Source organism: Haliotis rubra, unplaced genomic scaffold, assembly GCF_003918875.1.
Source record: "Haliotis rubra isolate DU_JTF1 unplaced genomic scaffold, ASM391887v1 Scf433, whole genome shotgun sequence".
Lineage (NCBI taxonomy): Eukaryota > Metazoa > Mollusca > Gastropoda > Lepetellida > Haliotidae > Haliotis > Haliotis rubra.
In genome coordinates this window covers 10,836-82,924 of record NW_025767117.1, presented here as the reverse complement: position 1 = coordinate 82,924, position 72,089 = coordinate 10,836, and the positions used below count along the sequence as shown (strand labels likewise).

At 42.2% G+C, this 72,089-nt stretch overlaps 1 protein-coding gene across 1 annotated transcript; it reads left to right on the top strand.

Annotated features, from left to right (window-relative positions):
• The first annotated feature begins 24,603 nt into the window (after nt 1–24,603).
• On the top strand, nt 24,604–66,156 carry LOC124289124 (sushi, von Willebrand factor type A, EGF and pentraxin domain-containing protein 1-like). Its single transcript, XM_046725726.1, has 11 exons — nt 24,604–24,823; nt 48,849–48,946; nt 49,163–49,354; nt 50,903–51,085; nt 53,389–53,571; nt 53,844–54,023; nt 54,851–55,033; nt 55,287–55,417; nt 63,285–63,353; nt 65,092–65,265; nt 65,869–66,156. Exons 3-11 carry the CDS (start codon nt 49,273–49,275, stop codon nt 65,989–65,991), a joined length of 1,308 nt encoding a protein of 435 aa, XP_046581682.1. The 5' UTR covers nt 24,604–24,823; nt 48,849–48,946; nt 49,163–49,272; the 3' UTR covers nt 65,992–66,156.
• Nucleotides 66,157–72,089: the final 5,933 nt, after the last annotated feature.

The following is a 72,089-nucleotide window of genomic DNA, read 5'->3' as shown; positions in this document are numbered from 1 at the left end:
GACAACGATTGACTGGCCGGAGAAGAAGAAGCAGAAAGTTCTTCCTCTCTTTGGGAAAGAGTTAACATTTCTCAAATTGGAAAACCAAATAATATGGATTCATCTACATTGATGAGGTTTAAGAAAAGCATCCCAAGGTACTCACTGCTATTTATTCCTTATTGCTTTTTAATTATTTATTCATTTTAAAAATTGAGTTTTTATTAAAGTGAACATTCAAATATAATTTGTTTATCAACAAAATTGTTGAATGTAAATAAAACTGTCATGACTTTGTGTTCTATTCTGTTATTTGTCATCCTGACGGTTTTACCATTGTGCAGTTGTATAAAAATACCTGATTTGGTATGTGTGTTGCATGAAACACAACCTCTTTTCTGGAGGAACGGGTAAGGGTCCGGCACAACAGATTCGGTTTCATGGAAACCAGGTTATAAGCTGGGAACTAGGTTTGAAACAACAATAAACTAAGCCTCCATGGACGAAAGTGGGTAAAGTCCCGACATGGATACCAACCAGATACTGGTGCAAAATGTAGTTTCAGTTTTAATGGAAACTAGGTTGAAACCTACAACAAACTAAAAACATGGAAACCAGGATGGAAACCACCACAACAAGCTAAATCATTGAAATCAGGTTGAAACCTACAACAAATTAAACATGGAAACCAGGTTGAAACCTAGAATAAACGAAAACATGGAAACAAAGGTTGAAACCTACAATAAGCTAAAAACATGGAAACCAGGTTGAAACCTACAATAAACGAAAATATGCAAACCAGGTTGAAGCTTTACAATAAGCCATGGAAAACCAGCGGGATCCTGCTTGGAGGGAGTGGGTAATGAATCACACTGGAAACCAACTGGAAAGGGTGCAAAATTCAGTTTCAGTTTTCATGGAAACCACAATGAAACTGCAGGAAACTACATGGAAACCAACTGGAAATGGTGGTTTCCATGTCGTTTCTTCTCGGTTTCAGTGTTCCGGAAACCAACTTATTTTTGTAGTGTTCCTGTTCCTATCTGGAGCACACACCCCTCCTAAGGAGATTATTGTTCCTATCTAGGAGCACACACCCCTCCTAGAGTGAGGTTGATTGTTTCTGGGGCTCTAAGAGCACATCTAGGACCACTCCTTCTAAGTAGGCTACTGATTCCTATCTGAGGGAGCACATCCCCTTCTAAGTAGGTTGCTGATTCCTATCTAGGAGCACACGCCCCTCTTAAGGAGGGTTAATGTTCCTATCTAGAAGCACACACCCCTCCTAAGGAGGTTCCTTGTTCTTATCTGGGAGCACACATCCCTCCTAAGTAGGTTACTGTTCTATCTAGGAGTTTCACATCTTAAGTGAGTTTACTGTTTCCTATCTAGCCACACCCTAAGTAGGTTACTGTTCTATCTAGGAGAACACATCCCTCCTAAGTAGGTTTACTGTTTCCTATCTAGGGAGCACATATCCCTTCTAAGTAGGCTACTGATCCTATCTAGGAGTTACAATGCCCCTCCTAAAGAGGTTACTGTTCCTATCTAGGAGCACACCTCCTTCCTAAGGAGGTTACTGTTCCTATCTGGGGCACACACCCCTCCCTAAGTAGGCTACTGTTCCTATCTAGGAGCACACACCCCTCTAAGGAGGTTATTGTTCTATCTGAGACACACACCCACTCAGGTAGGCTACTGTTGCTATCTAGGCGCACCCACTCCTCCTAGTAGAGGTTTCTGTTCCTATCTAAGGAGCACACATCCCTCCTAAGTAGGCTTTCTGTTCCTATCTAGGAGCACACCCCTCCTAAGTAGGTTACTGTTCCTATCTAGGAGCACACACCTCCTAAAGGAGGTTGCTGTTCCTATCTAGAAGCACACACCTCCTAAGGAGGCTTCTGTGTTCTTATCTAGGAGCACACCCTCATACTAGTAGGTTTTGATCCTATCTAGGAGCATGCCCTCCTCTAAGTAGGCTGCTGTGTATCTCAGGAGCACACACCCTTCTAAGTAGGCTACTGTTCCTATCACAAGGTACACACCTCCTCTAAGTAGGCTACTGTTCTATCTAGCAGCACACACAACTCTAAGTAGACTTCTGTTTTTCTGTCTAGGAGTACACACACCTCAAAAGCAGGGCTTCTGTTCTCCATCTAGGGAGCACACACCCCTCCCTAAGGGAGGGTTGCTGTTCCTATCTAGGGAGCACACCCCTCCTAAGTAGGCTACTGTTCCTATCTGGAGTATTATTCACCCCTCCTAAGTAGGCTACTGTTCCTATCTAGCAGCACACCCCTCCTAAGTGGGCTTCTGTTCCTGCTGGGAATTGCCCATATAAGGAGGTTACTTTGTTCCTATCTAAGACACACCTAGCACTCTTAAGTAGGCTACTGTTCCTATGTAGGAGCACACACCCCTCTAAAAGTGAGCTAATGTTTCCTGTCTAGGGAGCACACACCCTCTTAAGTAGGTTACTGTTCCTATCTAGGAGCAATACCACCCCTCCAAAGGAGGTTACTGTTCTTATCTAGGAGCACACTTTCTTCCTGTGGGTTACTGTTCCTATCTAGGGACAGACATCCTTCTAAGTAGGCTACTTTGTTCACATGTCTGGGGCATACACACCCTCCTAAGAGGTTTGTTCCTTTGGAGTCCTGTATCTAGGAATAGACTACATCTGGGATGCCCTTCTAAGTAGAGTTACTGTTCCTATCTAGGAGCACACAACCTTGCTCTAGTAGGCTACTGTTCCTGTCTAGGAGCACATCCTCCTAGGAGACATGTTTCCTATCTAGCAACACAATTCTCTAAGTAAGGTTACTGTTTCTATCTAGGAGCACACACCCCTCCTAATGTAGGTTACTGTTCCCTATCTAGGAGCAGATATCCTCCTAAGTGGGATGCTGTTCTGATCTAGCAGATGCCACCCTCCTAAAGTGGGATTACTGTTCTTATCTAGGCTTGTACACATCCTCCTAAGTGGGCTACTGTTGTTCTATCTAGAAACACATCCACTTCTAAGTAGGCTACTGTTCCTATCTAGGAATTTTGCACGCCCTCCTAAGTAGTTACTGTTCTTTCTACTTTACGCCCTCCTAAGTAGGTTAACATTCCTATCTAGGAGCACACCCTCCTCAGGAGGTTACTGTTTCCTATCTTGGAGCTTGCACTTCTAAGTAGGATACTGTTTCTATCTAGGGCACCTTTTCTACGTGAGTTTACTGTTCCTATCTAGGAACACACACCATCCTAAGGAGTTAGCTGTTTCTATCTAGGACACACGCCCCTCCTCAGTAGGATACTGTTCCTATCTAAGGCACACACACCCCCTCCTGAGGGAGGCAGCTGTTTCCTGTCTAGGAGCACATTTACCCTTCCTAAGGGAGACTTGCTTCTTCCTATCTGGGGTACACCCCTCGACTAAGTGAGGTTACTGTTCTATCAGAACACTTGTACCCTCACTAAGTAGGCTACTGTTCCTATCTAGGAGCACACACCCTCTCCTAAGTAGATTACTGTTCCTATCTAGGAGCACACACCCCTTCAAAACAGGTTATATGTTCTATGTGAGGCATTTTACCTCTTAAATGTAGGCTACTGTCCTATGGGGAACAGAAACCCCTCTTAGGGAGGTTACTGTTCTTATCAAGGAGAACACATCCCTTCAAAGTAGAACTACTGTTTCTATCTGGGAGTACACTCCCTAAGGTAGGTTACTGATTCTTACCTTTCTAAGGCAGCATATCCCTAAATAGACTACTGTTCCTATCTGGGAGCACAAACCCCTTCTAAATGGTTGCAACTGTTCCTGTCTAGGAGCACACAACACTCTAGAGTAGACTGCTGCTGTTTCTGTCTGGGAGCACACATCCTTCCTAGAGGAGGTTACTGTTCACCTCTGAACACACACTCCCCTCCTCAGTGAGCTTTGATCCTACTATCTAGGGAGCACACACCCTCCTCAGCAGTTACTGTTTCCTATCTAGGAGCACACACCCCTTCTAAGCTAGGGTTCCTACTGAATTACACACCCCTCTATAGGATACTGTTGCTGAGCAAAGAGTATCCCTCCTCTAACTAGGTTGCTGTTCTATCTAGAAGTACACACATCCAGGCTATGTAGGCTACTGTTCTATCACAGAAGCACACACCTCTAAGTGAGGCTACTGTTTCCTATCTGGGAGCATACCCCCTTCTAAGTAGGCTGCTGTTCCTATTTAGGGCACGTACATGCCCCTCCTAAGGAGGTGTTACTGTTTCTATCTAGGAGCACACACCCCTCCTAAGGAGGTTTCTGTTCTTATCAAGGAGCATGCACCCCCTCGCAAGTGGGTTTTGGATCCCCATCTAGGAGCACACACCCCTCCTAAGTAGACTACTGTTCCTATCTGGGAGCACACTCCCCTTCTAAGTAGGCTACTGTTCCTATCTAGGAGTACACATCTCTTCTAGAGTAGACCACTGTTCTATCTCCAGCACACACACCTCCTAAGTAGACTTCTGTTTCCTGTCTAGGGCACACACCCCTTCTAGGTGAACTTCACTGTTCATATCTGGGGTACCCACTCATTCAAGTGGGTTACATTCCCTATCTTCCATTCCATCCACTCTTTCATTCCCTATCATTCCATTCCCTATCTTCCCTATTTCCCCTACCCTTCCCTCCTTCCATTTCCCTCCTTCCCTTCCATTCCATTTCCTCCATCCATTCTATTCTTATCCTTCTATTCTGTCCTTCCATGCTACTATTTCTTATCCTTCCCCCCTCCATTCCTATCTTCATTTCTATTCCTCCATCTTCATTCCTTCTTCCTCCATTTCCGTTATTCCATTCCTTCCCTCCTTTCCTCCACTATTTCATTATTCTTCTATTCCTCTTAAATTCTTCCTCCATAAGTTATCCTCCTTCATTTCCTTTCCCATTCTATTTCCTCTATCCACTTCCATTCTTCCATTTGGCTTCTATTTCTTTTCTTCCTTCTATTTCTTCCTCCTTTCATGTCCTATTCCATGCATTCCTCCACCCCTTCCATTTCCTTATTCCTCCATAAGTTTCAATCCTCCTTCCTTTTCGTTATTCCTTCTATTCCATTCCATTTCATCCATGTGCTGGGTTATTCCTATCTTCCGTGGCTTCCTTCCTCCTGTGTTTCCGTGGGGTTCTATCTGTTCCTATCTGTTTTTTGTTCCTGTCTAGGTTGTTCTTGTCTGTCAACTGGGCTACTGTTCTTGTCCGTGGGTCTGTTTCCTGTCTAGGGGCCCTCGTGGGGTTTCCTGTCTAGGACACACGTCCATTCTAAGTGGCTACCTGTTCCTGTCTGTGATTGCCTCCTAAGGGTTCTTTGTTTCTGTCACAGGAACAGACCCTATTTTAAGTGGGTTACTGTTCCTCCAGACACACACCCTCCTCAGGGGTTACTGTTCCTGTCTAGGGCATACACACACACCCCTCCTAAGTGGAGTTGTGTTCTGTCTGGGAGCACACATACTCCTAAGTTGTTTCTATCTGGGGCACACACCCCTCTAGGGGTTACTGTTCCTATCTAGGCACACCCCTTCTAAGGGGAGCCTTGTTCCTCTGGAGACACATCCCTCTTAAGTAGGTTACTGTTCCACTCTGGGGCACACCCCCTCCTAAGTAGGCTACTGTTCCTATCTGAGCATACATCCCTCCTTGATGGGCTATGATTGTATCTAGAAGACACACACCCCTCCTAAGTAGGCTGCTAGACCTGTCTGGGGCTTGCCCCTTCTAAGTGAGGCTGCTGTTCTGTCTGAGATTACGCCCTCTAAGGGGTTGCTGTTCCTATCTGGGAGGGAACTTGCAAGCCTCCTAAGGGAGGTTACTATTCTTATATGGGAGGATGCCTCCTCCCCAGAGTGAGTTTTTGATCCTGTCTAGGGTGCCACACCCTTCCAAAGTGATTACTGTTTCCAATCTAGAGACACACACCTCCTAAGGAGGCTACTGTTGTTCCTTCTGGGAGCACACCTTCTAAGTGAGCTGCTCTTCTATCTGGGCACACCCCTCTTAGGTAGGTTGCTGTTTTCAGCTCTAGGGCACACATCCCTCCTAGAAGCAGACTACTTTGTTGCTTGTGTGAGGACTGCACCCCTCCTAAAGTTGCTGTTCTATCTGGGAGCACACATCCTTCTAGAGTGAGGCTGCTTTTCCTGTCTGAGGAGTACACACCCTCCTAAGGAGTTACTGTTTCTATCTGGGGTAGACCCCCTAACAAACAGGTTACCGTTCCTATCTGGGAACACACCCTCCTCAGGAGGTTACTGTTCTTATCTAGACACACACCCTCCTAAGTAGGTTACTGTTTCTACCTAGGAGCACACATACCGCTCCCTAAGTAGATTCTGTTCTATCTAGAACACACCCTCCTAAGTAGGATACTGTTCCTATCTAGATGCCTCCCTCCTAAGTAGGTTACTGTTCTTATCTAAAAACACACACATCCTAACTAGGCTACTGTTCTTATCTAGAAACACACACACACCTCCTAAGTAGTACTGTTCCTATCTAAGACACACGCTTACTCAGTAGGCTACTGTTATCTAGAGCACACATCCTTCTAAGTAAGCTACTGTTCCTATCTGTAATTGCCACCCTCCTAAGGAGGTTACTGTTTCTATCTGGGAACAGACCCCCTAAGTAGGATTTACTGTTCTATCTAGGAGCACACACCCCTCTCAGGAGGTTGTTCTTATCTAAGACATACACCCCTCCTAAAGAGTAGGTTACTGTTTCTATCTAGGAGCACACGCCGCTCCTAAGTGGGACTACTGTTCCTATCTAAGACACACACCCTCTTAAGTGGGTTACTGTTCACCTCCTAAGACACACATCCCTCCTAAGCAAGGCTACTGTTACTATGTGGGCCTCCTAAGGAGGTTACTGTTCTTAAACTGAGACATGCTGCCCTCCTAGGTGGGTTGCTGTTTCTGTCTGGGGCCACACTAGGTTGGATTCACTGTTCCTGTCTGGAGACACACACCCCTCCTAAGGAGGTTACACTGTTTCTGTCTAGAAGACAAACGCCCTCCTAAGGGAGTTACTGTTCTATCTAGGCTTTTATTCAGTGGCTACTGTTCCTGTCTAGGGGCTGTCCACTCCTAAGGAGGAATTACTGTTCCTATCTGGGAGCACACCCTTCTAGAAGTAGGCTACTGTTCTATCACAGGGTACGCCCTCCTAGGAGTGGCTGTTCTATCTAGGAGAACACAAGCCTCTAAAGGAGGTTACTGTTCTTATATGGGATACCTCCTCCCCAAGTAGGTTTTGATCTATCTGGTGCACCCTTCCAAAGTGATTACTGTTCCAGTCTAGGAGCACACACTCTAAGGAGGCTGCTGTTCATGTCTGGAACACACACACCTTCTAAAGTGAGGCTGCTGTTTCTATCTGCAGGGCACACACACCCCTGTAAGTGGGTTGCTGTTCAACTCAAGACACACATCCTCTAAGCAGACTACTTTGTTGCCCATGTGGAACTGCCTCCTAAGAGTTCTGTTCTATCTGGGAGCACATCCCTTCTAAGTGGCTACTGTTCTATCTGGCAGTACACACCCCTCTAAGGAGGGTTACTGTTTCTATCTGGGAACAGACCCTATTTCAAGTGGGTTACTGTTCTATCTGAACACACACACCCTCTCAGGAGGGTTACTGTTCTTATCTGGGCATGCACCCTCCTAAGTGGGTTGCTGTTTCTATCTAGGGAGCTGCCACGCCGCTCTAAGTGAGCTACTGTTCCTATCTGAGAGACACACACCCTTAAGTAGGTTACTGTTCACCTCTAGGGAGCACACATCCCTCCTAAACAGACTACTGTTACTATGTAGGGACACACACACCCTCCTAAAGGAGGTTACTGTTCTTATCACAAGACATACACTTCCTAGGTAGGTTACTGTTTTCTGTCTAGGAATTTTGCACTTCGCTCCTAGGTTAGTTCTGTTCCTATCTGGGAGCACACCTCCCTCCTAAGGATTTTCCATTTGTTTCTATCTAGGACACACCCCTCCTCAGTTATATTGTTATCTTAAGACATGCACCCTCCCTAAGTAGGTTCTTTGTTTCTGTCTAAGACACACATAAACTCTAGAAGTTGGTTGCTGTTCTTCACTGTCTGGGAGCACACACCCCACTCCTAAGGGAGGGATTTTTATTTTCTATCTAAGAACAAGCTTGCCTCTAAAAGGTTATGTTCTATCCTAAGAAACACACCTTCTAAATGGAAATACTGTTCCTATCTAAGAATTGCCACGCCCTCTAAGGAGGTTACTGTTCACATCTGGAGACACCAAATTCCATGTCCTATCTGTCCACCATTCCTTCCTTCCTATTCCTATCCTTCCATTCCCTTCCTGGCTCTTCCTCCTTCATTTCATTCATTCCCCTATCATTCTATTTCATTCATTCATTCCATAAATTCTTCTATCCACTACTATTCCTTATCCACCTCAAGCTACTATTCCTTCATTTCCATTCCTATCTCCATTTCTATCTGTCCACTATTTCTATCTTCAAATTCATTCTATCCAGGGGTTATTCTTATCTAAGGCCTTCATTCTTCTATCTAAGGCCACCATGCATTCTATTCTATCTAAGGCTTTGTGTTATTTCATCTCTCCTTCTATTTCCTCAGTTATTTCTTATCCATGCATTCTATCTTCCACTCTTCATTCCTATCTGTTATTTCTTCAAGTTATTCACTCTGTTTCCACCCCTCAAGTTATTTCCTCCTTCCGTTGGTTACTATTCCTGGGTTATTTCCTTCTTCCTTTCATTCCTCATTCCGTTATTTCCTCCTAAAGTTATTCTTATATGGGTCCCTCCTTCCGTTTGATCTATCTGGGTATTTCCTGTCTGGTGGGGTCTGTTCCTGTCTGGGGTTCGTGGGGTTGTCTGTCTGTTCCATGTTCTGTGTGTTATTTCCTTCGTGGGGTTGTTCCTGTCTGGGGTGTGTCTCGTGGTTGTGTCTGGGGTTATTCCTGTCCATGTGTTATTCCTCCTCCTTGTCTGTTCCTGTGTCTGGTCTGGCCGTTATTCTGTGTTCCTCCTTCTTCCTCCGTGTGGTCCTGTTGGGTTATTCCTGGCTGTCTGGGTTGGTTGATTCTCCTCAGTGGGGCCTGTTTCCTGTGTGGGTTCCTCTGGGGATTCTAGGGTGCCCTTCTAAGGGCTGTTCCTGTCTGGGACACACGTCCCTTCTAGGCAGTTCTGTTTCCTGTCTGATTACACCCCTCCTAAGATTGTTCCTATCTGGGGCCACTCCTCAGTGGGTCTGTTCTGTCTGGGACACACCCTCCTAAGGTGTCTGTTCCTATTTCAGGACACACCCTCCTAAGGAGGTTATTGATCCTGTTAGGAGACACCGTCCTCCTAAGTGGGTTACTGTTCCTATCTAGGATGCCTTCCTCCTAGGGGTTACTGTTCCTATCTGGGGCTTCTGACCTCCTAAGGAGGTTTTGTTGTATATGGGAGGATACCTCCTCCCAAGTGGGTTTTGATCCTATCTAGGATACACACCCTTCCAAAAGCAGTTACTGTTCCAATCTAGGAACACACACACACCTCTAAAGGCTACTATTCATATCTAGGAGCACACACACCTTCAAAGTAGGCTACTGATTTCTATCTAGGGCACCCTCTTAAGTTGGTTACTGTTCTATCTAGGGGCACACACCCCTCAGGGTTACTGTTTCCATCTAGGAACCAAACGCCCTCCTAAAGGAGGGTTACTGATGATTTCTATCTAGAGCACACACCCCTTCTAAGGAGACAGCTGTTCCACTATCTGAACTGCATCCTTCTAAACAGACTACTGTTCTATCACAGATTACACACCTCTAAGGGAGGTGGCTGTTCTATCTAGGACACCTGCTTGCTCCTCAGTGGGCTACTGTTCCTGTAGACACCACCTCTCCAAGGAGGTTATGTTCACAATCAAAGGCACACACCCTTCACAAGGAACCTTTGTTCCTATACAGAACACACACATCCTTCTAAACAGACTACTGTTCTATCTGGAGTGCACCTCCTAAGGGTGACTGTTCCTATCTAGGCACACAACACTCCTCAGTGGGCTACTGTTCTCAAGGACACACACCCTCTAAGGAGATGGCTGACCCTGTCTGAGACACACACCCCTCAGGAGGTTGTTGACCTATTTAGGGCACACCATCCTCCTAAGTGGGGTTACTGTTTCATATCTAGGAGTACGCCCTCCTAAGGGGTTACTGTTCTATCTGGGAGAACACAAACCTCCTAAGGAGGTTACTGTTCTTATATGGGGATGCACTCACTCCAAGTGGGTTTTGATCCACATCTGGGTACACACCTTCCAAAGCAGGTTGCTGTTCAATCTAGGAACACACACACACTCCTAAGGAGGCTACTGTTCATATCTAAGACACACACACCTTCTAAAGTAGGCTACTGTTTTATCTAGGGAGCACACACCTCTTAAGTAGGTTACTGTTCAGCTCTAGGAGCACACATCCCTCCTAAGCAGACTGCTGTTACTATCAGACACACCTTCTAAGGAGGTTGCCCTGTTCCTATCTAGAACACCACATCCTTCTAAGTAGGCTGCTTTCTTATCTGAATTACCTGCCCTAAGGAGGTTGCTGTTTTCTGTCTGGGAATGAGCCCTAACAAGTGGGTTACTGTTCCTATCTGAGACACACACCCTCACTCAGGTTACTGTTCTTATCTGAGACACACCTCTAAGTGGGTTACTGTTTCTATCTGGAGCACACACCATCCTAGTAGGTTACTTCTGTTTCTATCTAGACACACACCTCCTGTTGGTCCTGTCTAGGTACCCTCCTAAGGCAGGTTGCTGTTCTTATCTAAAAGCACACACACATCTAAACTGAGGCTGCTGTTCTTCATCTAGAAGCACACACCTCTAAGTGAGCTGCTGTTCACATCTGGGCACACGCCCTCCTAAGTGAGCCTGTTTCCTGTCTAGACACACATCCCTTCTAAGTGGCTTCTGTTCCTGTCTAGCAGTACACACCCCTCCTAAGGGTTACTGTTTCTGTCAGGGAGCAGACCCTAACAAGTAGGTTACTGTTCCTGTCTAGAACACACACCCTCCTCCAAGTTACTATTCTATCTAGAACATACCCCTCCTAAGTAGGATTACTGTTTCTATCTAGGGACACGCCGCTCTAAGTACTAATTCCTATCTAGAGCACACACCCCTCTTAAAATGAGTTACTGTTCACCTCTAAAGACACACATCCCTCCTAAACTTAATTCTATTTTATGCTTAAGGAGCACACACCCCTCCTAAGGAGGATTTTTGTTCTTATCTGGGAGCATGCACCCCTCAAGTAGGTTACTCTGTTTCTGTCTAAGACACACGCCAGCTCTAAGTTGGTTCACTGTTCCTATCACAAGACACACACACCCCTCACAAGGGTTGTTTTCTGTCTGGGGCACACTCCTCAGGATTCCTTCCTTCCATTATTCCTTCCATTTCCACCCCTTCCTTCCACCCCCCTCCATTCCGTTATTCCTTAAGACTCTATTCCCTTCCATTCCTTATTCCTTCTATTCCATTTCCTATTTCCTTCCCTTCACTACTGTTTCCTTTTCCTCCATTTCCTCTGTTTCATTCCTATCTATTTCTTCATTTCATTCCTATCTCCTTCTATTCCTATCCACCATCAAGTTATTCCCTCCCTCAAACTATTTTTCTTTTCTTCCTATCTTCCTTCCTTCCATTCCTATCTAAGTATTTTCATCAAGTTATTCCTATCTTCCTCCATTCTTATCTCCTTCATTTCTATCTATTTCCATTAAATTATATTTCTATCCCTCAAGTCTATTCCCTATCTTCATGCATTCTATTCTTATCCACATCTTTAAACTACTATTCTTATCTTCCTCCATGACTCTATTTCCTCCACCCCTACTGTTCCTATCCTTCCTTCATGCTTCTATCTTCTTCCATTTCTATTTCTATCTGTTTTTCATGATTTATTTCCTTCAAGTTATTTCTTGCTCTGTTAGTTATTCCTATCTTCCATTCCGTTACTATTTCTATCTTTCCACCCTCCGTTATTCCTTCTGCTATTTCCTATCTTCCATCCATTCCGTGTGTGTTCTATCTAAAGGCCACCTCCTCATTGCTTCATTTCCTCTCCGTTCTTCCTATCCATTTCCTTCAAGTTCATTCTATCCTATTTCCTCCGTTATTTTATCATTTATCCATGTTTCTATCTGGGGTGTGTTCCTCCTTCATTCCTGTTATTCCTTAAGTTATTCCTCCGTTAGTTCTATCTATTTCCATGGGGCTGTGTTGTTCCTCCTTGGTCCTGTTCTGGGGTTATTCCTGTGTCTGTGTCGTTATTTTCTATCCATGTTCCTATCTGTTCCTGTCTGGGGCCTTGATTCCATGGGGTTGTTTGTTCCTCCTTCGTGGGGTTGTGTCTGGGGTCCTCTCTGGGGTTCCGTGTGTTCTATCTGGGGTGGCTGTTGGGGTTATTTCTGTCTGGGGCTGTTCTTGTCTGGGGTTGTTGTCTGGGAGGATACCTTGTGGTCCTGGGGTTGTTCTTGTCTGGTTGTGTCACTCCATGTCTGGGCTGTGTCTGGGGCTGTCCTTCTGTGTGTCTGGGGTTGTCTGGGGCTTCCGTGGGGTTGTTCCTTCCATCCTGATTCCTGTCTGTGGCTTCCTGTCTGGGGTTGTTTCTGGGGCTGGGTCCTGTTCTATCTGGGGTTGTCTGGGCTTCGTGGGTTCCTGTCTGTGGCTACTGTTCCTGTTCCTGTGGTTCCTGGGGCTGTTCCTCCTGGGGTTGTGTCTGGGATGTGGTGTCTGTTCTTGTCCATTCCTCCTGGGCTGTCCTGTTCTATCTGGGGCTGTGGTGTTCCTATCTGTGCCTCTATTCCTGTCTGTGTGTCTTCCTCCGTGCTGTTCTGTGTCCTTTGGTGTGTCTCGTGTTGTCTTCCTCCTTCCGTGGGTCGTTCCATTTGGTCCTCCTTGTTGTGTTCCTTGTCCGGCTATCTGGGGCTGTGGGGTTGTTGTGTGTTATTTCTGGGTTTGATCCATCTGGTCCTCTTGTCGGTTCTATCTGGGGCTGGGTCCCTTTCGTGGGTTGATTCCTATCTGGGGATTCCATGTTTCTGTGGGAGTTCTTTCGTGGGACTACTGTTCCTGGGTCTCCTAGGGTTCATGTCTGGGATTAGATTCCTGTCTGGAGCCATCCATCTCTTCATGTCAGGCTCCACTACTATTCCCTATCCATTCCTTTCCCCTTCCTTCTTCCCCTCCATTCCCTATCTTCCATTCCACCCCTTCATTCCATTCCTCCATCCTTCCTTCCTCCACTCCCTTCATGGCTATTTCCCTTCCATTTCCATTCCATTTCCCTCTTTCCTTTCATTCCTCTCTTCCATTTCCCTCCTTCCTATTCTTCCACCCCTCATTTCTATCTTCATTCCTTCATTCTGTCCCCTCCATGTCCCTCCACTTTCCGTTATTCCACTCCATTCCTTCTATTCATTTTCATCCATTCTTCCTCTATACCATTTCCTTCCCTTTCATGTTCCTTCTATTCCTTCATTTCTTCCTTCTCTCTCTTCATTTCTCTTTCCTTCACTATTCCATTCCTTCATCCTTTTCATTTCTTCCTCCGTCCATTCCTTCCTATTTCCTTCCCCCCACCATGTCCATTCCATTTCCCACTATTTCCTCATTTCTATTCTTCCTCCATTTCCTTCTTCCTATTCCTTCCATGGGTTATTCCATTCTATTTCATTCCTTCTATTCCTCCATTTATTCCTCTTCCTTCCTTCATTTCTATTTTCCTTCCTATTCCTCCATGTTCTATTCCATGGGGTTATTTCCACTGGGGTTATTCCTCAAGTTCCATCCATATTCTGTCTGTGGGGTGGTGTTGGTTGATTCTATGTGTCCATGTGTGTGTGTCTGTCTGTTCGGTGGTCCTGTTCCTGTCTCTGGGTTGTTCCTGGGGTTGTGTGCTGGGGTTGGTTCCTATCTGGGGTTGTTCCTCTGGGGTCCTGTTCCTGGGGTTATTCTATCCATCCTTCCTGTTCCTATTTCCTATCTGTGTCCTGTTCCTGTTCTGTCTGGGGCTTCGTGCGGCTATTCCTCTGGGTCCATCCATGTATTCCTCTGTGTCTGGGTCCTGGGGTTGTTTCTGGGGCCACTGTGGGGCTATTCCTCTGTGTCCTTCTGTCTGGGGTTGTGTTCTGTCTGTGTCCTGTAGTTCTGTTCCTCTCCGTGGCTATCAGTGTGTCTATTTTCCTCTCGTGTTGTGTGTGTGGTCCTGGGGTTGTTCCTCTTCCTGTGTGTCCTCCGTGGGGTTATTCCTCCATGTCCATGCTTCCTGTTCGTGTGGATTCTTCCACTCCTGGGTTGTTCCTTCCTGTCTCGTTTCTATCTGGGCAGACTGTTCGTGGGGATGTCTGTCGGGCCATTCCTCTGGGGCTTCTCGTGTCTGTCCATGTGTCTGTCTGGTCGGGTCCTTCCTGGGTGTGTGTGTCCTGGGTCCACTGTGTGTGGGGTTGTTCCATGTGTTCTTGTCCTTCCGTGGCCTGGGGCTTCTGTTCCTGTCTGTGTGGCTACTGTTCCTGTCTGGGGATGGGGTTATTCCTGGGGTTGTGTCTGGGGTTATTTCGTGGCTCTGTTCCTCTCCGTGGGGTTGTGTCTGTGGGTTCTGTCTGGGGTTCTATCTGTGGGGTTGTTCTGTCTGGGGATGTTCTTGTCTGTGGGTTCTGGTGGGGCTACTGTTCTATCTGTGTGTTCCTGTTCTGTCTGGGTGGGGCTACTGTTCTGTCTGGGGTTGTCCTTCTAGGTGGGGCTGCTGTTCCTGTCTGGAACCCACACCCTCCTAAGGAGGTTGCTGGCATCTGGGAGGAAACCCCTATGTGACTGCACCTTTGCCTGTCTGGGAACACCCTCCTAAGGAGGCTACTGTTCCTCTCTAAGTACCTCCTCCTAGGATGCTTCTGACCCATATCTAGGAGCAGCCTCCCAAGCAGGTTGCTGTTCCTCTCCCAGACACACACCCTTCATAAGGAGGCTACTGTTCCTATCTGAGACACACACCCTCCTAAGTAGGCTACTGTTCCTGTCTAAGACACACCCCCTCTGCATTAGGTTACTGTTCCACTCTAGGAGCACACACCTCTCCCAAAGGAGGTTACTGTTCCTCTCTAGGAGACACACCCCTCCTAAGGAGCTGTGTTCTTACATCTAGGAGCACACACCTTCTAAGTAGGCTACTGTTCCTATCTAGAACACCACCCCTCCTAAGTAGGCTACTGTTCTATCTAGGAGCACACACACCCTCTTATGTGAGTTGCTGTCTGAGCACACCTCTAAGCAATTCTTGTTTCATGGCTGGGGCACACACCCTCTCCTAAGAAGGTTACTGTTCTATCTGGGAGCACACACTCCCATCCTAAGGAATTATGCTGTTCCTATCTTAAGGGCACACACCCTCCTAAGGAGGTTACTGTTCAATCTAAGACACACACACCCACATCCTAAGGAGAGGTCTGTTGTTATCTAGGAGCACATCCTCTAGTAGGCTACTGTTCATATCTGAGAGCACACCCAACTAAGTAGGCTACTGTTCCTATCTAGATTACACATCCCTCTAAATGAAGCTACTGTTCCTTAATCTAGGGCACACCTTTCTATTGGGCTGAACATGTCAGATGCACATCCATGCAAGTGAGTTGCTGTTTCCTGTCTGGGCACACACACCCCTCCTAAGTGGGCTGCTGTTCTGTCTCCCAGACACACACACACCCATTAGTAGTTGCTGTTCCCGTGAGACACATAGGTTGTTCTCTCTGAAGACACACACCCTCCTAGGGATGCTGTTTGTGGGTGTCCTTCTAAGTATAGGCTGCATTTTTTTTATCTGGGTACATCACTGGTGGCTGCTGAACACCTCTGGGGCACCTCCCAAACGGGTTACCTGTTCCTCTCTGGTACCCCACCCTTCCTAGAAGTAGGCTGCTCATTTTTTATCTAGGAGCACACACCTTCTAGTAGGTTGCTGTTTATATCTAGAGTACACACTATCTGACAGGGTTCATGAACCTGTCAGGAACTTTTACACCCATCCTAAGGAGGCTACTGTTCATATCTAAGACACACCCTTCTAAGTAGGCTGTATTTCCTGTCTAGGGCCTCCAAGCAGGTTACTGTTCCTCTCTTGAACACACTCCTCCTAGGGAGGCTGCTGTTCTATCTGGGGCACACCCCTTCTAAGTAGGCTACTATTCTATCTGAGGTACACATGTCCTTCTAAGTAGGCTGCTGTTCTATCTGGGAGCACACACCCTCTAAGTGAATGCTGTTCTATCTAGGAGCACACACCCACACCCTAAGTGAGCTGCTGTTTCTATCTGGGAGCATGCCACCCTCTTAGAAGTGGGTTACTGTTCACTCCTGAGACACACATCCTCTAAGCAGACTACTGTTCTGTGTGGTACACCCTCTAAAGAGAGTTGCTGTTCTATCTGAACACACATCCTTCTAAGTGAGCTTACTGTTTCTCTCTAGGAGCACCCTCTGAAGCGGGTTGCTGTTTAATCTGAGGAATACCTCCTCCCAAACGGGTTACTGTTCCTATCTGGCAGCTCACCCCTCTAAGGAGGTTGCTGTTCTATCTGGAGACACACATCCCTTCCACAAGTAGTACTGTTCTCTCTTGGAGCACACACCTTCTAAGTGAGCTGCTATTTTTTTATCTGGGAGTACACACCCTTCTAAGTAGGTTACTGTTCCTATCTGGGAGTACCTCAAGCGGGTTAACGACACATATCTAGGAACTTTAAAACCCATCTAGGAGGCTGCTGTTCTCTCTTGGAGCGCATCATGTGGCGGTTGCTGTTCCTCTTTGGGTGCCTGGCTCACGTGCGACGGTCGCCTGAGTCCGTTGCTGTTGTTTCATGTGCTTGCAGCATGAGACAAAGATCTGCTGTAACCATGAAGTCGGCAGGGACGTCTTTTGTGTGATGGTGTGTTTATGGGATATCAGGCAGTCTTCCAGCACATATCGGGTTTGTAATGCAGGAGTGAAATAATTTCACGAGACGCTAATTGATATGAAGGGAACGATTTTGTCTGTTGTGCAACAAAAATGAAAATAAGGCAATATTTTGCTTTTCTAAAACAGAACCGCACAAACGGACATTAGTGATTAAGATATCCAATCAGCCTTCACTACAAGGAAAATGTATGTTGCGTAAAATATACAAAGTGGGCAAATCAAGTCGAAAATCAAATTTAATTCTTTCAATTGATTTGGTTTCAAATCTAATAATGTAATTCATCAGAACACTTGCTAAAAGTGTATTTGGAACCAACTTCTTGTGATAATCTCGCCTGAACGTCAAAGTCGAAGCCATCAGTCGTGATCTTCACAGGTCTTGTGGGAGGACAAGTGGACGCGGCCTTGACAGTGGCAGTGATCGAGATACAAGAGCGCCGCTCATATTTTTGATGTGTGTTAGAAACTCCTGGTGCGTCCCTGACAACATACACGCTGGTATTCAATGGCCTGATATTCTAGCTCTTCAACCAGTTGTCCGTCAATTTTGACCAAATCATTTTAATTTTCACAGGCGACGCCATGTTGTTACACTCACATTGAGCCTAGTACGTATTTGTTTTACTTATTTAGATTGTTTGTTTATGTACCGAGCTGAATTATTAAAAGATTGAAAAGGCTATGCTTGTAACCACACTAAAAACAAATTTTATTTGAACTAATAGAAGTGTTCTCGTTTTACATGCTCTCAGAAAAGTGTGAAAACTTCTGAATAAAAATCATAGATGGAATGAAGTGATGAAAAGTACCGAATGTCAAGTTCACGTATTAATAATCAAATCACTCGAGGTGTTAGAACACATATGTGTCCCTGTACTTTGTTATCAGCTGCTTTATGAAATACCATATGATAATAAAGTAGATGCAATAATTTATTTAACTGCTCAAGTCAGACTGTTGTGGACCCTTGGTTTGTGTGATATTTGTTTCCATGCCAGAATGTAATGAGATACAGATTGCTTCCTTTCAGATTAAGGCTATCATATGAAGGTCGAAATTTATAAACAGAAGAATTGATAATGACCAAGGTTGTTATCAGCAGCTTAGTTTATGACTTCGTTACAATGGAAACGCTTGCAACAGCACGCATTATGTTTACAGCACCAGGTCCCAAGATTGTCTGCAGTTTCTCACGGTTTTTTGTCAGTATCAATTTTTTGCGACATTTCGAAACAAATGCAGTTAAAGGACTGACTTAGCGTATTCGAGAATCGAGATCCACGTCTTCGTGCATCAGCTCTTCCTCGCCAGTATCAACAGCGTGTATGCAATAATTTCTCATTGGTACAAACCTGTGGGACAAAACTATTGGTGTCTTTTTGGTCGACGCACGACATATATTTGTCGTTCTTTTTATGTCTGTTAAGTGGAACCTGTAATGTGGATAACTTTTGCAGCGGTCCGCGGCGTGTTATGAAGCTCACGGGCCTAAAGAAACATCACCATAATTATTTGTTTATCTTTTGTCATGCGCTAGGTGATTGTTGATAATCTGTAGTTCACGCTTTCATAATTCGGGAATGTTTGTAAGAATCCGTGAATTTTCCTGTATGGATTGTTAAATTTCCAAGAATCTGAGTTTGTTCTTGTGTTAAAAGCGAGGTGACGTTTTCTTTCATACGTGAGTTTTAGTTGACTAGATCAATACAACTTTTGAGTTAAGTGCTAATCTGCACCCGTTACTGGTTTCCCGGTTGGCCCTGGTATGCAATGGGCATTATGAGGCTGAAAGGCGACGAGGTAATAGCTTACCACTGTGGTGCTCTGAAGAAGATGATAAAGTTTTATTGATGATATGAAATATGGCGTCATCCAAGATAGGCAGGTACGCATGAATTTGTGTCAGGTTTGTTTTCTGGTAGAGACATGAGTGGTTTCTGTGTACGGACACATGCCACGTTCTCATCGCTGTAATGTAATGGCGATGCTTTGTGACTTGTTTATCACTCCTTTGATTTCATGCATTCTTTTGAGACCAGAATGAATATTTCTAATCTAGCATCCGCTATGCGTGAAATAGTAAACTGCATAATGATCTTGCTGCTGGCCAATGGCAGGCTTTCTGTTGGTTGCACTGTAATGGTAGATTGTGAAAGTAACGCAATGAAATGCCTTAACAATGAAAGTGACAATAAACAAATCTGATACGCAATTCTCATTTCGCACGACTATATATCTTTAGATGTTACATCAGAAATCAACGATGTGATACCAAGTAGAGTATCAATATGTTCGACCAACTATCGGGTACGCCTACTGTTGTCCAGTCTTATAAAAGTGGCTTGATCGATACATTTTGATAAATGTATATTGTATTAATGATATGGGCATTTTAATTTGAATGAATGATTTCATTACTAAATTAATACCATGGCTGTATACCATGAAGAGGTACGTAAATTCCCACTTCTCCCAAAGTATGTTTCTTTAGGCCATAGTTTTTCACTGGAGTTCTGTGTTGGTTATAATTGTTGGTCCTCAAAAATCACAGAATGACAGTAGCTGAAATTACGTCCCAGGGTCTACTATAGCCCATGTAGATAATGTGCAAGGAGTGTTTCGGGTTGTTGTTGTTGAGCAATATTATTTGCAGTCAATTATGGATGATTAATTGCCGACGTGACTCTAAATATGGACTCGCATCACTCACTCACCAAAGATAAACGGAAATATAAGAAGTTCTACTAGAGTTGTTTCCACTGTCATTAACTAGAGCGACATGAGTCGAAGTCTTATTTGAGTCTGGCTTTCAAACATAAATAATTATTTTAACCTCTTGAGTATTATTCTAGCTTTCATCAGTGAACAAGAAAGAAGGAGTGTGTAAAAAGCATAAGAAACCTGTATTCAATAAACAGTAGTAACATTTTCAACGTCCCTTCATTCTGCTTTATGCTTTTGTCGCTAATGAAAACTTCACAGCCTGTAAAAGGACCGGTAACATAGCCTCAATATGTACTATTTGCTCTTTGATTTGAATAGGCACATCAGCCCAGCTTGATACATTTGTGGTGGATTTTCAGTTGAGTTCATGCCTTGAGGAGCATTATATATACTAACAATGAAAGGCGCATATTGTTATTTTTTTTAATTAAGCTTTTGATACATCGTGAAAGGATCGGGTGGAAAAGATTGCCGAATGCAGCTTTGTCGGACTAATGGGCGTTTTTGGTGGTGGGATTTGTGCAATGGATTTTCTTTGATGGCTGGGAATGAAAATAATTATTAATAAAGACAATATATTGCAGATCATCAAAGAAAGGAGGCAGATATCAGCAGAACCGAGGAGGTTGGGAGTGGGATAGTCTTGCGGTGCTTTTATAGGACTAAAGCTGGGTACAGAAACGCCGCGTACACCCGACTGACCATTGCAAGTTTACTTCCTGTACCCACTAGACTGGACAAGCAAGGTACAGCGGTCCGTGTCACCTCCCAACGGGCGGACAGCCATCACACGTTATGCCGGAACCGTCTGACAGTAACGTTATTAGCGTTGGCAAGACAAGACGCTGCGTAACGTTGACAGACGGACACAGTCAACACGATTCGATGCCGTGAATTCGAGCCTTCCGCAGTCCCCGCAGGCGGTGACCTTGACCATCAACAATTGACGTTATTGCCGTGAAACCGTTCAACGTTGGATGCAGCGTGGTGGCGGAAAAGTGTGAAATTAATGGTCTCGACCTGTTCGTGTCGCATGGAAGAAGGTCCCCAGAATTGCTTTAAAACCAGAATGATTATGTTTAATGCTATGAATTTGAACGGGCTGCTTACTACCAGTGTTTTATTATTTACAACTAATGATTTATAACATTAGGTGCCATTTTAGAAACCTTGTCAGTCGAGAGATTTGTTGTTAATATTCACAATGAAGAATACTTAATACATATTCTGCCATAACAAATGCCTTGTCAAAATTACCTACCTTTGCAACATTCTATATTTATACTAAAATAAATTATACGGTGTCATAATGGGAATATTTTCAGAATGTCCACATTTATTCAGTGATATATGAAATCAGTTTAGTTGCCTGAAAATGATTGTGTTGCCTGAAAATGAGTTTGTAGAATGAACCTACATTGTTGCAAAACATTACGTATGGTGTATACTAAAGGTACGCTTTGCATACCAATTTAAGTTTGACTGTGGGATTCTCTTTATATTTGAATTGCATACAAGGAAATATTATGTTTCATTTAACGTTCACAAATCTTTGAAGCGACAAGTTTCATTATTGGGGCTTTGCAGATGGATGTGGGTGTGGTGATTCTTGTGTGGATTCTTGTCAATGGGTTATTCGATGGATGTTTGAAGCTGTTTGTTGGGTTGCCTGTGAGGGTTTATTTGTGGGGAGTCCTTTCATTGTTCATAGATATAGGATGTGAAAACAGTTTTTCTGGACATGCAAAGTGACATCTTCCTGTCTGTGATTACTAAACGTTTGAAAAATATATTTTCACAAAGACTGTTATGCTTTGGACATGTTACAATGAATTTTAACCTTTGTTTTAAAAGAAAGTAAACATTAAGAGCAAATATCTGTATATTCCATTATCAAAATGAAAAGATGGAAGATAATTGCGACATGATCTAACATTTCCTGTTACAAACCATGCGATACGCTTAGAATACTTACTCTCAATATTGAATGAAATGATGTTCCGAACTTAAAGGTCCCAAGCACTTTAATACCATTAGAAGTGTATAAGCTAGTGAAACATGAATACTGTATGAGCCTTATGGTACTTAGATCGTTCCATCACTATCATCAAGTATCAGAATACACTTCCAATAAATATCTATATGAATGTTGATGCGTAGTAAGTTGGAGTCCCTGTTGTGAAACCTGCTGCACACCGTAGTATAGTGTATCCTCATTTGTAACTGAACGACTGAATATTTTGAACATGAATATTCCGAGATTTCAACGTTGGCACAGAAATCCTTGTTTATTTACACTGTTTCCTACCTTATATTAACTTAGTGATTTTGTGCAGTAAATGGATCGTTATATCGACATACTGATTTTGTAATAAGACTTTTTATTTTTTCCGCCTCGATCCAAAAACATTCATGGTGGTCGTTTTGGTTTTGAATAAATAATTATTGACCATAATAATATATACTCTCCCCAAAAGAAGCTACATCGTAAATAGAAATTTCCAGGTAGCAATGAATTAAAACGTGATTCATTTTTACAAAGGTTTTTGCTCTGTTTATGAGTCTATGGTGTTTATGTTTTGGAAACATCAACAAAACGCACCATCCGTAAAATAACCGTAGTTAACATGATAATTTTCCAATTTCGACTGTAGTGTTACAGAATACACAATTCATGCAATGCACGGCGAGAAAGTTGGGGGATCAGGTAATTCTCCAATGATGGGTATAAAGGTTGATCGCTGTCTGTCGATTATTCACCGTATTTGGAATGTTGTTGGCCAGACGCAAAATGCCACGTCTAAGTGGAAATAGCCGTCATATCGCCATTGGTTTGCTTAAGCTGCCCGAGTCTCAACGCGTGCAGTTGCCCGACGCATGAATGTCCGCCAAAGCGCCATTTCACGGCTCTGGGAGAGATATTGCCGGCAGAATGCGGTAGCAGATGCCCCTCGTAGTGGGCATCGCTCGAACGACTTCCACTGCGGCGCAGGTTATCCGGGTACATCACCTCCGCGTCATCAGACTACGGCGACCGGTACCGCTCAACAAATGCCGGATTGAGGGAGGGCTTTCTGCACAGACCGTCGGGAACAGGTTGAGAGAGGCTGGTTTACGTGCCAGAAGACCCCTATTTTGGCCTGTACTTCGATAACAGCATCGTCGACATCGAGGTTCAATGAATTTACTTAACGTTCAGGAGCCTGGAACCTACGAATTGGCGTAGAATCTGGTTCAGTGATGAATCACGATTTCTAATGGAACGACACGATGGAAGAATGCGGGTGTACAGACGTCGACGTGAACGTTTTCGCCGACGCTTGCACGTTCCCAATAGGTGGACAGATTCGGCCGGGGGAAAGTGTTATGATGTGGGAAGAGCGTTACCTGCGGAGAGTGTAGTTTGGTGATGATCAGGGCAACCTGACAGCTCAACGGTGCTGCTGACGCAAATCATATTCCCACACCTCTTACCAATCAATGATCGCCAGGAGTTGTTTCCAACAGGACAATGCCAGGCCCCACCACAGTTACGTGTACACTAGAGACTTCACCAGAACCACAACATCAATGTGCTCCCCTGGCCCTCAAGATCCTGCGGACTTAAACCCGATCAAAGACATCTGTGGGATGCCCTGGACAGACAGGTGCGACGCTTAATAACCCATATTGAACACTTTCAGCAACTCCGCAGGCACTACAGGCAGAGTGGGCTGCGTTTGGGCAACACGGATTCTGAGACATATTTCGTTCGATTAACGAGGAGGCGATGCCGTGCGATTCTGAATGCCCACGGTGATTTTTTTGGTAACTTCAGCGCCACCACGTCTCCGTGAGGCCTCAAACTGACTTTCCTCGAGGTTGATTGCCAAGACGGTTGGTGCATTCACAGTGTGCAATTTATTTCGATGACAAAGCCTGCAAGATGTTCCAAAATACCTTAAAGATGCAGTTGGAAATTCCTGCATATACGTTTCTTTTTGGGAAGTATGTATCCAATTGTTCTCAGTAGCAGGCATGTTTTATGTACTCATCGGCAAAACAAATGTCCTGGGTCAAAAGATAGCAGGGATTGATTAAAAAGCAGTGGTTATATCAGAAGTGTTGCTTAATGCAGTTTCACAGTTTAATTATGTTTAATTAACTACGCTGCTAAAACATTGAAGACACACACAATAAAGATTTCAACTTGTTTTCTTTCATCTTTTTAAATCTATTTCTGCCTCTATCTATGCTTTTCATTTTCAGCCTTGACCCGTAATAACGAATATGAAAATCATAATCAGGCGTCGTGGACAACCAGCTTCTAAATGCTTCTAATGTTTATTACAGGCCTCAAGCGTGATATATTAAAACCTGTCATTCTCAACCTGTATATTCATTTTGAAAGCTTGACGAACTTTTAAATCAAAGCATCACTTTTTGATGTTACAAGCTGTACATCTGATGCGGTGTTCAACGTGCCTGACAATGAAGTCGATGTTGCGACGTTGTGATGAAAGTTATCAGTGTAAAGCAAATAGGACGATTTACAAAATAAATAAAACGATAATAATACCGATATTTGCGTCCTGCCGCGAAGACTTCTTCCTCTGTGATAAACAAAGGAAACCACCAGAGCGTAAATAATTCTCGGATGCTTTCTTTCCGGATGGTAAATGAAGTAAATAGAAATAAAATTTTCCTGTGCGTATATGCTATTGATTTGGTTTACACGTGGATGCGTGATGACAGCTGTCGATAACATGACTCTATAAGATCGACACGACACAAAGAGTTATCAATAATTTGTGGGCATTTGCCGCTACGTCTGTTTCAGAAGCTGTGTTGCTGCTGAGCTTAGTGGAGATATTGCTACAATCCCTCTACAGTGTGGGTCATGGAAGTCTGGTCAAAAGGTGATCAGTGTGAACTGTACGTTGCTTTTAAGTAAATTCTCGCGCCAGTGTGAAACCCTGTGTGATTACATCTCTTCCTGCGAGTCTTTCCTTCTCCCCGCCACCCATCGGTGTGTCAGGTATGGAGATCCCCGGGCCTGGCAAGGGAGACACACGGGAAACACATAGGGGTGGATCCTGTTAAACATGTTACGTTGGGATAACACTTTGTCTGTAAACTGGATTCGTGTTTAGGATTCAGTCTATCGATTCGAACCTGCGGATCGGATCAACCTGCCTTGCAGCCTTTGTTGTTATCAGGTACATCACTTGTTATTGGTATGTGTGTACGTAGAGGCAAAGTTGAGCTCTTAATCATACCCTGCAGCCTTAATCCGCTACATATATAATTATCGGCATACAATGTGGACAATTGCAAATGGTGGTATAGCGAAAGGTTTGTATGGAAGATTACATTTGACAACGAAACAGTATGGTCAGAAGGATTGCGCTAGGCTGGAGCCTCTGATGGGGGACAATAGATGAAGCAGGTTTTCATGGATAGTAATCACCTGACGACGTGTGGCGTTTTGGACAATTGTGCCATGGAGTATAATATGTATAATTTGAATTCTTCTTAAGCGCCCATAAACTAATCAGCATGGTAACCAGTTTTCTTGGGTATTAAACTATATAGTGGCCAAGCTGATGCTCACTTGTGGACCGTATTTCACGCTGGGTATCCAAGTGGGGCTGTTTGGAGGCTGGACCACAGCTGCTTGGTGCATAGTATAATCACTTGTACCTGCTTATACAAATGAGCATTATTCAAGCAACATCCACGTTTTATACAACTACAAAAAACACTACATTTTGTTGAAAATGCTTTTGAAAACCAATTTTGAAAATGGTAACAACAACTATTCAGTCTGATTAAAATAAAAACAGAAGTTGATTAATTTGGCAACAATATACTTGCAATTGGAGGTGGTCTGTTTTGTAATGCGTCTCTTAATAGAAAATGTATGTGTGCCGTGAGAGAGGTTGTTGATAAATTGGATGGGAAATTAATGCGCTTTAAATTTATCGCAGTTGAGTTTTTGGAATGTTTGTTCGTCACCATTACATCCAGTCCATATATAGTAAAAATCTTGGTTAAATGTGGAGAGAGCGTATCACTTCAAATAATTTGTATCGCGATTAGTCACATGGTTCCCAAGCTGCATGTGAACGCCGGGAGGAACGTTTGTGCTCATGCGAGGCAAGATCGTAGTTGCAACACATGAAAGGGAGCTGGTGAACCGGATGTTCATTTTATAACGAGCATCTTGTTTTCAACGTGTGTATCTTGTGTTATTATCTTTATTAATGAATAACCTTATTCAATAATACATGGCAATCACTTCTGGTAAAGTTGAGGGATAATGCGGATTTATATTAGTAGCTGTAAACAGAAATTCTTAATATAAATTCTCACTAATTCGGATTTTGGCTACAAATGTGTTGTGTATGTTTCTAGTTTACATACTGTCGTATATAGTGTTGGAGTGTCATTATGCTTTAACTACCACCTACCCCAATTCTTCTGAAAATGTCTACCGGCGAAGATCCGGGTTAAGTGTTATCTTCAGTAACCCATGCTTGTCGAATGAGGCCATAAGCTGGGATCTGGTGGTCAGACTCGCTGACTTGGTTGACCACATCATCATCGGTTTTAATTGCGCAGATCGGCGCTCATGATGTTGATCACTGAGTGTCTTTGTCGAATCGTTATTTACTGAAACCGCCGCCATATAGGGCTGAGTGCGGCATAAACTTCATCACTCCTCCTGAAAATGTCATGTTAATTCTGATTAACCTTTTTGTCATTGTTCTACATCATATTTGAATTTGAATTAGCAATGTAATTATCTAGTCTATTTTCGAGACTCCTGTAGTCAAAACATTGATTACTCAACAGTCCCGTTTCCTGCTGACTGGGTTCCGTCCTATTGCGCAACTTAGTACAATAACCAGTCCAGAATTTTAACTTGCTCGTTCAAGTGTATATATATAGATATTAATCAGTATTGTTGATACATCTAATCACTTATATACTCTCCCCAAAAAGAAACGCATATAAATTTCAACTGCATTTTTATGTTTATTTTCAAACATCTTGCAGGCTTTGTAGTCAATGAAATATAGCGAAATTGCACACTGTGAATGAAAGACTTATCAAATCTTTGGCACTAACTCGGAAAGAATCAGTTTGATCCATGGAGACGATGTGGTTGACTGGAAGTCAATGCCTCGTGTGACCACCGTGGGCATCCAGAACTTGCTGGCACTGCATATCGGCATCGAACAGATATCACCAGGAATATAGTGTTGCCCGTCGCCCTCTGCCTGTGGTGCTGTACGCGGTTGTAGAGTTGATATTGAAGGGTTGCGTGCCGTCTGTCGGGCACTCCGCAGATGTTCGATCGGGTTTAAGCCCGGTGATCTTGCGGGCCAGGGAGCACATTGATGTTGGCGGTTCTGGAGGAAGTCTTTAGTGTGACGTGTGTGTGGATATGGCATTGTCTGTTGAAACAACTCCTCATCGATCAATTATTGGAAGGAGGATGGGCGTAGGATGCGTCACAGTACCGTTGGTACAAATGCGGGTTGCCCTGGTCATCGCAAATCACTTCTCCCCTGCGGCGGGTGTTCTCCCCGCATCATAACACTGTCGGCCGAAGATCATGCGTCACAGAACGCAGAAGCGTCGGAGAAACGTTCACGTCGACGTCTGTACCCCACATTCTTCCATCGCGTCGTTCAATGAAATGTTGATTCATCACTGAACCAGATTCTACGCCAATTCGGTAGGTTCCAGGCCTGAAGACGTTGATGCCGGTGAACTCGATGTCGACGATGTTGTTGTCGAAGCACAGAGGCCATCAGGTCTTCTGGCATCGACCAGCCTCTCAACCTGTTCCGTGGTCTGTGCAAAGCCTCCTCAATCGGAGTATTTAATCCGAGCCAGTGCCTTCAGGATTTGCCGTATTGGCTGTTCGATGGCGCGGAGTGATGTACCGGATGTGGCGATCCTGCGCCTCAATCGGTCGCTCGTGGGTAAAGCACTACGAGGAATATCTGCTGCCATTCTGCCAGCGATATCTCTCCCAGGGCCGTGAAATGAATTGCTTTGGTGAACATTCATTGCGTCCAGGCAACTGCACGTTGAGACTACAGCCAGCTTCAAGCAAACCAATGGCGATATGACGGTTGAAGCTTCACTTGGAGCAGTGGCATTTTGCGTTCGTCAGCAATGGCCCAAATACAGTGAATAATCGACGAGACCAGCGATCAGCAGCACGCCGCCCATCGATTGAGACTATCTGATCCCAACTTTCGTGCGTTGCACATGTGAATTGTGTATTCTGTGAGCACTACACGCCGAGACTTAGAAATCATGCTGTTAAATACGGAGTATTTTACAGATGGTGCATTGTTGTGATGTGATGTCAAAACACAAACACCATAGGAATCTTAAACAGAGCAAAACCTTTCGTAAAAATGAATCACGTTTTTTAATTCATTTGCTACATAGAAATTCCTTATTTTCTGGTAGCGTTTCATTTTGGGAAGTATATATTGCAACATTACGCTCCTTCCAATCCTTGCAAACACGTCGTGCAGCGATACTCTGGCTTCCCCAGCGTGCTCTGACAAACGGAAATCTGGAAATGGTGGAATCTGAAAACGAGGCTTGGCCGCTGGAAATATTTGGCAGTCTTATTGCGACCTTGATATTATATCCGGCATACTGTACGTTACAAAATACACTTAATACGTAAACAACAGATACCGAGTCAACCAGTAGACCAGATAATTTTGAATCATTTTACGACCTCGTCAAACAGGGGCAGTCTGTGATATCTTAGATTAAGGTCATGCTGCCCTAAACTTGTAAATACCATTGCTTGTAACAAGGACTTGGAATATCGTGTAACCATAGTTGTTTGTAGCGTCTCTTCACTTTCACGAGCAAATTCGGATCGGCTGAAAAAGCCATGAAACTCATGTTTCGGTTTGTTGTGTTGTGAAATTATAATAGGACTTCTACGAAATTACAAGAACGCCCATTTCCGGGATTATTTAAAACAATTGTTTAGGCGTGTGTCGTGTTTGGTGGTACTCTATCGGTAAATTCCTGATAAAGATCTCAGATGTTCAGTTTAGTTATATAAAAATTATCATAGTCATGAGAGTGCTGGATGCTCATTCATTACAAAAGAACTAATTTTAGCGACCTTTTAGCCTGAATAGTCTACAACATATGTATTGTGAACTATTTATATCGTTAACATGAAAAGAGTGTTATCGCAATCAAAAGCATGGTGTAGGTGTAAAATAGAATGGACTGACATCAGAAGGAAGTTCTTATTGTTTAAATATATGTCTGTGTTGATCAAACTTGTTGGGAACATTTGTTTAATAGTACTATTTAAGATGAAATCCGTTGCTCAATTTAATCTTTGATGAACCTTTATCAGAACTGATCTTCCTTGCTGTCTCTGATGCTGCATTGGGCAGACGATGTATGAACCAGGACTAGGTGGCGCTCTAGGAGGTGTGAAATGGGAGGGTCCTCATTGACGTAGTCTGGTCAGAATGTTATTCTTCATCTTTCATCCTTGGGATATTGCTCAAAGATATGTGTGATAATTATAGCAGTGACCTTTGATGTAATGTTCAATAGCTAATCTGCTTGTCTAAGAGTGGAGCATATAAAATGGTTTCTCGTCTAATTAAATTATTACAAGCCGAGAGTATGTAATTGTTGTAATTGGCTTACAGTCACCCCATCTGATTAATAATGTAAAATTAGTGTTCAAAATTATAGCTAAAACATTTGTGAAACCAAAACTATGCCTAAATAACTTTCCTTTGACAAGCAACGTTTGTGTTGTATGATTATCTAACGTTATGTATATATATAAGATACATGAGAATGCATACTACCAACCCATCGAAGCAAATACTCGGAAGCAGTAGCATCGAGACCGGTTTCAGCAACATTTGTTTTGAAGATTCTCGAATATTTATTGATCACAGAAAGTTCTGGCAGAATCCAATGTGAAAGTAGTGACATTTAGTATGTTCATCCACGCGTTGCCCATACTTCTTGTTGATAGATGAAGGTAACGCTAAGTCATTCTAAATAAATTTGGTATTGTTTACAAAATATTGTTGGGTTTAAGTATATGCATGCTACAGAATTCAAGTGTTCTCAGAAACAATAATCCGATGGAACGCCGGATTATGAAGGAGCCTGTCTGGTCGTGGTGCAAACAATCTGCCCTCAGAACGCTGTGATAATGTGCCTGGAAGTTTCGAGATCTGAACGCAAATAATCGGTCCAGCTGTTTCCTGGTACACTACGGGATGTGTCATCTAATTTTGCTCTCATGCACTAATTACAGATCGCAGATAATCGTTTTTAAGCGGTTACGAAATGGGACCTTGCTGCATGATATAAGTGCATTATCTTTAGAAACGCTGTCATTTTTATCCAGGACAGCTGTCCCTATCATACTTTAGCTGTACTTCCGTTCTGTTTGTGTCGAGACTGTAAGCAGTGTCTTAACAAACCACGTGTCATATTTCTTCTTTGAGCGGAAACTGTGTACGCTGATATACATCCTCATTTGACGCAACTGAGTATCGATTACTTTCCATTGTGTTGTATTGTTTATTGTGTGCGTTGTCCGATGATAGAGTTGGTAATCGAGGTTTTGCATTCATTGTATTGGCGCTTCGTCGGTATAGCGACAGTCAGGTGTCGTCCCTGTCTGCAGGGCAATTGGGAGGTAGCCTAGTGGTTAAAGCGTAGCTCATCACGCGAGAGCCAGGTTCGAATCCCACATGGGTACAATATTATTGAAGCCCATTTTGGTGTCCCTCATAAAGTGATGTTGCTGGAATATTGCTCAAAAGCGGCATAAAACAAACTCAGTTAGTCAGTCAGTCAGTCGTCCTGTCACAGCAAGTCATGGACTACACTTGTAGTTTACTATTTATCATCATTAGTTTAGAAATTTTATCATTGTGATGATGTTGGAAGAGCGCATTCGCCGATCCGAGTGTAGTTGGTTGGTTGTTAAACGCCGCACTCAGTAATATTGCATGCTTTGAGCGGCGGTGTTGTCGAGTCTAGACCAGACATCGTCGTGATCGCGGCATGGCATCGCTTTACCTGGATGCGATGACATGTGTCAACCAAGTCAGCGAAAACCTGACCACTGCTATGTTCCTGAAATGTTGAATAAATAAATACGTCGCAAAGGTACGGCGTTGTGAAACCTTTGGAATTTTGTTAAATTATTTTAGAAGCCCAAAACTTTTATCGTACAGCATGATCGGTGCCAGCTTAACGGGCATGAGAAGGCGGCGTTTAGCAACACTATGTCGGCAGTGAGCAATTACATGGCAGGGGTAGCTGCTGCATCACGACAAAGCACTTTGCAGGAGCTGAGGACGAGTTTCACCGGCAAATATAAATATTGCTTGAAATGACCATCGCCACTGCATTCCTGTCCTGTTTCCACCATCCATCCATTGTCCACTACTCTTCCTCCTTCCTTCCTTCCATTCCTTCCTTAATCCATGGCTTCCAGATCCATCCATTCTTTCCATTCCTTCCATTCCCTTTCCTGTCCATCGTGTATACCATATTCCATTCCTGTTTCATCCTACTTCACCCCTACTATTTCCTCCACTCTTTCTTCCGTGTGTCCACTTCTTCATTTATCTCTACTATTTCTTCCTCCACTATTTTCCATTATTCCTCCTATCTATTTCTTCATTCCATTCATATTCCTACTATTATTTCCTCTTCCATTATGTGTTTTCATTTCAGATCTCTTTCCATTATTTCCTCCTATTTATTTCTATTCATTATTTATTTCCTCCACTATTTCTTCATTTATTTCCATTTATCCATGTTATTTATCCACTATTTCTTCATTATGTTCCTCCACTATTTCTTCCTCCATTATTCCTCCTCCACTATTTCTTCATTATTTATTTATTTTATCCTTTTCATTATTCTTCCTCCTACTATTTCATTTTATTTCATTTTCTTCATTATTCCTCCTTTTCATTATTTCTTCCATTCCTCCTACTATTTCTTCCTCCATTCCTATATTCTTTTCTTCTTCCTCTTCTTCCTTATTTCATTCTTCATTTCCTCCACTATTCCTCCTCTTCTTCATTCCTCCTCTTTTCCATTCTTCCTTTCCGTTTTTTCTTTGTTATTTCTGTGTATTTCCTTTTTCTTCATTATTTCCATTTATCCATTATTTCCTCCTACTATTTCTTCGTATTCTTCCATTCCTCCACTATTTCTTCTTCCTCCTATTATTTCATTTATCCATTTTCATTATTCTTCATTTTCATTCTTCCTCTATTCTTTTATCCATGGTGTTCCTCTTTTTCTTTGTGGGGTGTTGTTTATCCTATATTTTTCTTTGTGGTGTTTATCCACTTTTTCTTCTGTTTTTTGTGTGTTGTCCCTCCTTCTTTGTGTTTGGTTATCTGTGTGTGTCTCTATCCTCCACTGTGTTGTTTGTCCACCTTTGTGGTGTGTTTGTCCATCTACACTTCTTCTCAGTTCTGTGCGTTCATTTTATCCTTGTGTGTGTGTGTTCCTCCTTCTTTGTGGGGTGTGTGGTCCATCCTATCTTCTTTGTGTGTGTGTTTCCTTTCTAGGTGTTGTTTGTCCTTCTTTGTGTTCTGTGGGGTGTGTTTGTGGTGTGTGTTGTTTGGTTATCTTGTTTGTGTGGGGTGTTGTCTATTTTCCTCTGTGTGTGTCCATATTTGTGGGGTGTGTTTTGTGTCCTCTACCTTTCTTTGTGGGTTGTGTTCTCCTTCTTCTGGTGTGTGTGGTGTGTGTCTCTCCTACTGTGTGTTCCTCCTTCTTGTGTTCTTCCTGTGGTGTGTCCTTCTGTGTGTGTTCGTCCTCCTTCTTTGTGGTGTTTATCCTCTACTGTGTGTTATTTCCTCTACCTTTGTGTTCCGTGTGTTCGTTTCCTCCATGTGTGTGTGCCTCCGTTGTGTGTGTGTGTGTTCAGTTATCCTCTTCGTGTGTTCCATGTGTGTGTGTGTGTGTCCACTGTGTGTTCGTGTGTTCCATGTGTTCGGGTGTTTATCCATGTGTGTTCCTCCATTATTTGTGTGTTATCCTCCTATTTGTGTGTTCTGGTTTCCTGTGTGTGTTCCTCTTTGTGGGGTGTTCCTCCGTGTGTGTGTGTGTGTGTCTTCTGTGTTCCTCCTTGTTTTTGTGGGGTGTGTTCTACTATTTGTGTGTTCTGGTGTGTTTTCTTCTGGTGTCTCCACTGTTCCGTTTTGTTTTATCCTCCTTCTGGTGTGTTTCCTCCTTGGTGTGTTTTCACTGTGGGTCTTGTGTTATGTGTGTGTTTCTGGGTCTTGTTTGTGGGGTGTTGTTTGATCCTCCACCTCTGTGGTGTTGTTTCGGTGTGTTTGGGCTGTCCTTCTGCATGCTGTGGGTGTTCAGTTTGTCTTCTTTGTGGTGTGGGATTGTTTTGGGGACATCTCTCTTCCTTTGTGGGGTGTTTGGGATCTTCTACTTTGTGGGTGTTCAGTTTGGGGACCACTTCAGCACGTTGTGTTGTTTTGGACTCTCTGTCTGCCTTCAGTGGGTCGTTGTTTTGGGTTTGTGTCTCCTCCATTTTGATGGAGTTGTTTGGGACATCCCTATTCTTTGTGGGTGTTGTTTTGGGACCCGTCCCTATCACTTCTTTGTGGGTTTTGTTAAGGGTTTGTCTCATCACATGTTTTGTGGGTTTTTTGGGACATCCTATCCTACACCTCTTTGTGGGTGGTAGATCCTATCACACTTCGTTGTGGTGTTTGTTTCCTTGCTCTATCTACCTTGCTTTGTCGGGTTGTTTGGGATATCTCTTCACTTTTTTTGTGGGAATTGTTTTGGGACATCCTATGTATGCTTCTTTGTGGAGGTGTTTTGGACATCTCCTTCGCTGGCATGGTGTGTTTGGGGACATCTCTATCTACTGCTACTTTGTGGTGGTGTTGTTTTGGGATATCTGCCTTCTTTGTGGGTGTTGTTTTTGGGACATCCTATCTACACTTCAGGTGGTAGATGTTTCTTTGGGACATCTCATCACTTCTTCAGGTGTTGTTTGGGGTTGTCCTCTATCTGCATGCATGGATTGGTGTTGTTTTGGGACATCTCTATCCACACTTCTCAGGGTGCTGTTTAGGGACATCCCATCTACACCTCTCTGTGTGGTGCTGTTTGGGACATCTCTATCTACACTTCTGTGTGTGTTGTTTTGGGAAGACCTCTATCTACACCGTCTTTGTGGGTGTAAGCATTTTGTACATCTCATCTACTCCCCTTTGTGGGTGTTGTTTGGGACATCTCATCTGCTTCTTTGTTATGTGTTGTTTTGGGACATCTCTATCTACGCATGGTGTTTGGGGATCTATCCTTCTGGGTGTTGTTTTGGGACCTCTATCTACACTCTCTTTGTGGGTGTTGTTTGGGACATCTCTCATCACCTCTCTTTGTGGAAGTTGTTGGGACATCTCTATCTACACTTTGGTAGTTGTTTGGGGACATCCTCATCCACACTTCTTTGTGTTGTTTTGGGACATCTCTATCTACACTTTCTTTGTGTGCGTTGTTTTGGGAATCTATCTACACTCTAGACTCTCTTTGTGTGGGTGTTGTTTTTTTGGACATCTCTATCTACACTTCTTTGTGGTAGTTGTTTTAGGATATCTCCTAACCCACACTTCTTTGTGGGTGTTGTTTTGGGACATCTCATCTACACCTCCTGTAAGTGCTTGTTTTGGGACATCTCTATCTACAATCCTTTGTGCCAGGGTTGCTCTTTGAGACATCCCCATCCAAGACCCTCTCTGTAGGTGTTGTTTTGGGACATCTCTCTTCTCCTCCTTTTTCTCTTGTTGTTTTGGGACATCCTATCCACACTTCTTTGTGGGTGACTTGTTTGGGGACATCCTCTATCCACACTTCTTTGTGGGGATGTTTTTGGAACATCTCTATCTACACCTTCGTTGGTGTTGCGTTGTTTTGGACATCTCATCTACACCCCTTGTGGGTGCTGTTTTGGAACATCCTCATCTACACTCTTGTGGGTGTTGTTTTGGGACATCCCTCATCTACACGCCTTTGTGGGTGTTGTTAGGGACATATCATCTACACTTCTTTGTGGGTGTTGGTTTTGGAGACATCTCTGATCTTACATTTCTCTTTGTTGGTGTTGTTTTGGGACATCTCTATCTACCTTCTTTGTAGATTGTTGTTTTGGGACATCTCATCTACACTCCTTTGTGGGTGTTGTTAGGGACATCCTGGCGTACAATCTGTTGTGGGTGTTGTTTTGGGACATCTCTATCTACATTTCTGTTGCTGTTGCTTTGGGACATCTCTATCTACTCTCTTTAATAGGTGTTGTTTTGGGACATCTCTCTCTCCTTCTTTTTCTTGTTGTTTGGGACATCTCTATCCACACTTCTTTGTAGGTGTTGTTTTGGGACATCTCATCTCACACTTCTTTGTGGGTGCTTGTTTAGGGACATCTCTAGCTTCACTTCTTTGTGTCCTTTTAGGACATCTCTATCTACACTTCTTTTGTTGGTGTTTGTTTGGGACATCTCTATGTACATCGTCTCTTTGGTTGTTGTTTCCTGGGACATCTCTATCTCACTCTACTCTGTGGGTGTTGTTTGGGACATCTCTCTCTCACACTTCCTTTGAGGGTGTTGTCTGGGACATCTCTATCTACCACCCCTTGTAGGTGTTGTTTAGGGACATCCCTATCTACTCTACTTTTAGTTATTGTTTTGGACATCTCTAGCATCTACACTTCTCGAGGGTGTTGTTTTGGGACATATCTATCTACAGCTGCTTTGTTGGTGTTGTTTTGGTTATCTCTACATCACACTTTGTGGGTATTGTTTTAGAGTTATCTCATCTACACTTCTTTGAGGTGTTGTTTGGGGATATCTCTATCTACACTTCTTTGTGGGCAAGTTGTTTCAGACATCTCTCCCTACACTCTTTGTGGGTACTTTTGGGACATCCTCTATCTACACCTCTTTGGTGTGTTGTTTTGGGACATTTCTATTCACTTCTTTGTGGGTGTTATTTTGGGACATCTCTATCTGTGTTTGTTTGTGGGTGTTGTTTTGGGACATATTCCATCTACACTGGGCTTTGTGGGTGTTGTTTGGGACATCTCTATCTATAACTTCTTTGTGGAGTGTTGTTTTGGGACATCCCTATCTACATCTACTTTGTGGGTGTTGTTTGGGGACATCTCAATCTGCACTTCTTTTTGTGGGTGTTGTTTTGGGACATCTCTATCTACAATTCTTTGTGGGTGTTGTTTTGGGACATATCACCGGTTTACCACTGAGTGGTCTTTTATGAAACCCCACTTAGTGTACTGCGTACAGTGAGGTCCCGACATTTGACGCTAATTATTGTCTCTAACAGTGCTTTATGTCTCTGTCAAATAATTGCACTTTCTAATTACAACTTTTGCATCGACTTTGTTTTTGTCGATTTTAGTAATTGTAAAGATTGTTTAGAATACGCTTTGTTGACCCTCGAGTATTGCAGTAAAATAGCACTTGGACCCCATGTCAAGTGATTGTCTTGAGGGTGTGTACATTATTGCAGGAACCTGCAGCTGACAGACAATTCATGACCGATGACACCCATGAGTAAATGGTGCGATAAACCCAGGTAGTAATAATGTTTCAATCAATGAATTTGAACCGGCGACCAGTTACACTACTGCACACGTTCCCGTCGGCTGCGTTTTTGACATACACTCTCATTGCAATAAAACGGTATCCATAGAGACCCGTATCCATAGAAAACCGCACGATGAAGTGAGGTATCGCCCCGTGGCGGTAAAAACACCATCAATAACTGATAATCTCCAAGCAAATCCAGTTTGCGGGAAAGGAGGTGATTATGACAAATACATGTACATGGATATTAATGCCCAAACCACTTTGCTTTCGATAAGTCTTGTATGGATCTTTGAGTGCTTATCAAGTTAATCCCATAAGTCATTTCTACAACGGTAGGTGTTCTGTATTTCGAAAAAAACGGGGAAAAACGCATTTACAATGTAATGTGTGCATGTGTTAACAAGAGTTAATGTTATTTTACCCTGCGTTGAACACGCCCGGTGCAGGACAGTTAATGTCATTTTACCCACCGCGTTGAACACGCCTGGTGGGAGGACAAATGTTATTTTACCCCAGGTGAACACGCCTGGCGTGGGACACTTAATGGTATTTTTACCTTGCGCTGAACATGCCTGGTGAAGGACACTTAATGTTAATTTTCCTTGCTGTGAACACGCTTCTGGTGCAGGGACAGTTAATGTTATACTAATTCCGCGTTGAACACGCTTATGGTGCAGGACAGTTAATGTTATTTTACCCTGCAGTGAACACGCCTGGTGCAGGACAGTTGATGTTATTTTACCCTGCGGTGAACACGCCTGGTGCAGGACAGTTAATGTTATTTCACCTTTTGTGATGTGACTGTTCGGTGCGGCCCTTAGTATCATTTCACAGTGTGCCCATCACCATGATCTATCAATAATTGTCACCTTTAACAACAGAACTTCTGTTGACATTGTATCGAATCCAAATAGGATTATGTTAACATTTTTAAATCTTTAAAACACAGCAATGATCTACAATGATCTGATATAAAACCTGGACCAATCTGCGTTATTAGCAGCTACGTAAATAGAAACGACAAAACCCTATCAACTTTCGTAATAAATCAAAGCTAAAAAACAGAGTCGATGATAAATTTGACCCTATCATGTGTGTGTGTGCTTGTTTCACGCAATATCGCTGGCATTACAGCTGTACGAGGACAGTCCGCAAACAGTCGAGTCTGGGCTGTGAAAAATCTAGTTGCTGACACTTGGTTATTGATCCTCATCTTGACACTATGAGATATGATGACTGAGCAGTGAAAATAGTGATGATACCAGGTGTTCGCGAAAAGGTGAACATCAGTCCCATTAACTGGTGGCACCTGTCATTAACATATGCAAAGGTTTGACGTCTTCAACACGCTATCGTGACTCTGGTCTTATCGATTCCGAAGATAATTGTGACGTATAGCTGCTGTGTTTTCTGCCTCAATCTTCGAATTTAAAACCGAACGCAACACTTGTGAGTCTCTCAAAATCAACCTGGATGTTAACTGTGTCAATATTGATTGCCATACAGATTTCACAGCACTTAAATCAGAGTTACTTGTTTCGATATTGACGTATAATTAAATACGTGTGTTTGTTTGAGAAGCAAAGGCTCTTCTGTGATCCTGACAGAACTGGCCAGTTAGTGATGGAGCACTAAATCTGGATTTCTAAGCAGATAAACCTGGAATATAATCGGTTCGAACCAGGATCTGAACTCACAATTAGACGTTTTGTCGTGCTTAAGAAGAATTATTAGTACTTTGCCTCCCTCCGGGTCGGAAAGACCTATTGTATGACTGATATCGCCCTCGAAATATAGCGCGTTACTTTCATTCTTTAAAGTGATCTTTCAAATGTGTAAATGTTGATTATATTGATTGGGTGAAAATATGTGTTATATTGCTTGTGTAAAGTATGTGTTATATTGATTGTGTGAAAGTATGTGTCAAGTATGGGTGTGTGAGAAATTATGTGTCAAAATTGATTGTATGAAAGCTATTATGTCATATTGAGGTGGTTGCAGGGGAGGCAAGAGCAATATTATCAGTTTTGTTGTTATTGTATTTTGCTTGAACAAACTAGTACGTTGTTATTTGGGTTTCTCAAGATGCCTGGGAGTTAGAAATAATCGGAAAAAATACATTATCAGACAATAAAAGTATAGTTTTTAATGACGTAACAATTGAATGACATTTATCCCGTCCGCTGCGCCATCTCTAATTAATGCCCCTCGCCGTCGAATTCTTTTACGTTACGTCACGAAATGTAAGCGACCGTCACGATGTGCATTCTTCAGCTTCGTCATCGCCTTGTAACGACCTCCTGCAGTAAACTGCTCATTGCATCCCGTTTCTTACGGTTTGCAGTTGCTTCACTGGCTAACCAACATCACTGGTGGAAATATTACGTTTTATGTTTTACGGCGGTTAAAATGTGTCAATTCGACTCACAGTTTTCAGCGGCGACGTGGTAACGTTCGCAATGTTTGCATTCCCACAATGCAATCGTGGAATGTCGGTTGACTACCGGCTTCATCTGGATGTACTGATCTAAACTTACGAGCCGGTAGTAGAAATGGAGCGTTCATATTGCTTTACATATGGTTTTACGTTAATGGCCAGATGTAATTAAAAATAATTCAGGAAAAGATATTTAATCCGAACGTAAACCGTCATCAAGCTGTTATCATTTCTGTTTTTTCTGGTAACGTTCGTCTTAACGTAGGGGCAATTGCATACATCAATAGAACAGTGCGCCAGTTAAGCCCTGTACTGCGAGGATTCTTAACTTAGGGTCACCGACACCTTCGTTTGTTTCTCTGCCTTCATTATCCTTAGAAAGTTATTGAATTTAGCATCTTAGAAAAGATGTAAAGTTCACTCTGCCAATGTTTTTTGTAATAAAGCTTCGGAACGCACCTGAACTATTATAACATCAAAGCACTCGGACTACCGTCCCTCGTGCTTTAGTTTAATTATACTAGTTCAGGCAATCCATCTACACGTTCTCCATTCACTCACTACCGTCCTCGTGCTTTTAGTTCAAAAATATACTTGCCGCTTTAAGCAAAACACATTGGGGTAGAGAGCGAGTTGGCTTCCTAACTATAGTCCGAAATTACGAAATATTCAGAATTCATTCATTAACGAGTAGGCTGCATGTGTTCTCCTATCTGGTACCGTGAAAACGGGCCATGCCAAGTAATATGCTAAACAACGTGTCCTAATTTGGTCGAGAGCCGCGCTGTAATATTGCCAAAACACTTTTTACTGATTTGAGGGGCAATACACATCTTTTTGTGCATATATAGGTAAGTTCTCTCTTACGTGTTGGCATTCCAGAATCAGGTCAGCTCATTTCAATCTGCATATTACATTCCAGGATGTCAGGATAACTCTTTTCAGTTACGTATTACATTCATGAAATCAGGGCACCTCTCCTTTACCACGTAACACATTCATAAAAGAATCAGGGCTAATTCTTATCACTGCGTATTACATTCATGACATCAGGGAACCTCTTTTCACTGCGTATTACATTCACATTCTGTAAGAACCTCTCTTTACCACGTAACACATTCATAAAATCAGGCCAATTCTTATCACTCGCGTATTACATTCATGACATCAGGGAACCTCTTTTCACCTGCGTAATTACATTCATGACATCAGGGCACCCTCTCTTTACCACGTAACATTCTATAAAATCAGGCCAATTCTTATCACTGCGTATTACATTCATGACATCAGGGAACCTCTTTTTCACTTGCGTATTACATTCATGACATCAGGGCACCTCTTTTACCACGTAACACATTCATAAATCAGGCCAATTCTTATCACTGCGTATTACAATTCATGACATCAGGGAACCTCTTTCACTGCGTATTACATTCATGACATCAGGGAACCTCTTTTCACTGCGTATTACATTCATGACACCAGGGCAACTCTTCTCGGTGCATGTCTTGATCAAGTTTCAGAATTTCTTAATACTCAGTGATGTCTGTCCTTGTCTTATACATTCCAGCGTTTGCTATATAATTCTCAACCGTAAAGAGTATCTTGTATATGGTTACTGGTTTACTGCATCACCGTTATAGGGTATAGGCCAGCTTTACTGGAATTGTCTCGCATAATTTTAATGAATAGCTCTCTAGATTCTGTCAAGGTGTATTTTACAACGTTATTTTATTTGTGAGCAGAAGAAGTAAGACACTGAGACACTAATGTGTCTGTCTGTCCTGTTTTGGTTGGCATCGTTTCTAATGCATAGATCAATATTATCAATATTACCTCGCAGCTGAGCACAGATTTATATCTGTTAAAAATGGGAATTCCAGGTTCTAAGGTAGTCCAATCAGTGATGCATGTTGATTAGACGATACCCTAATGGACTTAGATGGTGTGATATGTAATGTAACATGGAGACAAAGCTTTAGTTGGAGTCTAAAACAATGCAAACAAATATCGATGCTGGTAAGAGCTGAACAATACGCGGCTTATAAAAAATATATCTGTTATGTGGCTGTAATCCCAACTGATGAGGTTGTCTTTTGTTAGGGTGGATGTAACCGACGAGTTGTTCATATATGTATATCGTATTCAGCGTAACCGCCCTTTTACTTCAGTATGGAACATTTGGTCGGTATTTTTCTTTCAATTTATTGCTGGGTTTTGATCATCAACAACCCACGACAAGTCGTCCTCTTCAGTAGCAAGTGAGGACAAAATAACAGCTGCCCAACCACAAAAATTAACAACCAATTATTGTGTTGTACTACATTGGTGACATATGGACATTAGCCGTTAGAGAATATATAAACTGGAGCAGGTGGAGTCATTTGCCAAGTGTATGTATGTTGACTAAGTCTGAAATTCTTCTGTAAGGCGCAGATTCAGTGGATGATATAAGTTTTGTGTAGTCGCAGTTGTATTGCAAATAGCAAAACACACGGTAATGCTCATGGGTAGTTTCATTCAGAGGTACATGTTTGTGGTGAATTTCCGCCTCATGTATCAGCGACTTAATTATTTCGTGTGAAGTAAAGGTAAAATGACTCCATCAATGGACGGGACCTGAATCATTTTGGTGGAGTTTCTTTTTCTGTTCTTTTATGCCTGCTAAGATTCAATTCGTCTCTCAAAACATATTAAGACATTGCATCCTCACTAAGCGGCTTAATGATGCTTTTACTTTGAATCAAACTATATATTGTAAATGCTTACAAGAGAAAAAGCTGTGTACCAAAATAGACAGCTGCTGATCTAAGTTTTTATACCTGAAGGTTATATCCTTTTTATGGTATTCGAAATATTGGCTACTAGGCTAGAAAGTATATCTCATATCGAAAACAGTTTTGTTTGTTTCTTACACAGTGTTCACACGGCAATATATATCAACTTGAAATACAGCTTTCAAACATTTTCCGAAAGGATAATAATGCTTCTTTGCTGGTAGCATGAGAGTAATTTTTTTCGAAATATCTCCTGGTTTATATGTATATTTTGGCTGACTTTTTTCGAAATTTCCAAAATCATTTTCTCGTTACTTCGATAATTATTTCGTGATTTCCGGTACTGTTCTCGGAAGTTTAAGTTTATTGAAAAAACGCAGAATTTATACTCTCTTTCTTCTCGTATATTAACGATTTCATAATTTTCTACATGTTTTCAAGTCTAAGTCTACCTGACAGTGTCACCCACACTCACTGCATATACACTAATTCGAGATGCGTATTCAGACTGCTTCCGGCTGAATCTTATCAGAGTTGACATACCCTATCCCAGACGTCAGATAAGTATTAAAAAGTAGTATTTAATAATTTTAATGATGTTTGTTCTATCGAATGCGTGTTGAAGTTTTCGTAAAGCAAACGTCATTAGAGATGCGGATGCTTGTAGTGTCTATGTAGGCAGAGCATTCCCGGTAAAATAACACCGATGTGTTTAGGAACATCTGATTAATGAACGTGTACAACTAGAGCAACTTAGGTTTGATAATCATTGTTTGTGTAACTGAATAATATGTATGTTGCATGGATAAAAATTCACAAGGCAATTACACGCCAGTAGTTCTCAAGGTAAGAGGGATCATGATTATTCAAAGGGTTTTCCAAGTGACTCATTGTAAGACGCTATATACAAACAGTCGTTAGTCATCAGCAAAATACATGACAGCAAGACATTATCACCAAACTTTTCAGAGTCTTTGTAGTAAGACTATAAAAAACGCAATAGAGACACCACAAAACATCACACACTATAATCTGTGATTTTCAACCGATAATTCAATGCTGCTAGATCATATTTCATGTAGTTGTGAAACATCAGAGTGGCCTTGGACAAATCTAGATTGGAACGTGTATTAAAACAGAGGTAAAATGGTCGTTTCCATGTTACAAAAACAATTCTCTCAATACCTTCTCCAATAAACCTTATGTTTATGAGTATAGAATTCGAAGGAAAGATTAGTTGTTTTTATAGGGTGTAATTTAACTGAAATATGTATATGTATATATACATGTATAAGTGTATATATGTATATATGTGCGTGCATGCGATGCGTGTATGTATGTAGATCAGCTACAAAGTCCCGCATGCCTTCAAAGATTGTTAAAAAATCTAATTTCTTGATGAAAGACACCCCATAGGAAGTGCAGTACACAATATTCTTTGTATCGATACTCAGCAGAATCCCAAGATTTATGATGGATCGCAGAAATCAGACTCTAGGAAGACATATGCTCCAACATCCGACCAGTGGTAGACCTAGGGTAACAAAGCCACGATGGGATCGACTGATTGTGTTCCAACATCCACCCAGTGGTAGACTTAGGGTAACAAAGCCACGATGGGATCGACTGATTGTGTTCCAACATCCACCCAGTAGTAGACCTAGGGTAACAAAGCCACGATGGACTCGACTGATTGTCCCTCCAACATCCACCCAATGGTAGACCTAGGGTAACAAAGCCACAATGGGATCGACCGATTGTCCTCCAACATCCACCCAATGGTAGACCTAGGGTAACAAAGCCACGATGGGATCGACTGATTGTGCTCCAACATCCGTCCAGTGGTAGACCTAGGGTAACAAAGCCACGATGGGATCGACTGATTGTGCTCCAACATCCACCCAGTGGTAGACCTAGGGTAACAAAGCCACGATGGATCGGACCGATTGTCCTCCAACATCTACCCAATGGTAGACCTAGGGTAACAAAGCCACAATGGGATCGACTGATTGTGTTCCAACATCCACCCAGTGGTAGACCTAGGGTAACAAAGCCACGATGGGACTCGACTGATTGTGCTCCAACATCCACCCAGTAGTAGACCTAGGGTAACAAAGCCACGATGGGATCGACTGATTGTGTTCCAACATCCACCCAGTGGTAGACCTAGGGTAACAAAGCCACGATGGGATCAACTGATTGTGCTCCAACATCCACCCAGTAGTAGACCTAGGGTAACAAAGCCACAATGGGATCGACTCATTGTGCTCCAACATCCACCCAGTGGTAGAATTAGGGTAACAAAGCCACGATGGGATCGACTGATTGTGTTCCAACATCCATCCAGTGGTAGACCTAGGGTAACAAAGCCAAATGGGATCAAAGCCACAATGGGATCGACTGATTGTGTTCCAACATCCACCCAGTAGTAGACCTAGGGTAACGAAGCCACAATGGGATCGACTGATTGTGCTCCAACATTCACCCAGTGGTAGACCTAGGGTAACAAAGCTACAATGGAATCGACTGATTGTGCTCCAGAATCTGTCCAGTGGTAGACCTAGGGTAACAAAGTAACGACAAGGTCTGCGTTTGACATATCAGTGTCAGCATTCTCTGCCCCCTACCCGCAACATCCGGGTACATAATATCATTCTCTGCTCAGACCGTCAGGAACAGGTTGAGAGAAGCTGGTGTACGTGCCAGAAGACCTAATGTTGGCCCTGTGCTTCGACAACAACATCGTCGACATCGAGTTCAATGGTGCATCAACGTTCAGGCCTGGAACCTACCGAATTGGCGTAGAATCTGGTTCAGTGATGAATCACGATTTCTATTGGAACGACGCGATGGAAGAATGCGGGTGTACAGACGTCGACGTGAACGTTTCTCCGACGCTTGCGTTCCCCAGGTGGACAGATTCGGCCGGGAAAGTGTTATGATGTGGGGAGAGATCACCTGCCGTAGGAGAAGTGATTTGGTGATGATCCAGGGCAACCTGACAGCTCAACGGTACTGTGACGAAATCCTACGCCCACACCTCCTTCCAATCATTGATCGCCAGAGGGAGTTGTTTCAACAGGACAATGCCAGGCCCCACACAGCACGTCACACTAGAGACTTCCTCCAGAACCACAACATCAATGTGCTCCCTGGCCCTCAAGATCACCGGACTTAAACCCGATCGAACATCTGTGGATGCCCTGGACAGACGGGTGCGATGCCGAAACCCTCAGCCACAGACATCTTCAGCAACTCGCACAGGCACTACAGGCAGAGTGGGTTGCGAGATTCTGAGACTTATTCGTTCGATGCCGAGGCGATGCCGTGCAGTTCTGGATGCCCACGGTGGTCACACGAGGTATTGACTTCAGCGCCACCACACGTCTCCATGTGACTCTCAAACTGACTTTCCTCGAGTCGGTGCCAAAGACGGATAAGTCTGCATTCCCAGTGTGCAATTTCGCTATATTTCATTGACTCATAAAGCATACAACATGTTTCAAAATAAACATAAAAATACAGTTGAAATTCCTATATGCGTTTCTTTTTTGGGAGAGTATATTTCATGTTTGTCCTCACCGTCTTATCTCTACGAATGTACTACAGCTGTACGATGTTGTTTGTAAACAAATCGAGTCTGGATCAGACAATCCAATAATTGTAACCATGCGATACGATGATGACAGAGCATGTTTATGAATCACTATGAAATATAGATGTGTTCGCGAAAAGTTGAGTGTATCGAGTCATCATTGTTCCTAACTCTTGACGGATCTATAAGATTGATATATAAGGTTGCAATGGCAGATCTACGAATTACCTTTTATTCATGAATTGATAACGGTATTATTAAGGACCTATTACCCTATATTAACAGATCATTAAGCCTACAATAGCTGATCTGGAACCAATTGTTAACGACTCTATGTTGCTGTGGACACAGTGATCTGTTTCGCTGTAACATGCACTAACGCGTAAATGTGCGAGTGAAGTTCGAAACCCTTTCCTTTGGCGTACAGGATATGCAGGGTATCTTAAGAATGGTCGAGTGGAAATCCATGCACTCATGTTTGCCCGCCAGTACGAAAGCATATACGTGTCCATTCTAAAATCATATTATCAAGGTAAATGATACTTCCATCTACCTTGATGACACTTAGATCTTACACTGATAATGATTCTTACATAATACACCGTATATTTGACAGATTAAGTATTTTCAGAATGGCAAATTTGGCCTTGCATTTATGAAGAATTGTTAAGGGGGTCAACAACAGAAAGAACTTGTCCCTGATCCTTTTCACATTGTGAATAAAATATGCTTCAACTTAACCACACCACATTGATACTGTATGAGGCTACCATCCAAGAAAAGTGGCTGTGTTGTATCGTTTACCGTTACTACATCCTCAAAACAGTAGCGGAGAGTACAAGAACTGTTGTAACTGGGATAAGTATAACTGGTGCTACTGTGGGTCATCACGAAAACTTAGGACGAAATTATATACAAACAAAAACATGTCGTAGAATCACTCTAATCTGTTGTTTTTCATGATTTCTCCATTGCGAAACTTAGATTTTAGAGGTGAGAATTGAATGTGAAGAGGTGAGCATTCTGCCCAAATTGGGCTGCAAATTCACAGGAAAATGCCACTGTTTGGTGTGAGAGTACATAAGAGTTTACTTTCATTTTCGAAGGAGATGATCTCATCGCTATAGATGACATTTTCATGCACGTAAAATGGTAGTATCGCGTACGAAATGAAAGTATCATCTACGTAGATTAAAGTATCATCGCCTTTAATATATATATCCAAGGTACATGACAGTATCTATCACGTGAATGGAATTATAATCGACGGTCCTTTATTGTCCAGGAACGATGAATTGCAAAATAACTCAATATCGGGAATAATATATATAGGTCAGTACCGTACACGGGAATAAACACCCTGTGTCAAGCAGCAAATATCTGTCATTTTATACGCATCATTGGAGAAACTTGTTTGTGATTCTTATTGTTGCGTGCATATGATGACATAAAGTTGTTTAAGCAACTATCTTATTGTTGTGTGCACATAATGACATAAAGTTGATAAAGAAACTATTTAATTATTGTGTGCACATGATGACATAAAACTGTTGAAGAAATTATCGTATTGTTGTGAGCACATGATGACATAAAGTTGTTGAAGAAACTATCTTATTGCTGTGTGTGTACATGATGACATAAAGTTGTTGAAGAAACTATCTTGTTGGCTATTACATGATGTTGTGTGCACATGACATGACATAAAATGTTGAAGAAATTATCTTATTGTTGTGTGCACATGATGACATAAAGTTGTTGAAGGAACTATCTTATTGTTGTGTGCACATGATGACATAAAGCTGTTGAAGAAACTATCTTACTGCTGTGTGCACATGATGACATAAAGTTGTTGAAGAAATTATCTTATTGTTGTGTGCACATGATGACATAAAGTTGTTGAAGAAACTATCTTATTGTTGTGTGCACATGATGACATTAAGTTGTTGAAGAAACTATCTTATTGTTGTGTGCACATGATGACATAAAGTTGTTGAAGAAACTATCTTATTGTTGTGTGCACATGATGACATAAAGTTGTTGAAGAAACTATCTTATTGTTGTGTGCACATGATGACATAAAGTTGTTGAAGAAACTATCTTATTGTTGTGTGCACATGATGACATAAAGTTGTTGAAGAAACTATCTTATTGTTGTGTGCACATGATGACATAAAGTTGTTGAAGAAACTATCTTATTGTTGTGCGCACATGATGATATAAAAAATGTTGAAGAAATTATTCTTATTGTTGTGTGCACATGATGACATAAAGTTGTTGAAGAAACTATCTTTATTGTTGTGTGCACATGATGACATAATTTTTGAAGAAACTATCTTATTATTGTGTGCACATGATGACATAAAAATGTTGAAGAAACTATCTTATTGTTGTGTGCACATGATGGCATAAAGTTGTTGAAGAAACTATCATATTTTTGAGTGCACATGATGACATAAAGTTGTTGAAGAAACTATCTTATTGTTGTGTGCACATGATGGCATGAAGTTACGTTGAAGAAAAACTATCATATTGTTGTGTGCACACATGATGACATAAAGTTGTTGAAGAAACTATCTTATTGTTGTGTGCACATGATGACATAAAATGTTGAAGGAATTATCTTATTGTTGTGTGCACATGATGACATAAAAATGTTGAAGGAATTATCTTATTGTTGTGTGCACATGATGACATAAAGTTGTTGAAGAAACTATCTTATTGTTGAGTGTACATGATGACATAAAGTTGTTGAAGAAATTATCTTATTGTTGTGTGCACATGATGACATAAAGTTGTTGAAGAAACTATCTTATTGTTGTGTGCACATGATGACATAAAATTGTTGAAGAAACTACCTTCTTGTTGTGTGCACATGATGACATAAAGTTGTTGAAGAAATTATCTTATTGTTGTGTGCACATTATGACATAAAGTTGTTGAAGAAACTATCATATTGTTGTGTGTACATGATGACATAAAGTTGTTGAAGAACTTATCTTATTGTTGTGTGCACATGATGACATAAAGTTGTTGAAGAAACTATCATATTGTTGTGTGTACATGATGACATAAAGTTGTTGAAGAAACTATCTTATTGTTGTGTGCACATGATGACATAAAGTTGTTGAAGAAATTATCTTATTGTTGTGTGCACATGATGACATAAAGCTGTTGAAGAAACTATCTTATTGTTGTGTGCACATAATGACATAAAGTTGTTGAAGAAACTATCTTATTGTTGTGTGCACATTTTTAACGGAGGGGGCACGACGGTGCATCTATGTAGATCATTTTCAAAATTTGGAGCTACTATATGCGTCAGTAGACGACCAATAAGTAAACAAATGTGTTTAGTATTATCAAAAACACCGACAGTCATATTGGTATGTATTATTATTATTCAGATGATCACGCTGAGTTTTACAGTTTTGAACTCGAGATAAAAAAAATCATATTTGAGACAATACTTAAAGAATTTGGTTATTTCATTGATCGATATTGTTCCTTTCACATTTGCTTGTAAATACGTTAGCACAGAGCATAATTCCAAATATTAAGATTGATGGCATTGTCACGTGACACATACATTTTCATTATTCTAGAAGGACCCTCACCATGCCTGCCACGCAAGACCGTGTGGCGCGTCAGTGATATATGTACCTGTGAAGACCACAACTGAGTATATTTTGCCTGCAATACAGTAAGCAGAAAAGTCCCAACACATTTTATAGAGATAGACAATTGTTCCTCTGACATAATGTAAACTAAACTACTGAATCGAAACTTTCAATGAATTACGTTTTCCCTGCTAACATCTCACTGGTAGAACTGTGAACACGTCAACGGTGTAAGCATGAATAATGTATTAATATATTCATATAATCGACAATGTCTGACGAGACTACTTTGCTTCTAGATTCCATTTGTTCCTGTGGACCACCAGAAGTCCAGATAGGACACGCCTCCCTGGTCACCGCTCCGGGCCACGCCCACTGACTCCGCCCTTTGCTGTGTACACGTGTAGTGATGGATTTGTACGATGTGACTGGAAGTAACACCACGACATGCCAATCAGCAAACTGGTCGCAACTGTCCCTTGTCTGTCAGGGTATGGGACTTTTACCATTGCAGAAGATTTCACTATCGGTTATCCATTTCGGACAGTGTGTTGCTTTATGAACAAGTGTGGTGAAGTGTATTACACTAACGCATAAAGGCACTCCTTCATGACATCCCCGCCTCTCCCCCCGAATATGTAACCTTTCCCTGAAGGATATTTAAATATACGCATTTATAATTTAAAGGCTAAAAACTAGGAGACCTTTCAAACCTCCCCTCACCATCCCCTTCAGTTGTATCATATTTTAAACGCGCCCACGCACTAAAACACACTCCCTTAACTTATAATAAATTACCAGACTCTATATCGCGTTCAGACAAATTGACGTCAGTATAATGGCTATATCAATGAATACTCGAAATCATAAATAGTCAACATTATTCGAAGGATATAAAAAAAATGCAATTCATAAGTACCTTCGCAAACAACTGTGCATTATTTATTGGGTCGATCCAGAGCACCACCGTCAGCGACGTCGCAGCTGATTGCAACATTATGGAATGATAACGTTGCCTTTTCCATCTATTCGCGTACAATTTTTCTAAGAATTCCAGCATGTGCACATAAAACCCAGTGTAAAAAAGCATGATACAAAAGACCTACAAAACGCCATCCATCACAGAAAGGGTGGAACCAGTCTGCCTTCATTGATTTATTTAAACAATACAATCTAATGGACATTGAGTTAAATATTGTTTTAAGGTAGACCCATTATCGTAAGCATGTGTATCAATGCCGTGTCAACAAGTCTAAAAGTATTTGTTTCATTGACAAGAATACATTACGGGAGAATCGTCGCCATTCAAAGCAAGGGAAGAACGGGTTAAATGTGAATGTCGTATACGGCACCGCCTTAAAACAAACATCATCTAAACAACAGAGGTTACTGATATTGTCTCATATGTCGTTTGATTGTTTGAATATCATGAAGTGGTGTGTTTACCCCACACTGACTATTGACACTGATTAACTTATTGCCTATTGTGGCTTACAATCAGTATAAGAAGTGGATAGTGGATAGTATGCGCACGCTACTGTCCATGACCCCGGCGAACAAGACAACTTGAAATCACAACATATCACTATGACGAACAGACAGACAGACAGAAAGACAGATAGTTTATTAAAGTCTCACTTTGTGTATACATTAAAATATAATCCATAAAATATATATGCATTGACATAAAATATACCATTGTAAGAGATACACAAACCACTCCTTTTGGAGTTATAAACAGACACTAGAATACATAAAAACAATATAGAGTACAACTTGATATATATTACGTGTTCGCCTTCTTAAAATAGGCCGCAGGTTCTATCGTCCAATTGGAGGCTTTCGTATCTCCCGGTCTCTTTAACATGTCGAGTTATGTAGACCCGTGAAGGTCCGGGTTAGAATATTGATCTTCAGTAGTCCATGCTTATTTACAGACCGCCGCCATATATATACCTGGAATATTGCTGAGTGCGGCGTAAAACTAAACTCACTCACTCATTCGAAGTTATGTAAACTAATATTTTGTTACCTTTCAGAAATAATATGCACCTCAACCCCGTGGATTATTCCAAATGCAACCCAAGGAACAGTCACATCCAACAAGTATGCTGCTACCATCACATACACGTGCCTGGACGGTTACCGCAGCATCGCAGGGAATTCAACCAGTTACTGCCAGGAGACGGGAGAATGGTCAACACCAACACTTCAGTGTGAAGGTACTTGCAGATATAATCAAGCAATTGCCAATGGATTATGCAGAGTGATTTGAGCGAAACACAAACGAATCGTAGTATATATGGGGGATGCATGTTACAGTGATCACATGGGTGAGGAAACCCTGCCCTACCTATACTTGTAATGGCCTAACCTATAAAAGTGGTTGGTCTTGATAAGCTCTGTTAGCGCTAAGATAGTCATAAGTGCCATACATTAACATTAACTTACGAGTATCTTAACGATAAGAGAGCTTCGAAAATCTAGGCCCTGGAGTAAATTTACACCTGTTCTGGATGTAAAATAAAAGTATATTTACACCTGCTCTAGATGTAAAGTAAACGTATATTTACTCCTGCTCTAGATGTAAAGTAAAAGCATATTTACTCCTGCTCTAGATGTAAAGTAAAAGTATATTTACACCTGCTCTAGATGTAAAGTAAAAGTATATTTACTCCTGCTCTAGATGTAAAGTAAAAGTATATTTACTCCTGCTGTAGATGTAAAGTAAAAGTATATTTACACCTGTTCTAGATGTAAAGTAAAAGTATATTTACTCCTGCTCTAGATGTAAAGTAAAAGTATATTTACTCCTGCTCTAGATGTAAAGTTAAAGTATATTTACACCTGCTCTAGATGTAAAGTAAAAGTATATTTACTCCTGCTGTAGATGTTAAGTAAAAGTATATTTACTCCTGCTCTAGATGTAAAGTAAAAGTATATTTACTCCTGCTCTAGATGTAAAGTAAAAGTATATTTACACCTGTTCTAGATGTAAAGTAAAAGTATATTTACTCCTGCTCTAGATGTAAAGTAAAAGTATATTTACACCTACTCTAGATGTAAAGTAAAATATATTTACTCCTGTTCTAGATGTAGAGTAAAAGTATATTTACACCTGCTCTAGATGTAAAGTAAAAGTATATTTACTCCTGCTGTAGATGTAAAGTAAAAGTATTTTTACTCCTGCTGTAGATGTAAAGTAAAAGTATATTTACTCCTGCTGTAGATGTAAAGTAAAAGTATATTTACACCTGTTCTAGATGTTAAGTAAAAGTATGTTTTAAGCTCTAGATGTAAAGTAAAAGCATATTTTACACCTGCTCTAGATGTAAAGTAAAAGTATATTTACTCCTGCTGTAGATGTAAAGTAAAAGTATTTTTACTCCTGCTGTAGATGTAAAGTAAAAGTATATTTACTCCTGCTGTAGATGTAAAGTAAAAGTATATTTACACCTGTTCTAGATGTTAAGTAAAAGTATATTTACTCCTGCTCTAGATGTAAAGTAAAAGTATATTTACACCTGCTCTAGATGTAAAGTAAAAGTATATTTACACCTGTTCTAGATGTTAAGTAAAAGTATATTTACTCCTGCTCTAGATGTAAAGTAAAAGTATATTTACACCTGTTCTAGATGCAAAGTAAAAGTATATTTACTCCTGCTGTAGATGTAAAATAAAAGTATATTTACATCTGCTCTAGATGTAAAGTAAAAGTATATTTACTTCTGCTGTAGATGTAAAGTAAAAGTATATTTACACCTGCTCTAGATGTGAAGTTAAAGTATATTTACTCCTGCTGTAGATGTAAAGTAAACGTATATTTACTCCTGGAGTATCATACGATCCGTCCTGAGAAGCATGTTGTAATTTTCGCGACACATCGTGAGCTACTTCAAATCGTTACGACAAGGGGGTTTACACGTTTCGATGTCGAATTGATTCAGGTCGCTGCTACAAGTCCTTACAGATGAGGGTTCCAGTTCAGCAAGCGTTTCTTTAGTAATTCAAACATTTCTACCCACTGGTCATTATCAAAAGTGCCTTGCACAATGTCTGTCCACCGGGATCTTGAACGAGTCTTAACCCAATCATCCTTGTCCTTTGTTAAACCTAGGACAGATTTTGTAGTTTAAAAAATCTGCGGATCTCGTTTGCGTTTTTACATCAACAGCCCACTCGTTTTGTTTGAAGATTAAAAGACCAACTTCTTCAAAACGAGATGTAAAAAGAACCAAATCAGATATACCCCGATATGATTGGCGTTAGAAATATATGTATTTGCGGTATTCTTTGATTTACCGCTTTTAAAAAGTGGTTCGCAGATTACGTATCTTTTGAATATACATTGGCAGATAGGTGTTTCTGAACTAAGAGATACAAGAAGTTATCTTTGACTTTTCTAGATGTGAAGATAGTTCATATTTGATATATACCTGATGTCCCGATCACGTCAAATCCGGTTCAATGGGATCCATTGGTGGTCATCTGTGTAAAAATGAAAACATAACCATGTTCATTTCAGAGATTAACTGTAATCTCCCCATATGGCTTATTCCAAACACGACATCGACCAGCGTCTTGTCGTCCCAATATGGTGCCACTGTTACGTACAGCTGTGCTGTTGGCTACACCTACGTAGCAGGAAATGATACAAGTTATTGCCAACAAAACGCGGAATGGTCGAAACCAACAATTACGTGTCAAGGTAAGCGGTAACCCATATATAATTGGGACTGATTGGGTTGATGTCGACGATGTAAGGATGTAATATCCGTGGTATTAGCCTGTACAGTTTTTATCTGTTATTGTAAGACATGGTTTAAATGTATTTGGGTAGCCAAGTGGTAGATGCCCAAAACCAATGTTCGTTTCCAACTTTACGTTTGGTGTTTTCAGGCATGATATTGTTAAATTATTGTTGTAAAACAAATATGATTTAAGCTGTAGTTATTTTGCAAGTTCAATCAATTCTTGCAGTGACTCAATGCATCGGGGACCCTCCCGCCTTCCAAAACACGACCATGAACATGACGTCATCAAACTATGCCGACATCGTCACCTATTCATGTGTAGATGGGTACAAGTATACTGGAGGGAAGGAAACAAGTGTGTGTCAAGCATCTGGCACGTGGAGTGTAGCTACTATAATCTGTGAAGGTAAATGGCCAGTTCTGGTTCAGTTAAGGTTTGATCATTCCACACGAAAACTAATTAATCGCTGGTGTGTTGTTTCATACAATTTATTGTTCAATGTTTCACTACGGGTTTAAAGGCAACAATTTTATGTTGACCAAAGATGTCTCATTCTCATGGGTAACATATTGCTCACAGATATCTCTCAGACGGAATTCATCCACGTAACCATGAAGTTTTCTTTGATAAGGGTCACCCTTCACTGATCGAGTTCCCACTGACAGGGATCGCCTGTTAGACCTAGGAAGATCTCACTGACAGGGGTCCCCTGTTCCGCCTACAGGGTTCTGACTAATGGATCGTCTGTACTCAGAGATTCTCATTGAAAACGTTCACGTCTAACTGAGAGATACGTTATTGCAACGGTTCACCTGTTACTCGGAGAATTATAATTGACAAAGTTCACCTGTTACCCAGACAATTCTCATTGACAAAGTACACCTGTTACTCAGACAATTCTCACTGACAAAGTTCACCTGTTACTCAGACAATTGTCATTGTTTGAGTCCACATTATACCCAGACAATTCTCATTGATGGAGTCCATCTGTTATTCAGACAATTCTCATTGACAAAGTCCACCTTTTACTCAGACAACTCTCACTGGCAAAGTTCACCTGTTACTCGGACAGTTCTCATTGTCATTTGTTACTCAGACAATTCTCATCGACAAAGTACACCTGTTACTCAGACAATTCTCATTGACAAAGTTCACCTGTTACTCAGAGATTTCCCCCTGACAAAGAATATCTGTTTTTCAGAGACGTCTCATTGCCATTCATTTGTTTTCAGAAATATTATGCACCTCAACCCCGTGGATTATTCCAAATGCAACCCAAGGAACAGTCACATCCAACAAGTATGCTGCTACCATCACATACACGTGCCTGGACGGTTACCGCAGCATCGCAGGGAATTCAACCAGTTACTGCCAGGAGATGGGAGAATGGTCAACACCAACACTACAGTGTGAAGGTACTTGCAGATAGGATGTTATATGTTAAAGATTACTCATTGCATACTTTGGCTGTGACACAATAACTGACATTTACATGTTATACAAATTATAAGTTGCCCAAAGCATTTAAAGGTCATTAATATCATTTATCATATCAAAGGAGTTACAAGTTCCACCTTTACAAGATTACCTTACATATACCATACCAGCAACGATGAAATGGTTCTCAGTCAAAAATATATGACGAGACTACATTCTGTGATATTCTAGAAGACTTGAACAAGACTGGCCGTTGCATACACCGTCAGTGCGCCAGCTCGGAACTATTGGTCGAACTTGTGTCTGACTCGGTGTTTAAGAGAGAGGCAGCAAGTCCAGCGTATGATGTCATTGTTAAAATAGTAAACATCACTGAAAAGTGTCCTCTGAACAATGGTTGTTATATTGCATTAATGAATCAGTTATTGTGTCACGGACCGAAGACTGTAGGCATTCAACAACACTAAAGGAACATCAAAACACATATATATGGTAGTGTGACCAAAGGTGAGAACCTCCACGTGTGTGTTCTGTGTGAACAGGAATATAATTTTGTTTACCTTGTAAAAGAAAAAAGCAACGAAACACAATCCTATATTTGATCATGTATGTTTCAGAGATTAACTGTAGTCTCTCCCCATATGGATAATTCCAAACACGACATCGACCAGCGTCTTGTCGTCCCAATATGGTGCCACTGTTACGTACAGCTGTGCTGTTGGCTACACCTACGTAGCGGGAAATGATACAAGTTATTGTCAACAAAACGCGGAATGGTCAAAACCAACAATCACATGTCAAGGTAAATATATAGAATTGTTTGGGGTTTTTTTTTACTTTGTTTTTTGTGGGTTTTTTTGTTTTGTTTTACGTTGATGTAACACACGCCCACACACGCACGCGTGCACACACACACACACACATACTGTAACTAATCCGTAAATTAGCGAGAGCACGTATTGGGTTTCATTGCATGACCAGTCACACACGTTATGTTTCATGTTACAATGGGTCGTCTCATTTGTCATGGATATGTATCACAAGGGAATTACCACCTGCATCAAAGCCAGGTTAAGACATTAATAAATTATTCCCTTTTTCACTATTCTTGTCATAGTCGTTTGCATATACACTACAACAAAATGTGTTTGAAAATGTGAAGCGTTTCCAAAGCCTCACTAACAAAGGCCTAATGCCTAACGAATGGAATGGGAAAAAATGGATTAAAAAAAGCATGCTGATGTAGTATGTGTAACAATCCATTAGAATATTTAATGCATTGTATCAAGTCCTCAATCAAGAATGGAACGCAATACCCCAGCGTCAACTTCAACGTCTGAGGCGGGCCAAGGAGGTTATTGCGGTTGGTCGACATTATAGTGGGGCGGCTAAGACTGACTGAGTTTAGATTTACGCCGCTTTTAGCAATATTCCAGCACTATCACGGCGGGGGACACCAGAAATGGGCTTCACACATTGTGCCCATGTGGGGAATCGAACCCGGGTCTTCGGCGTGACGAGCCAACGCTTTAACCACTAGGCTACCCCACCGCCCCGGGGCGGCTAAGGCGAGGATTTTGTCAAAATTGTGCATTTTGGGGTAAAAGCATCAAAGTTGGCACACTGATACATCGAACAATTCTAAACATTTCTGGATATAGATGCACCTCGGCAGTGCCCCCTTGTGGCATAGAATCCAAGATGGCTGCCAGTTTGACTGAAATCTCTAACTATGTCAGTATATGCTCAATATATCATTATTATCTCGTCATATTCAGTATTGTAATAAGGACATAGTGCTGTATGTAATTTAGAGCTAATATTGTAGCGCCCCTGGTGTTGACAAAATTCCAAGATGGGCGCCAAATTTAGATTTCTTAAGAATGTTTCAAATGTTTGTACACAATGTCAGAATTATTTGTTCAGATTAATTCAATTTAGGATTTAAAAACGTCCTTGTTATGTGTTACTCAATGTTCTAGCTATTAATACCAAAATGATTTTCCATGTACATTTTAAAGTATGACTATGGTTTTGTATATGTCTGTGGTCTTATAAATGAGATCAGTTCTTTTGCAAGACGATGCATTTGGAGAGCATTTTTTGTGGTGGATATTTCATTAATGCAGCACCCAACAGCTGAATGGCAGGGAACATCAAATAAAGTTCAACTTGGAAGATCGTTGTCAAGTTGCCGTTAGTCTATACCCATGTACCCCCATAATGTTTTACCATATGTGCCTCCTTTAAAAGGAACTTTTACTCAAGATGTACATGGTGTAAACACAATACTTAATCATGAGTATGAGTGGTTGGAACACACGAAGGGACTACTGGGAAAACAAGATGATTTCCTCTCATGGGCAGCATTCAATGCACTAACAGACCCTCCAACAACAATTGTGCTTATGCCACTGTTTCTAGAATGCACACACTCTGTTGCATTCATTGAATGTGGTAAAGAAGGCTGTAGAGCAGTTACATCCAGGTCAGCTCCTGTGCTTACCGTGGATCAACCACTGTATGCAATTGCTAAAACAATCCTATGGAACTTTCGAGAATCATATGGTGAAGTTTGGTAGACTGCATATTTAAATAACTGCGTTCAGGATCCTTGAAGGAAGTGGATGAACAACTGCAATTTGCGTAGCTGAGTTGGGTTGCTGATTCCTTCATCAAGAGTACCCACCTTGCTAGATCAAGACATGTCCATCAGATCACATCCGCTACACTCTTCCTCCTACAACAACAGGCATATGCTCACTATCAGGAAACAGAACCAACTAAAGACGACCTTTTGACTTTTAGAACCTGGTGTGATGCAAAGTCTGCTTCCCAACTACAGTTTTGCTATTGGTCCCTTGTTCTTGAACTTGAACTTTGCATATTGTGCCTGGTGGGTGCAATTCGGAAAGCAGATTTCCAAAAGTATGTAGCAACACTTGTCAGAGTAATACCATGGGTCTTTATCTATGCACGATGGCTTTCAGTTCACATAAGAAACATGTCTTCCTTATTAGTGGGACACTCAGCACTGTCCAACAAATTTTGTTCCTGTGGATTTGTAGCACATAAAACTAAACGACCATTCTCTGAGCACTATGGCACAAGATCAGACTCATGAAAGGTGATGGAGCTGTGGTTGGACTGACAGAAACCCATCAGGATGGCTGGTTACAGAGATTCTTGAGAGGCATACAGGACCAGAAGTGTCTAAAATGATTCAAGAATTCAATTAAATATGAGAGTTTTGTGAAAGAAAGGTTCATTGACAGAAAACCAATAAAGGAATCAATAACAAAGAACAAGCTGTCACTGTTTTCAAGACGGAAGGCTCCTCCTCCTATGAAGACTCACTTTGCATTGTGGGCGATTGTGCTCTGTTTATCAGGCTGTACATAGCACGTCTAACAAGAGAAGGAAACTTAAAGATTTCTTCGAGCATGAAAATCAACCATGACCTCCTTTATTGTCCAAGATTGGAGAAATTAGATCTCGTAACAAAGCAGACCTTCTTGTACAACTTGAATATGTATGATCCCCAGGGAGTTGAGATTGATAATACGACGTGCCGTTGAGATTGACATCCAGTGATCGAGGGGAAAACAAAGCGCCTTTGAGCAGCTGAGCTGGATATCGGCGCTATAATTGTATGTATGTATGTATGTATGTATGTATGTATGTATGTATGTATGTATGTATGTGCGTGCGTGCGTGCGTGTGTTTCTGCAAAGCTGACCATGACTTTTTTGCATTGCTAGCTGAACAGGTTACGTCAACATAATTGGAAGGATAACAAATTGACAGCACCCTTGAGAAGCTGCTGACAGAAGAGTTCATGAGGAAGCCGACACCCGTCTTGTATTGCACATATCTGCTGCTTCACATGGTGGGCACAAAATGGTGCTGATTAGGACTGAAGATATTGACATTGTGCTCGGTCATTGATAATGATATCATTTCTTGAGGATTGGATGCCATAATCTTGAAAATGTCCACTCTTGTTAATGTCATACCACCATAATTATCAGCACTATTAAATGAGTCATGTTTGCTTATCTGAATAAATTAAAGATTTTCGTTCTTTTGCGTTTAGATTTGCCATTACATTTTTATTATTCAATTTTTGCCATGCTTACCTCTCTAAATAAACAATGTTTGTTCCTTTCGCCATTAAATTGATTCTTGAGGGTCGGTTTATCCAGATAGTAAGTTAAACTGAGGTTTGGTTAAGTTTCTTTGCCATGGTCAGTGGTAGAATGGTGGTGCTATGAAAGGTATGAGGCACGGCGTCCGCTCGTCACGCTGAAGACCCGGGTTCGATTCCCAACATGGTTACAATGGTCCCATTTCTGGTGCCCCCCGCCGTCATTTTGCTAAAATATTTCTAAAAGGGCATTAAACCATACTCACTCACTCACTCACTCTTTCCATGCGTATATATGCTTTGTGTAGTACGCTCACCTCACATATCCCCGTTCCAGCAGCAAAGGTGACAAAACCAGTCGGACTATTTGTTCCATAATAGGGAGACATCATATTAAGCATGAAGTAGGCTATGTCATTGTTCAGCCAAAGTTAGAATCAGTGCACACATTTTGTAGGCATCTTTATCAGGACTCTCACTGATGCTTTCAGTAATCCAGTGCCTTGAGACGTTTCCAGCATCCAAAACACAACCATGAACATGACGTCATCAAACTATGCCGACGTCGTCACCTATTCATGTGTAGATGGGTACAAGTATATTGGTGGGGAGAACACAAGCGTGTGTCAAGCATCTGGCACGTGGAGTGGAGCAAGTATTGTCTGCACAGGTAAAGTTTCAGGACGTGAGCTTAAATTAGGTACCGATGTCCACATAGTTAAGGTAAATACCGGATTCAAACAGGACAGCGTTGGGTGGGATGGGATGGGAGGGGCGCTAGATTCACTGCTGGACCGTGTGTGTTGTGTGTGTGTATTGAGAGGGGTGTGTGTTCCCAGCCAGCTCAAAGCAGAAAGTTAGGATCAGGGGGTTGGCATAATTCTGAGACGGCACCATCATGGATAATGCAGATGTTCACGTTAAGTTCATACCTGTCTCCACTGGCGGCCGTAAGGTACAACCACAAAGTACCAATCTACAGGTGGTGTAAGGAACACTGGATTGGGTGTCCCACTCTGAACACAAGGAATGATAATCCTGTCATGGTTTCCAGATTACATAGCCACAGGTCAGACCCTCGCCCAATTCTTTAACGCGACAAGAAGGGAAATGACCCATATTTCAACATTATACAGTGATGAAATAGCAGCTTGGTTCAGATATTTCTTCGATGTGAACACTAGTGAATTTATTGTGAAAAAAACTGTAAACATTTTGTTACTTCATATCTTTCTTAAAAATGGAAAAATCTGAAACTTCCTTGTGAACACTGAACACTGAATTAGTTTTATTGTCATATGTTCGCATATGGAATGAAGGATGAACCAAGCTGATGGCCAAGATACCTTCCGCCAAGTCCTCCCTGTATCGAGACAGACAGAAACTACTGCCACCACTCGCCACGAGCTGGCACAACATCCACCTAGATGGTTCCTGACGGCGAACATCTTCCAGTGAAGACTTTATCGAGACAGACAATAACTACTGTCACCACTCGCCACGAGCTGGGACAACATCCACCTAGATGGTTCCTGACGGCGAACATCTTCCAGTGAAGACTTTATCGAGAAAGACAGAAACTACTACCACCGGTCGCCACGTGCTAGCACAACATCCACCTAGATGGTTCCTGACAGCGAACATCTTCCAGTGAAGACTTTAACCTGGAGGAAGATGGGGGCCAAAGACAGCCTGGGTGATCTAAGTGAAGCAACCACCTGTTACTGCGATGGAACCTCCAAGCTTGTCCACATTGTTCTACCAACTCTAGACTCAACAAGGTGGAGGCTGTCATGGTCTCACTCGTCTATGCCCACCTTCCAGACAGACAACATAACAGAAGCGACAAAACCCTTTCCACATTCATAAGAAACCTCTGCTAAAAGCAGAGTCGATTGTACAATTGTGACTATATCATGAGTATATATTTGTTTCAGGAGTATTACAGCTGTACGGTGTTGTTTGTAAACAAATCGAGTCTGGACCAGAGTCAAATTGCGTCAATCCAGTGACTATCACCATGGCATAGCATGTGTTTATGAATCACTATGAAATAGTGAACATAACCGGTCACGAAAAGGTGAGCCTATTCTGCCCCACCGGTGGCACCCGTCATAAACCTACGCAAAGTCTAGTCAATTGTTCACCTGCAATAATTCGGGAACGAATGGCACCAGTCAAAAGATGGAATTGCATCGGAGATATGTTTTTGTCACAGATGCATCACATTTCGAAATGTCCTCCACATGTCTACCATACAACTTTTTGAAAGCTTCACTGAGACCTTGAATGTTGTCGCCCAGCCTTGGTCGAACACCGTCTGTGTGCAAGAGTGGTATGACGCTCTTTTGAAATCTTGGTAAAATCAGCATGCTCGAATGTATCTTAAAGTTGACAGAAATGTGAACAAACACCAAAGGCTGGAGCTGTTTGAATACTGTCATACAGCCTTGTGGAGAGTGTTTTGTCACTCTGAATCTTTATGCAGAGATCTAAATATGAAGCAGTTGATGCGATCTCACCTGTCTCCTTAATTTCAAGTTCAGGGGTATATCAGTGGAAGGGAATTGGCTATGTGATGGTTATTGAACGATATCAAATATAAGACCGATTCTTCCAAGCCGTGAAAGAAGAGCCACGTCCACAACACTCCCTATCGTGTGTCTTTATGGAGACGTTCCGACTACTAAGTTGGAAGTGTGTTACCTTATATTTCACTCAGTGCCTGTGGAGGATGTCAAGAGCCGTCAGCTGGACTCAGACAGCTGTATCGTCAAGATAATAGTGTTCACCGCCTTGTAAGAAGAGCTGCAGCTTTGCCCCGTCTTATATCAAAGATGGTAGATGTGTGTACTGAGACATTGACTAATTGCCCCACACTTGTAGACGATGCGTCTCGTTTTGCGAACTATGTCACTCTGCTATGGGTAGAGGGATCACTGCCTCGTCATTCTTGGAATCACATTCACAGGGGCCCAAGAGGCATTAGCCATGTTGAGGGGAGGGGCGGGGAGGACGTCCATGAGACTACCTGATACAATGTATGTACCATTGGTGTCATTCATTTCTTGTATAAACATTTGAAAAAAGAAACAAGGAGGTTTATGCAGTGTTGAAGACTATAGACAGGACTGATATCACGACTGGGGTGTAGTGAACCGATTTGGAGCTGGCTGGGGACGAGGCGCTTGTTACACCATTCAGTGACAATAACAAGCAAACTGAAAATCGTTGACAAGTAATTGTTGGCGTTGAGTAACTACTTACTTTAAAAACGGTAGGTGGTCTGTAATTCCAAGTTTCCATGAGATTTTTTCTAGATAGTCTAGATTTGTCATTGTCAGAGAAATGTAACAACAACATACGACAGGTCAACTCCTCAGAAAAAGTTCAATGAGGTCAAAACAGTGTTAAGATGGCCCCTTGAATGCCGCCATAGCATGTTCTCAATATTGTAGCATTTTTGCGGCGCATCGGTAAGAGAAATCGACAAATATCGCAATATATATTTACACTGTACCTTTCCAACCTAATGGCTAACATTTTCATTTTACAAAATGTATGAGGTTATGTTACCACATATATACATGTTCGTGCTTTCTGTCTCTACAGAATGGGAGGAGTGGGGTTGGAAGATACTGGACTTCTCGTCTGAGTACACCAGCGAACCTGGGTAACATTTCAGTATCTTCGCTCTTAAAGAGTGTCAGTTCCCCTGACGACAAGATTAGCGTGTACCGTTACTTGCATGTGCATCGAGTTGGCGTCTCAGAAAACTCTGGACCTATATGAAGTTGACTTTCTTCCATCTGATTTCATCTGATTTATTTATAAGGTTTAAAGAGGTACCATCGTGAGAGTATTATCATTTACCCTAGGTTATGACATTTGGTACAGGAGTATTTTTTAGAAAGGCTCAACATCAAGTAACATTAGTTGCGTCACATACCTTATTTTGCAAACGATGTCACCGCCTAAGGATTTTGAAAATAAAATACCACTTGTAATATGTTCACTAGTGATATGTGTTTTTTCAACAGTTTTCTCAACGGAGATTCTGGAGAGTTTGATGTTTACCCAAGTTACGGAGATCTAGAAGGAGCTGGGCTCCACTGAAGAAAGACTGTCCAAGCGGGAAAGAATGGATTCAGGTAAGCTTAATGTTACTACTGTGGTAAGTTTAAGTATTGTAGTAATACTGCATACAGCGAGTTCATATACTGGCCGTCCGACCACAGTCCAGGAAAATCATTGACGGTAAAGTAAACTCCTTGTCAAAGACCATTCATTATTCAAAGTCACGATTCAACTCAGCCGTGACGGCAACGCCATTGACTGTTGATGATAAAATACACGGTAATTGAATTAAGGAAAGAAAAGGTGTTAAATATGATTAGGCCTATTTAACCACCCCTCATTCATATGACAGATCAGTGGCTGGGTTCTCAATGAAGACTTGGTCAAGAATGAACATGGTGGGTCATTTGTTACTATATAATCGCCAGCATAACTTCAACTGAAATCAATGATACGCTCAACTGAAAGGTATGCTTTGCTTTTATGTTCAGAAATTGAGGGGACGTTCGTCAACGCTGGGATTTCGTGTTTAGTCAAATAATACTCGTTTCTCGAAATCCGGTTGTTTCGACGTTTTCAGCATGTGAGTGAAAAATGTATTACGCTGCTTCTAGCTTTATCCCAGTTACATCACGTCTGGTGAGATCTGCACACACGGTACCCAGCTGAGAAACCGAACCCGGGTCTTCGGCGTGACGAGCGAACGCTTTAATCACTAGGCTACCCCGCTCGCCCTTTTTCAGTGACAGTTATTTGGGTCGTGTTTGTTCACGGAATGTATTATAATGTATAATCTCCAAAAAGTAGGGGAACCTGAACTTTCAATTTGGATAGGGAATATAGAGTGTAACAAACTTTTCAAAGACAGACATCTTGTGAACGCACCGCCATTTCTCTTTATCACCAACCCTAAACACAACGCATGGGATGCACGTGCACAACGCAGTAGCCCCATACACGTGCCATTGTAGACCATTAATTTTGACAATCATCTGGCATCATATGTAAGTATTCGTTTCGAGACGTTTTCTTTTTGTTTGAAAATGAAAATCGTACACATGCAAATTTCACGTCATACACCAATTATCTTTCAAGAGCGATTACTGTACAAACAACTATGATCATAAGGAAGTGCAAGTGGTGATGCACTCTCAAAACATTCATTATTATTATATCAACACTGATTGACTCCGATATATCTCCAAGTGTTTCAACCGTAAATTGAAACGAAGTTCCCCTACTTTTGGTATGAGTATATATGTTACAGTTAGATTGTGAAATCAGTCATTTCGTGAAATGACAAAAAGTTTCAGTCATTTCATGAAATGACTAAAGAGGATCAACCATTTCGCTATTGGCTAATAAGTAGGTTGGACGTTTCCATCTAATTTGATGTAAATGTGCTTGATAACGACTGTCAATGTTCGTGATGCACGAAACAAATCACCAAGACGCATTTTGTGGCCCCGACTCTCAGAAACACAAAACACATGTCTTAGTCGGATACATGGGAAAGATCGTGCGAAAAAAATCAGTATAAATGGCCTGTCCAACACTGCAATATCACTGCACATAAAGTCACACAGTCAATGTCAAGGTTAATGCCAAGGTTAACTCCATGAAAGAGAAGGAGCAGTAGGGATAGTTGAATGGCTGACCCTCTTAGTTATTTCACAGAAATGACTGGAAATATTTAGTCATTTTACGAAATGACTGATTTCTACCCTCTGACTGTAACATATATTCAGGTCCTACCACCTGAACCCATGTCTGAAACAGCGTTGAAGCCGTATTGCCGATGCCATGTTGCAGGTGCAGTTTGCGGAGTCCCTGTACATACATCGTGTGGACATCTACGAGACTAACGTCGCCGGGTTGGTGAAGACTGTGTCGGTGGGGAAGAACAACGGTACATGGAGCAGTGTTTGGACAGCTTCGTCAGTGTCAGTGATTACACACAGCAGAATCTTCTCTCCAGAATTCACGGTAACCCTGTCACAAATGGTATAATGATCTCACAGCACGTTCAAAAGACATGGGCAATAGATTTTCAAAAGAGAGAATCCACGAGGGAAGGAGTGCTACAACTAAAAATCCCCATCGATCCGCCAAAGTTCATCAAACTCAAAACATCTGCACTACTACTACTACTACTACTACTACTACCCGAAAATCCGGGTTAGAATTGATCTTCAGGTAACCCAGGCTTGTCGTAAGAGGCGACTAACTGACTTGGTTAGACTTTATGTCATCGCATCCAAATTAATCCCAATGCTAATTATGCTGATCACTGGATTGTCTGGTCCAGACTCGATCATATATAGAACCGCCGTCTGTCATATGGCTGGAATATTGCTCAGTGTGTATGTTAATTGCGATATATATTGGACAAAAATAGTTAGGGATATATGTAAATTTTGAAATTGGCGAATAATGATCTATTTATACATTGACACACTAATAAAATATAAATCATAAAAATACTAATATCCCTAACTTATTTTTGTCCAGTATAGATGCTTCGTTACTGTCGTTTTAATGGAATGTTATATCTCCATGTATGACCAGACAGTTGGCGTTGTCTTGCAGACGCCGATATTCTCGTCCGACCGAGTCATGATTGAAACAGATTGTGCCCTGTCTTCAAAATGGGTGGAATTCGATTCCATCAAGATATTTGGACTCAAATCCCCACCGCAGACCTCACGATAATCAGACTTCTCGAGAGCTCGGCATTTACAATTCCATTTGGATGTATGGATTTACTGACAAGTCTGTTATTGAACTGTTGAGCGTGGTCGATATGTATGGTAAGAGGAACATCTATGTCAGGCCCGTGTTAAGTTGTTTTATTGAACACATAAACTTAAAGCAATTGTGTTTAATACCGGATTTTAATAAATCAATTTTTCTTGAAACCCGCGAAATTTAGGTTTTATTTCTGCGAGAAAATTCTGTCAGCTACATATCTGACACAAATGCCAGGTCCGATCAGGTTTAGTAGAATAGAATAGAATAGAATAATACTTTAATGCCTTTTCAGGAATTTGTGTTACATCAGCAGAGCTACTGACACATTAGAGAGATACCAACATATTTACATAAATTCTTTGATTTAGGTATCTTCACTTTGTTTAAGAGAGATATGGTGCTTTGGAATAAAGGATGTACGAGCTCTCTTAGTTTTCACAATTGGAACTTTGTAGCGGCGGCCTGAAGGGGAGGCTGTATTCCGAATTTAAGTAGTGAGTACGGTCAGATATGATTTTTGACAGCTTGATTCACGATATGCCGCTCCTCAGGTCATTCAAGCTGAAGGAGGTGATGTGAGGTGAAATTGGGTTTAACGTCGTGCTTGAGAATATTTCGCCTCATATGACGACGTGCATGCGTCAATGTATGTGTATGTGCGGCAGTTGTACTAGCCCAGACCTGGCTGGTTTTATAGTGCTAGCTCACTGAGATACCACGCCGCAGTGAAGCATGAATACCCCACTCAGACACATTATACTGACTCCGAGCTGACCAGTCCTTGTTGCACCCATTAATGCCGAACGCCAGGCAGAGACCAACAAGTACCATATTTTAACGTCTTTGGTATGACGCGGTCGGGGAACGAACCCGCGACCTTCCGCTCCCCGGGCGGACGCTCTTACCACTACACCACGGAGGCGGTAAGCTGAAAATGTAATGTCTCCATGTTGTTGGGGATGCACGTCAGGTTGCCGTCAACCCTCGCGATGGCCTGCATAATCAGAGTGAGAGTCATACCCTCTCAAGTTGTGAAAGACCACGGGATGTTTATTGTCTTGGGGTTGATTCTAAGCTTGAGGTTACACGCGCTGTGAGCGGCGCCTCTATACTTACCGGTGACGTGGCAGTGATCTCTCACCGAATCACCGTTCAGTGGTGAGTCACACACGTGGCAGTTAGTGCTACAGGCGTGAGCTAGCCTGTCGGCTTTGGTCATACGCATGGGAGCGACTGTATACAGTGCATTCCTAATACTTTTTTCTTCCTCCTGCAAACACTTTAGAAACTTTTCAGCCGCGTCGGGACCCCTGTACACTACGGGAGCTTTCGTTTTCCCATCACAACGGACGACTACGTATCCAAACCCACAGGCCTCATGCTCTTGTGTTTTCTGTGTGGTTGGGGTACCCCCGGCAACCTCAACTGGTTTGACCAAGGCTTCAAAGTCGGCGTAGATGATATAAGGCACAGACATTTGGTTCTTGTGGTTGTCGAATTTTAGAATATTGTCACCTTCCTTAGGCATGTCAACTCGTATTGCCGTCTGCCCCACACCTTGGCAATCCTCCCGGTGGGATTCTAATAAATCAGCTTGACTGAAACCGTGCAGGCATCGCACACAAAAGTGTTTTTTCCCAACGTGTTTCGACTGGTCGTGCAATAGCCTGCTGAGATGTTTTATCCGCATGTAGTGATACTTTTCACGTCGCTGGGTCATGAATATATTGGTAACGTGGCGACCCTCCTCCCCCAACACTGGACTGACCCTGTGCACTTTTTGTTGTGTTACCTTCCAAACCTCACAAAGACGTTTATGGCTATATTATTCTGTTTTTCTACTTTGGTGATCTGGGATATGGGGGTTGGTTCATATCTATACCATCCCAGTTGAGCCCATCGTCTTGGGGATGGCTAGAAAACCTGTCTGAATGAGTGTCAACTGGATACAAGTCTGCCCTGATGGCTACCCCTCAGGCAATCGTCTCCTCTATTCTTGACGTTGACCATGGCATGTTTTCTTATAGTAGGGGAAAGTCTAGGTATGACCCACCTCTGAACGGGCAACGTAGTTAGCTATGTCTAGATAGACATTATCGATTTTTACATCAACAACCTACCCGGACCCCAAGTGTGTGTAGCGTTCTAGGTATTCTCGTATCTGCTGAAAACTGGTATCGATTGATGCGTCTATGAGGTCTCTGTGTGAGTGATGATTTCTTGTTTACCTCGGAAGTAAGGCTGAACGTACTCAGTGACCCCATTCCCCGCCTGCTTATCGAGTGACATTTTCACTGCAGATCTGGAACTTTATACTTCCCCAAATCGTTGAGTTCCCTGGTTGACTTTATCAGCTACCAGAGGTTTTGATATCTGTGATGTCTATGTTCCTATCAACATGCATGCGCCAGCCTTCCTCATAGTTACCAGCAACGCCTCAGTGGGTATGAACTGTAGGTCAATAGCCTTCCCATTCTGCCGTAATAATAGTTCTACAAGCTGTGGTTTCCTCTATACGGGAATATCCGCCTAAACCCAAATTGAGGTACCTCGCCGCTTTTTAATTGTTTTACAGTGGGAGGTTTTTGCTACGGGGTCATGTGATAACAATCGCGACTAACTGCCTCCCCGGGTGGGTATAACCAGTGAACCCAAGCTCTTTGGCTTGGGCTTTTAATCGTTTTACTGTGAGAGGTGCTTGTATGTTAAGTAATCTCAACAAGGCTGATTTGCATCATTCGAGGTAACCAATCACACCCTCTGCCTCAAGTGATCTGCTTGAGCTCACTAACAGAACAGTCGCCAGTTTAGCATTACCTAGGTATATCAATCTCTAATTGGGCCGATTTCTGGCAAGGGCCAACCTTGATAAAAATAAATATGAGTGAGGCGTCCATAAAAAATCCTTTTAGTAAATATCTAGATTGGCACCTCATCGATTATTCCTCGACCCACTTCCGGAACATGCGCAGCATAGTAGGGTGTTTTGTATTACTTCTGCAACGAGTCGTCAACAAGTATATCTTATCTCCCCATGCGCATCTACTCGCCCCCCATCAAAGTAATTCCAAGTGTGCCCAGCTCCATGGCACATCAACCCTACTTTCACCATGATTGTAAACGAGCAGCTTTATATAGTTCGCTAACAATCATGGGTTTGAGAACACTGATATCTATACTTTCCCCACATGCATCTGCCAGCTTCTCCGGGCAACTTTCCTTTGGCTTCCAACTTCCACAAACATTGTTATACCTAGGTGTGCACATCTTCTAATTGGGCCACTGGCAAAGGGACCACAGCCTTTACACTGCTATCCTGAGGAGGCGCCTACGTTCTTTCTGGTAGTCTTTTTATTCTGCGTAGATGAGATGATGTCTGACCACGCTTTTGCTCCGTGAGCTTTGCATAGCCAGGTAGTGCCCTTTAACCCCTATACCACACACACAGAACACGTTTAGTTAGGGCTTCCTCATGTGGAAGTAAATATACCCTCAGTCCTGCATCTCCTACCACAGGGTTCTTCCTTTCTTCCCTATAAGTATGTATTCACATCATCATGGAGCAGATCTCATCTTTGGTATACCCTTATATAAGTACTTGAGTCTAATTGTTTTGCAACCAACGCAGTCGCTGCTATACCCAGCGATGAAGACCAGTTCACGGGTCCATTTGCCCCTTGGATGGTGTGTAGTACTCGAGCGAGTGTAGGCTTTATTGGAGTGGTTCCAGCTGTTTACCTGTTAGTAGGTAGTATTCTCTCGCCAGTCAGTCGACATCGTGGAATGTTTTAATGGCATGGTTCTCATGCCTGAGTTGTTCATTAATGTAATCGGATCCTCTGATATCACACTTTTGTTTTATGCATCGGATTGTGCAGCTTGTAATTTCTCAATAGCAAGGTCGTGTCGCTTCTCTGCTTGTATCTCAGCCGTGACTCTCGAAGTTTCCGAGAAGAGGAAATTACTTCCCGAAAATGCCAGGGCATTTACTTTCAACGCCCCACCAACCATCATGGCGATCATAGCCATCCTATATTTACTTCATAATATTTTCAGGTAGTATCCCTTTGTTTTACTAGGATGTCCTTTGTGGCCATCGCCATACCAAGGTTCATTATGAGCATACCCATATCCCGCAGATTGAAATTCTAGCTTGATAGTTGGTTGTTTAAACCATTTTTGGTCAACCGAGCGTAATCTCTACAAGCTAGACTAGCGACCACGGTGGCGGTATGCTGTTGACTTAACGTTTTCCCCTCTAGACATTATGTATATGATATAAAATATATATTTTATAACATGATATGTGGGTTGACCTCTAATTGCGGGGTTTCTCCGGGCCCCCGATCCCTGTGTCGTGGTATAACCATGAGATAGCCACCGGCAGCAGTTACTTCTGCAACCAACAAGAGTCGAGTGGGGTTCACCGTGATACTTTTATGCGTTGCGACACCACCTTTTACCGGGCAGCTACCCCTTAGGGTTCTTCTGCCTGGTGACTGCAGGAGGGTTCACCTCCAGTTGGGGTTTCCCAACGTGGTGGTAGTCTTCCCTGGGGGTTTGGGTGGTGTGTCTCCTCCTGCAGCAGCATCCATCTATACTATTATTATTATTTTCCCTCCTTAAATTGGCAGGCAATGTTTTGCCTTGATAATCGCCGGCTGTCACCGGGGCTAGAAACATACCGTATTTGTGGTACAGCACGCAGCTGATAGAGCCTCAAGGCGGTTCAATAAAAGGGTCTTTCTTTCAAGGGCCTCCCACAGGTAAAGTCACCGGGCTCCGGGGATGGGAAGGAAAGTGCACGACGCAATACCAGTGTATATTCGGGTCATAGCCATCCTATAGTTTTCGCTTTCATCTCTGCCCCCGAAGTCTAGACTGCGAATCTAGCGACGCGCTTATCGAACATTTCTTCGGGCTGACATTTTGTGAATTTTATCGGGAGTGTAGTCTCCAAAGTAATGTTTGGCTTGGACCACCTGGCAATAGCCACCAGTCTCTCCTCGCTAAGTCGCCACTCACCTGTGGTGATGGTGGCACCAACTGTTGTCTCGAGCAGTTCATCACACTCCATCTTATAATGTAACAAGCAAGTTTTAGTTTTAATAATATAATATCACGGTGTAGGCGTAAACACAGAGAAATGAAGGTTAAGTTGCACACGATGAACACTTCAAAAAACAACCATAACTATAACTATAACTGATGAGCGCTTTAAACGCTAAGCATTTACTAAGCATTGCTAAGCTTTTGCTAAGCATTTGCTTAGCTTTGCTTAGCTTTACTTAGCGTTAACTGCTTCAAAACACCCTAGGTAGGCCACGGGTTGGTCGGTCTTGGCACGAGGCTAGCGTGTTTAGTTTCAGCGAGCTGTTTCTTCACCGTTCGCTCTAATTTGCTCATCACATCGTTCTCTCTCAAACACTCCTCGAACGAATCTCACATCCTTTGCAGTGAAATAAGGCCACCCATCGCGTCTGCTCCCTGGGTCTTTCAACACGAAGTTGAACTTCTGCGTTAGCACCCAGGCGCTGTCTCTTTGCGTACGCCAGGTGAAGGCCAGGTAATGCGATAGCATGTCTCTCTTTTGTTATCTGGCGATTAGCATGCAGTCGTCCAGTATGAACAGCGACGACTCCCCTTTAAATATCCCGAGGTACTCACCGATCTGCACGGCAGATAGGTCCAGGTCCTTGATGACGTGTTGGTGCCGGGTCGGTAGTTTCATTATCTCATCCCACTGCTGGTTCGCTTCATACCGGCGCTGAACAGCTGATTAGGTAACGCCCTCGATGGTCCTTTTCGGGTTGAAAACTCTCGCTGTCCCTTCGAACGGCTCGTAATCCTCCACGGGACGACCAGGATGCCTTTCATCGACGCAGCGCCCGGCACGTTTAGGTTTATGTTCCACAGCGTGTCGCTCTTATCCCGATTGATCGCTCTATGCCTCAGGACCCTATCGTACAGGATGGCTACCTTCCCCGAGTACTGGTTTCGAACCTGCCTGGCCAGCTCTGGGCTAGTGACCATGTCCAACTCCAGAGAGATGTTGTCTA

Excerpts from the sequence above, each read along its gene's own strand:
- LOC124289124 (XM_046725726.1), top strand. The coding sequence starts at position 49,273 with ATGGATTTGTACGATGTGACTGGAAGTAACACCACGACATGCCAATCA. Across the intron at positions 49,355-50,902 it reads ACTGTCCCTTGTCTGTCAGG|AAATAATATGCACCTCAACC; the intron begins GTATGGGACTTT and ends GTTACCTTTCAG. Across the intron at positions 55,418-63,284 it reads ATGATGTCATTGTTAAAATA|TTACGGAGATCTAGAAGGAG; the intron begins GTAAACATCACT and ends TGTTTACCCAAG.